Source organism: Amblyomma maculatum, chromosome 10, assembly GCF_055883805.1.
Source record: "Amblyomma maculatum isolate TAMU_Amacu chromosome 10, ASM5588380v1, whole genome shotgun sequence".
NCBI classification, from domain to species: domain Eukaryota; kingdom Metazoa; phylum Arthropoda; class Arachnida; order Ixodida; family Ixodidae; genus Amblyomma; species Amblyomma maculatum.
Window position 1 is genome coordinate 121,790,109 of NC_139353.1, and position 72,089 is coordinate 121,862,197.

Here is a 72,089-nt window from a genome sequence, read left to right on the forward strand (position 1 = left end):
CAGTCCTTGGGAAGCTCCGTCCGCTTGGCTGTGCGTTCCGCCCTTCGCCTAGCTGCTCGAAGACCCAGTAGCTGGAGGTCAGGCACCGAGGTCAGTCTGGGGACATGACCAGTCACGGTGGCACTCTGGGCACATTCTCCTAAAAGGGTTAGGAAGTCACCTGCGTGCGGGATACCCTTGGTCAGCTCCCTGAACTGAGACGACCTCGTTACCCGATACACCCTGTCTCGTTGTCGACGCTGCTTGGTAGGTGTCAGGTAGATGGGGAAGTGGTCGGAGCCCAGGGAGTCTGCCGCTCGCTCCCAGGTGTAGAAGCAGGCCTCCGTCAGCCGGGCCAGGTCGAGGATGGACGAGGATCGGGGCCTGATGAAGGTTGGGGCCGTGGGTCTCAGGAACCGCATGCCAGCGGCTGAAATGGAATCCAGCAGCTTCTTGCCCCTGGCTGAGGATGTCTGGCTGCCCCAGGCCCTGTGGTGAGAGTTAAAATTGCCACAGATTACGGCATCATTACCTAGGCGGCAATGCAGGGCCATGAGGCAGGAAGGATCCCATGGGATACCCGGGGGGACGTAGACCGAGGCCACCGAGGTGTCTGTGTTGCCCAGACGGACACGGATGGCGCAAATCTCGAGGTGTCCCAGGTCCTTGGCAGCAACATCTAGCACCGTGTGCGGGATGGTGTTACGCACGTAGATGGCGGTGCGGGGTCGGTCCTGAGGGTGGGACGGGTCCAGGCAGGGGGCATCTGCACATGAATCGAGGGCACAGCAGGACAGGCCAGAGTAACCAGTGTAGCCCGGAAGGCGAGCAGATTCTACCGGTATCCTGGTCTCCTGCAGCGCCAGGACGTCAACATTCATGGTTCCCTGCAAAATCATGTCTCGTAGGTCAGCGTGCCGAGCACGTAGGGAATTCACATTCCACTGGAGGACGCGTGGCCTGTTTGCTGGCGCAAGTTTTGCGCGAGCACACACGCGCTCTCATTCCTCCGTGTTCGCACCCTCTCCCCCGTAGTCTTACTCGGGAGGAGGAGGTGACAGTGCGCCGTATCCGGGCAGGGGCGGCCCTGACCCCATCTGTTCGACATCGATGGCGGCAAAAAGATCTACCAGTGACTGACAGGTGCCCTCACTGTGACACTCCACCTGACATCTGCGATGTGCGTCACTTTTTGTGGAAGTGTCCATCAACGACTCACATTAGGCAACGGATAATGATGAAGGTGGGCCTGCGGTGAAATCGCGATAGTGATTTTGAGAAATGGACAGTGTACAATCGCTATACGGCCAACCTTCTCGAATACATAACCGCAACTGGACTTCACTCCTTCTTTTACCTTCTATCTTCTGCATCCCATTCCCCCTTTCTCAACTTATGCCTTGTGGCGAACTCTTCGAAAAAAAAGATGTGTGGAGGGCTCACAATATTTACAGTTTAGAGTGTTTTGCTATTTTGGCCCAGCATTCTTACTCGTACATGCCAACGGGCCGCTGTTTTGGACGAATAGATGACTGGGCTGGACGTTTTTTACTTTTTTTAAGTCTATATTTACTGCCTCAGGGCATCCGTAGGATATGAGATGAAGGCTGAATGAATGATTAAATGAATGGAAAAAGGTTGGCTGATTTTATGAAGTCCAGAAGTGAGCGATGATGAGGTCCCTGCGTCCAAGTGACGTATGAGGCAGGATTGGTTGCTTAAAGGCCAGCTATGCTCAGGTGCCGAATTCGTGTTGGTTTGAGTGCTGGGCAGTCCCACAGCAAGTGGTGGATGTCGGCCTCGACATCTTCGTTTTTACAGATAGGGCATCCTAGGCGAGGATATAAGCGTTGGAAGTGTGACCACGTCCTAGTGACAGCTGGTTTAAGGGAAACACCGAATCGGGTCCTCCTAAGCACAACCATGCCCGCGGGGAAGGGATATCACACACGGAGGGATAAGTGCACGTGTGCGGCGCCGGAGGTGCTCCTTTCTTGACAAAAGGAGGGTAGCGTCGTCCACTTCGAGGAGCCGTGGGATTGATACGTCTTGGTTCATGAGGCGGGTTCCTAAATCAGCTTGACTTTGGGATGGCAGCAGATCCCGTGGGACTCACTCAATGCGTATTGATTGTGGGATGCGCGCCGCAAGCTGGTGGATGTCATGGCAAATTTTAGGGCAGCGGCTGACACGTCGGAGCAGGCGTACTGCTTGAAGTGCGTCAGTGCGGATGACAACGTGTGCTGTAGGGAGCATGGTTATGGAAGCCACGGAGCAGAGTGCCTCCTGAACTGCCACGACCTTAGCGCAGAAAGATGTAAGTGGTTGCGAAAGCTGAAACCTAGTTGTCTGATTCAGGCTAGGTCTCCGTGGACAGCAGATTGCCGTTTTGGCTTCACAGCCTTGCAGGCTTCCATCTACGTACACTGCTATGGAATCTTGAGGCCGGTGAGTATCTTGGTCATCAAACTTCTGGCGAAGCAGCAATGCCGAGTTGGCAGACGTTGGTCTGCGGATGTCAGTTGGCTTGTTATCTCCTAACTGTATAAATTTCCAGGGAGGGAGAACTGGTGCAGGTGGCTGAAGAATAATGTGTGACGTTGCATACACCCTCAGTGCTTGCGTGGAATGTGACAAAGTGGCCTTGAGTCTGCGAGCATCACGGCGCTGCTGCACCAGTTCATCGATGGTGTTGAGCTGCGCATTCTCCTGTAACGCTATGACCGGTGTGAGTCGTGAGAGTAGTACTTTTTTTTTTACTTGAGGGTAGTAGTAGCAAGGTTAATATTTAATTGGCTGCGACTCAACTTGGTTACGCCTGCAGAATTGCGAAATGAATAATTGCCTGGCTACGCTTGGACTCAAATTTGGTGTGACTAGAATGTTTATCTTAACTGCTTAGTCTACGTATAAGCAGTAATGACGCGATTAGTGCAGAGAGTTTAACCATTGCTGGAACATTTTGTGACACAGGCAAGAGACTTTAAGTATGGTTTATTGCTGAACTTATGTTTGCTAAAACGGTCTATTTAGCAGAGGAGGCATCACGTGAACAACTGCTGCCGTGGGTAAATATTTTGCAAGATTCCCCGTTGTATAAATACTGTGGCATCAAAATTGATTCCGTCAAGCTCAACGAGATGAATGATCTATTTTAAGTCAGTCACCGCCAGCATATATAGCAGCTGGTGTGAAGTCACAGCGACAGTAGCGCCGCAGGTGAGCGGCGCTGCAACCACGTGCCGTAACTGCGGCTGGGCGATATGAAGGAGCGAGTTGGTCACCCATATCTAGAAACTGGTATGACGTCACTTCGCTTAAGTTCAAACGTAACTGCGGCCGGCTCGCACGAAGGCTTGAAAGTGAGAGTATTATTGTTTTCTCAATAATTACAAGCTTTATGGTACACACAAGAGCTTGGATGAAGAAATGGGCAGTGAATAGAGAGAAAGGAGAAATAGGGTAGTGTGATCAAAAAATAATGGTAAAGTCTCTACATGAGCATGGCGCCCGCCTGCGCTCGTCAGTGAGGCTGCGTTCAAGTGTATTGTCCAAGGTCAGGTGCTTGTGCGCGGAGATTGCATCGGAAGGTTTTATTCCTCGCCGGGATGAAGATACTTGCCAGCACGGGCCGGGAAGAAGCAGGAGGAAATGAGGCACGCATGGAGTACCCCTATAGCTGCTGACAGTACCCCCCACCCCCCCTTGCCATAGTGGCTTCTCCTCTCTTATTATTACTGCCGGAACCCTTTCGCGGAAGGGCGCTAGCTTCCACCTTGCAAGGCGCTATTTTCCTCCTTGTGATTTTACGTGCTAAGTGTTGTAGCGGCGTGTGCCGCAGATGTACACGGACTGCCAAGCAACCAAGAAAAATCCCCTTTATTTCAACATGCAGTCACTTATATACACAGAGCGACACTGGTGCCTCTGGCGGCCGGTGATCACAAACTCGAACCGAAACCAAATATACAACATATTCCCTTCCTTATAAAAACGACTACATTGGTTAGTAATTTAGTAGTGGTAGTACGTTAGTGCTCGTTTACCGAATTATATTTACAATAACGACAACGTGCTTGTCCTAGCACTTAATACAAAAGTATATAGAAAACAAAACAAACAAACAAACAAACAAAACAAGATACACTTCAATAATGTCCACATCTTCCAAACTCAACAACATTCGTGCGGAGAGTGACAAATTCATGTTCACTACAGCACAACGAGCCCTTCTGCACTTAGTGTCCATAGCGGTCTGGGGGTCGCCTGTTCCTTGGTGGCTGTACCCTACGCTGTGGTCCCGATGTTTCAGAGAACCCACTGGCTGCAGGCGAAGTCTCTTCCGGTTCACAGCAGGTCACTGATGGCATAGGTTGCTGCTTAGCAGCAGCCACAGCTGAAGACCCGGTTGGCGCTTCTGAAACGGGTCCGTCCGTGGTAGGCGGTGAGCTGCTTTCCGTAGCGGTATCATTTGTACCATTCCTTTCACCCCACCCACAAAGGGATGCAGAAGCTTGTGGCATCCTGGACAATTTTGAAGCGTTCCACGTTTTTCCATCATCAAGGTGAAAGGACGATTGCCCCTGCTTTCTTATTACTTTCCTTGGGCTGCTAAAAGCGAAGTCACCTTTAAATGCAGTTGTAGGTCTCCGTACCCGTACAAGGTCACCAACATCCACTTTGGTTTCCCTTGCGGCCCTGCGAGCGTCTGTGTAGAGTTTACTGGATTGTTGCTTTTGCTTCACCCGCTCGCGTAGGCGGTGGAGCTCTGCACTAGGGTCAGTCGAAAATATGGCTGACGGGTACCCAACCACATCAAGTCGAGTTCTTGGCAAACGTCCATGCAGGAGAAGTGCTGGGGCAACTGCAGTTGTGGCATGTGGCGTGCAACGGTAAACGCCCAAGTATTCTGTTACCGCCTGGCGTAAGGGACGCTGCTCGAGTGCAGCTACTTGAACAAAACTTTTTAAAACTCTGTTAAACCGTTCTACCTGACCGTTTGCTTGGGGGTAGTATACGGACGAATGCCGCAAGCGGATGCCGCGATCCTGCAGAAAAGCTTGGAACTCTCGAGATGAAAACTGTGGCCCGTTATCGCAAACGATTTCTTCTGGGTAACCTTCACGTGCGAACACTGACACCAAGAAGCTTGTCACTGTGCGTGTTGTGGCTTGGTTGCAAAAATATACCTCGGGCCACTTAGAAAAGTAGTCGACCAGCGTGATTGCATATCGGCAATCGTGTGGCGCTCTCTCAAATGGGCCAACAATGTCCATTCCCAGCTTTAGCCTCGGTTCCTTTGGTAAGGGGACCGGGTTCAATGGTGCAGCCCTAACCTTCGAGCTTTTGTCCGCTGCTTGACATATACTACATGTTTGGATAGCTAGCTCGACTTGCCTGTCCATGGCTGGCCACCAAAATTTTTCTCGCAGACGTGCTTTCGTTCGTACAATTCCAGGGTGGGCCTCATGAGCAGCGGTAATTATCCGCGGTGTAAGTGATGCGGGGACCACAAGGCGTTCGCCACGCAAAATCAAATTGTCCACCACTGAAAGCTCATCGCGAAGTTTGAAGAAAGGTTGAAGCTCACCCGGCAAGGATTTGTGCGTAGGCCACGACGATTCAATGTAAGCCTTGATTTGTTGCAGTGTGCCGTCTTCCGACTGGGCCTGTTCAAACTCTTCCCTGGTAATGCAAGACGATACAAAGGCAACTGATACAGTTTCATCCGGTAAAGTCTCTTCTTCCTGAGGAGATGACGCAGGGAGACGAGAAAGCGCATCTGCTACTCGATTTTGCGAACCCTTCCGGTACTTTACTGTATAGTTGTACTGCAGTAGGCGCTCCGCCCACCGTGCTATTCGCAAAGGACGCCTTCCTGGCCCTTGGGTAGAAAGCAATGCGACCAAGGCTTGGTGGTCAGTAAGCAATGTCAAATGGCGTCCCCACAAGTAGACATGCCACTTCTCGCACGCCAAAACACACGCAAGTGCTTCACGTTCTCCTACTGAATATCTCCTCTCTGCGGATGAAAGTGCTCGAGAAGCAAAGGCGACTGTGTGCAGTTCCTCTCCATCCACCTGTTGGAGAACCGCTCCAAGCCCACAGTCAGAAGCGTCAGTGGAAACTACAACGGGAAGGGATGCATCGAGCATCCGCAGGACTGTGCTGGACGCAAGTTCCTCTTTGATCTTTCGAAAACTGGAGTCTACCTCGCCAGACCAAACAAATGGTTGCCCTTTTCGAAGAAGAACACGCATCGGTTCAACCATCTCGGCAAAGTTGGGAACGAACCTAGAGTAGTATTCGACCAGTCCAAGGAACGATCGAAGGCTGGCTGCATCGGTGGGTGCCGGGGTATCCTTGATGGAAGCAACCTTTTCCTCCAGTGGAACAATACCACTTGCTGTGATCCTGTGACCCAAAAATGAAAGTTCCTGCGTATCGAAGATACATTTCCTGTTCAGCTTGAGTCCTGCCTCTTTAATGCGTCTAAGTACTGATGCAAGGTTATCTATGTGCTCCTGCCGGCCCCGCCCGAAGATTATAATATCATCTATATAGAAAAGCACGCCCTTACATCCCTGCAGGACTTTGGACATCATACTCTGAAATGCAGAGGGCGCAGAAGCCAGCCCGAAGCACACTCTTTTAAAACGAAAGAGGCCTTCGTGAGTAAGAAATGCGGTCAAATCGCGACTCGCAGGGTGAAGCATGACCTGGTGGTAAGCTGATGCGAGGTCTAGCTTAGAAAAATTTGTTGCCCCCACTAGGCTATGCAATAGCTCTTCTGTATGAGGAAGGGGAAAGCTGTCTGCTACGACAGCTTTGTTTGCTTGTCTAAGGTCTACACAGAGGCGAATACCTCCCTCTTTCTTTTTAACGACCACAATGGGTGACACCCATTCAGATGCCTCCACCCTCTCTATCACGTCCATATTTTCCAATCGACGGAGCTCTTCCGAGACCAATGGTCGCAGTGAGAGCGGAAGGCGCCGAAGTTTTGATTGGAATGGCTGCACTGTGGATCGCGTTTTGACGTGGTGCACAAAACCTTTTGCGAGGCCAAGGCCTGGATCGAAAAGAGATCCAAACTCTTCAACTAATTCCTTTGGGAGGTTAATTTCCTGCACGGCTTTTGTCGGCTCAGAGCGCTGTTCCCTTCGAGAATTAGACGTTAGCGTCGTTTCAAGGCATTGAAGAGATGACCCATCAATCTGTAGCCCGAGAGCCTTGATGGCATCGATACCCAAGAGTGAGGTGCCTTGTTCTACAACATAGAAAAGAAGACTTGTTGTGTGAGCTTTGTATGTAACGTCAGCGAAGAAACAGCCACGAACCGGAATTTGCTGTTTTGAATAGTCTAGTAACCGAACTGTTGGGGCAAAAAGTACGTGGTCTCCAAAATGTTGCTTGAAAAGGTCCTGTGTAACAATTTAAACAGATGACCCAGAATCTACAAGGAAAGTTACGTCCGTGCGGCCAATCGAAACTGTGACGTGAACTGCGGAGCGAGCGGCCGTCGTCACAGCCAGAATGCTCAAAACTTCCTCGCTCGAAGAATTTTGGCTGTCTACCTCACGAACCGGAGCGGAGCCTCGTTTCTTGCAAACAGAGCGGAAGTGACCCATAACACCGCAATGGTGACAACGCTTGCTTTTGGCTAGACAGCGAAATGATGCCGCACTGTGCTGAGATGAACCGCAGCGATAACAACACGATTGGCGGCTGTGTGACTGCTTCGAGCTCTCGTCGAAATATGGTGTGCGCGTAGGCGTATTTCCACGAGTATTCATACGTCCAACAACTTCAGAAGGAAATTCTTGCAGATCATTGTACGCCTGCTCAAACTGCCTTGCCAGGAGTACCGCTCTAGCGAACGAGAGAGACGATCCTTCAAGAAGAAAACGTTCGCGCAAGCTCCGAGACGAAATACCCGCAACGAACTGGTCACGCAGCGAATCTTCCTCAACAGGAAACGAGCATGTAGCAGAAAGCTCCCGTAATGCAGTGATGTACTCATTCACTGATTCACCAACTTGTTGGACACGCCTACTAAAACGATGCCGTTCGGCAACAACATTGCTTGTTGCCGAAAAATGAGCATGCAGAGCGGCCACTGCGATATCATACGATGATACTTCAGGCCTTGCATCGCCTGAGCCCGATGCTTTATCAGTAGCAATTTGCTCACCGAGCTTGGCGTTGTCCAAAGATGGGAGGGTGTAAAATATGCGCTGACCTTCTACCCCGAGACTGTGAAGAAGTAGCGCCTTGCGACGATCCGGTGTGCAGTCGGAGGCACCCGAAGCAAGCAGGTAGTTCTCGAAGATGGGGAACCATTGCGGCCACGCAACAGCAGGTTGGCCAGGCGCGGGCAGGAACGGGGGCGGTGGCGCGAGTCCCGAAACACTCATGGCGCCGAAGAGCAAGCGGCGAAAGTCACGCCCCCCGAAATCGGCCAATCCTCGTCGCCAATGTTGTAGCGGCGTGTGCCGCAGATGTACACGGACTGCCAAGCAACCAAGAAAAATCCCCTTTATTTCAACATGCAGTCACTTATATACACAGAGCGACACTGGTGCCTCTGGCGGCCGGTGATCACAAACTCGAACCGAAACCAAATATACAACATTAAGCACTTAGGATCGCTACTGCATGGCGTGATGGGGCAACAACAAATTACCGTATCTCCATCCGGCGAAACCAAATATACAACACTAAGCTTTTCGAATATGTTTCCACGCCGAAGATCTTCAAAACGCTGGCCAACGTTAACGACCGGTCACTACCTCTGATGCTCTGCGAAACAAGAAAAATGTTGCGGTATGTTGTATTTACATGTGTTCATTAGGGTTGCCCATCCAATTGACTCATACCCCCATACGTTTCGCGGTGTTTTAAAAATACTTCGCCCCAGTAATAAGATTTCATACTTCCACCATCTGTTCTAGGACGTTCATGGTTGCTCTGCACCAAATAACGAAATCATAGGTGCCCTATGAAATTAGAAAATTGTATTGAAATACTTTGGTTCCATGTATTTTTATGGGCGCTAAGCCTACTTTTCACCCCCAGTTGGCCCAGCCTGACGACAGAAGCGCCACCGCATCCTTATTACGTCACAGATCGGTGTTGGTCAATACGCAATAAAACTTCAGTCTAGCCTGCAAGAGATTCTATTTGTGAGTACCACCCTCATTTTACCGTGCGATAATGTTGGATGTGAGTATGGACAATATGCCGCATTATAATTTTTTTTTAATTTTTTCGGGAGAAAGGGAGACAGGCGAAGACACTTCTTTTTAAGGATTCTCATTGTGAAATGTCCAGCCTGACGTTGTGGGCAGAGCACTGGCAACCGAGATTTAAAAAGGTTTTATATGTCATTAATTAGGAAGAGAAATGAGGAACACACGCTCTTGTGAAGCCGCATGCCTCTAAGTTAATTCGAAAGCAAACGACTTGCGAATTGTGTGACAGGTGGTGCAATGCCGCAAATATTAATTATTTTTTCTGGAACATAGTCGCTCTTTGCGCTCATCCGCCGTAAATGCTCGAAACAGTTTTTGTGCGAAGCTTCTGCCATAGTCGCGAGAATGTTTTTACGTTTTATATATTTTGAATGCTTTCGCGCACGCAAATCAGAGTCCTCAAGTAAAAGACAACCCGCATATTTGTCTTATGTAGTCGCTGTAGCTTTCAAATGCAATATTATCAAGATGCACTTAATTAAATTTGCAACATAAAAATTTTCTGCACTTTAATAATTTCTGTTTTGATTTTTTTCACCGTTCTATACAATTGCTTTCTGTAAGACATGAAGAATATGCAGCTGCGTAAAATGTTCGATACTTGGATACCTAGTTACCTGAAACCTTACGGTTGAATACAGTTCAGCAACGGAACAGAAGCTGCCTATGGTTCAGAGCAGAGGTTCTCAACTGTTCATGTCCTCTTCTTTTCAAAGCATTACAGTCAGTTGTGTGGAATCTGCCAGTCGTCTGATATTTCACCGCGATGTCACAATTATCGCTCAGCACAGCTGCCAAAGACGTTTCGTTTTGAGATAAATATGTTAAAAAAGTTTCTTTTGTTAATTACCCATGGTTTTATTACCGAACTCAATGCGTCTTTATGCTTTTTTTGCTTGTCGGTTTGAATAATAAATATGCTACGGTTTTACTCCGGTTTTTACAGATGCCATACGTGAAAAGCAAGGTGTACGTTTTGAAATTCTGAAATTCATCCGCAAATAAGAGCTGGGTTTTCTTGGGCCTTATGGCGGTACGAAAATCATGGATCCTGGCGCCGTGCTCTGTACAAACCTACTGGATAAAAGTTTTCGCAGAATCCTTTTTCCTTGTTTCATTCACTACTTGTCTGATGAGCGCTTGCGAACAATTGTTCAATGCTGGCAAATGAAAAAGCATGACATGAGAATACTGCAGTATTCTTTAAAAGTTTATTTCGAGTGATGACAACAATTGACACAATACGCAGCAAAACCTTACTACTTTAAAAAACAGGGTGTGACCTCGAACTGCATGCAGTAATTTCGTACTGATGTATTAAAGGCAAAACCAATGGTTTGCCATATTGTTAATGTCGAAGGGTAGCCAGAATATGCCAATATGGGTAAACACCTGTTAATCCAATTTAGACCGATCACTGTTGACGAGCATATAGGGACATTAATTGTTACAAATCATCAGCCCATTATTGCCTTTATTGTTAAGCAACGCTTAGAAAAAGGTGAAATGTTTCCCAAATAAAAAGCTAGGACACATATTCCTGCTAATTCCTACAAAATAAGTCAAAGCTGTGGCCCACTTTTTTTGTAACCCTGTCCTGTGATCACATGTACAAGATATCTCAAAGCTGTGGCCTACTTAACTCTTGGCCAAACCTGTCCTGTGACCACATGTACAAAATATCTCAAAGCTGCGGCCCACTTTTCTCTTGGCCAACCCTGTCCTGTGACCACATGTACAAAATATCTCAAAGCTGTGGCCCACGTTTCTCTTGGCCAACCCTAAAGCTTTGGCCACTTTTCTCTTGGCCAACCCTGTCATGTGACCACACGTACAAAATATCTCAAAGCTGTGGCCCACATTTCTCTTGGCCAACCCTGTCCTGTGACCACATGTACAAAATATCTCAAAGCTGTGGCCCACTTTTCTCTTGGCCAACCCTGTCCTGTGACCACATGTACAAAATATCTCAAAGCTGTGGCCCACTTTTCTCTTGACCAGCTCTGTCCTGTGACCACATGTACAAAATATCTCAAAGCTGTGGCCCACTTTTCTCTTGGCCAACCCTGTCCTGTGACCACATGTACAAAATATTTCAAAGCTGTGGCCAACTTTTCTCTTGGCCAACCCTGTTCTGTGACCACATGTACAAAATATCTCAAAGCTGTGGCCCACTTTTCTCTTGGCCAACACTGTCCTGTTACCACATGTACAAAATATCTCAAAGTTGTGGCCCACTTTTCTCTTGGCCAACCCTGTCCTGTGACCACATGTACAAAATATCTCAAAGCTGTGGCCCACTTTTCTCGGGGCCAACTCTGTCCTGTGACCACATGTACAAAATATCTCAAAGCTGTGGCCCACTTTTCTCTTGGCCAACGCTGTTCTGTGACCACATGTACAAAATATCTGTAAGCTGTGGCCCACTTTTTTCTCTTGGCCAACCCTGTTCTGTGACCACATGTACAAAATATCTCAAAGCTGTGGCCCACTTTTCTCTTGGCCAACCCTGTCCTGTGACCACACGTACAAAATGTCTCAAAGCTGTGGCCCACTTTTCTCTTGGCCAACCCTGTTCTGTGACCACATGTACAAAATATCTCAAAGCTGTGGCCCACTTTTCTCTTGGCCAACCCTGTCCTGTGACCACATGTACAAAATATCTCAAAGCTGTGGCCCACTTTTCACTTGGCCAACCCTGTCCTGTGACCACATGTACAAAATATTTCAAAGCTGTTGCCCACTTTTCTCTTGGCCAACACTGTCTTCTGACCACATGTACAAAATATCTTAAAGCTGTGGCCCACATTTTTCTTGGCCAAACCTGTCCTGTGACCACATGTGCATATCTATTCAAATAGGCATTTTGTCCTCTCGACTTTCATTGTACGGGGGTTTAAGTTTATAAGCCGTGAAAGTATTTGATCGGCTCTCGCATAGGATCAGGTCGCATAGGAGCAGGGATAGGTGAGGAAGAGGACGGAATTATGGGGCGCTTGCAAAATAGAACACTTTGACGCATAAGACAGAGAACGACGGTGCAGTGTAGCTGGAGGATGCTAGCCAAGGAGCTCCTGCTGATCGCGTTCCGCCTGGCCTGCGAACCTGGTGACCAGACCAGGCAGTGGCCACAGAGCTCCTGCTAAACGCATCCCATCTCTCCTATGACTCGGGTGATCAGAACTGGGAGTGGTCGATTCGTGTTATGCTCCTGGAGAACGTAGCCAGCACGCAGGTTCGGCGTCGTGCTGGGTGGACTAGATAGACTCATCTGGAAATTTGACGCTTCAGCTGCTTGACGGCAATACGAAGTCCCTCACCTCGGCCGAACCTCTCCCGCTACATTGTCACCTGTTGGCCTGACACAAGCACCTGTGGACACCTGGTGTTCCTTTCACTCCGAGCCCACGCTACCGGGAGCGTCCGTACGGACTTCCTTCTTCCACCGTCCGGTGCCTGTTACTAGTTTATGTTCGTCTTCGTCTTGTTTGTTAAGCTCGTTATTTGGTATTTGTTGTTATTTGTGTAGTTTCATGTTTCTGTATAAAAAGATATGTTCCTTTTGACCGGACTAGTCGCGTGTTTGTTTGACCGCACCAAATCAACCCTTCGATTGATGGGTTTAAGTAACCTCCTCACTTTCCCTAATATGTTATAGGGTAAAGTAAGACAACAGCACAGCATCTGACTGCCGTTGTTGATTATCAAGCAACATATGGCACACCCCTTCAAATTACTCTTTCTGACCGTCCTCCTATAGGAATGAGATTACGAGCTGCTGCTCTTGGCCCTTAAAGGGTAACTTAGAAAATGAGAAAAATCCTCTTTGAGGAGTTTCTTGACCCATTATTAGAAATAGTAAATTATTCCCTAAAACACGCGCTTGGATGCCTGCAGATTGGAAACTTGCCAAAGTGATTACTTATGAGCAATGGCAATGACTTTTCTATATATAATATTAGATCTATGTCTTTATGATAAAATATTGTAAAATATTCGAAAGGGTGATATTATTTATACGAATTGCCGACTTCGTGAACCAAGACCTTGCCCAATTGGCTTCCATCCAAAGTGTTCTACCTGGATTGCTCATACTGACCTCGAGGGTCGCGTGCTTAATGCACACCGCCAAAACATGCACGCTGCATTGTGATATTATATATAGCCAAAGATTATGATAGTGTAGAACAAAGAATGTTAGTTGCAAAAATTACATGTCCTGCAGTCTACACGGTATTTGGTAGCATGGATATCCACATTCCTTGAGAGAGCATTTCTGTGCATTGAACAAAGTACATTGGAGTAGGTACAAGCAAGCCAGGGAAGTTCCTACATCTCTCCTGCGCTTTTCTATATACAAGTCCCATCAGTTCCAATAAGTCATCAAGTGCGCTTTACGTATATGTAAATGATATTGTCTTTTTTTTGTGGCTGTATCAGACATCCAATGCCTTTATGGGATCTTGCAAACGTACAAACTGTATTGAGATTTGATTGTGTGGCTTCAATTCATATATAGTGTGAAATAGAGCACCGTCCTTGTTCTCAATATAAATGATCCCGTGAGTCTGTGTTTAATGTATCTGCAAAAATACTTCAAGTTAGGTCTTTAAAATATCTAAGTATCATTTGTGATAATCTTACACGGCAGCTGCGCATTCTCTATATCGCCACAGAAGGGCCTCTTGCCCTAGGCCTTTTGCGCCGAATAAGTAGTCCTCGGTCTAGAATGCGAAGAAATGCGCTTTTAATGGTTTATTTATTGAACGTCCGTGCAAATTTAGAGTTTGGGTCAGTGCCGTTTTCTGGTTCGCCAGCTGATAAAATTCGCCTGCTTGTTTTCTTGCTTCGTTCATGCCATGGGCTTCCCAAGTTTATGGTCAACAACATGGCTTTCCTTGACACCCGCTTTGCACCTTGCACTGTAGATTACAATTTGTAACTGTTCGCACGTACCTAGAATATGTGAATCTGATTTTCAACGATCTACATCTGTTATTTGCTGCCAACCAACGTCCTTTTTCGGTGCCCATTGGCCTACACTTCGCACCCCGCAGGTACTTCTGTCTCAAAGGTAGATAGATCCTTAAAACGTTACCCTTCCAGGGATTGTTGCCTTGCACTCTAGGGGGTCTTTTGCTGAAATTGTCTTCGACGACATTTTCCCAAATAATCCTAAATATTAATCATCCTTTATTCTAAACGAATCAATAAATATTTTAAGAAGCCTTCCTACTAGGATAACAATAGCAACCGATGCATCATAGCGTAATAAAAAGCAGGAGTGGGTGTATATTGTCCCCATCTAGGCTGTTTCTTTTCTGTGTCTTTTCCGGACTTTCCGTCTCTTCTGTGTCTCTTCCGGAAAGCGAAGTTTCTGGCCATGGTACTGGCTTCAGGGAAACTAGACTTCTTTTTATGCAGTGCCTGTCATTATTGAATCTCTCTCCTTGTGGCCGTCCCTTTTTTTTACAAGTGGATTCGGCGATCGTAAAAGTATTCCTATCCCATATTCCTCGACATATGAGTCTTTTACACATCATATATGGTACCAGGTGAGAGAAATGAGAATTAAAATGAATTTGCTGATGGCGTAGCAATAACGTCTCTTAATTACCGTTGTGTTACCTATCTTTCCGGTGACGACGTACATCACCGCAGAGAGGTTTCGATGAAGCATTTTATTAAATATGCAAACAGCAGTTATTTTAAGATCTGATGATCACCTGCGCCTGAATGTTCTTTAGGCAGGAAATTATGCCACTCACGGCAACTTGAGATTTCTCTAACAAGACTGCGCTGCCGTATCCTACTTCTAAATGTTTATGTTGACAGGCTGGTTTGGAACTTTCTCCAGCCTGCGCATTTAGTGGTGAACAGGAATAATTAGATCATTTTTATTATTTTGCCGTCGCTTCAGCGCGTTGAGAAGACGGTTGATGGATAAGCCATTGCCACAGTTTAGCCTCGGTTTAAGTATCCCGATACTGCTGTCATTTGGCGCCACCGCCCTTGGACATTCACAGGTTTGTTTTTACCGGCATGAAAATCAATTTATGGGATTATATTGTTTGCTTGCTAAAGTTTTCAAATATCACTTGTTCTGCAAATCCCAGTGGGCGTAACGATTTGTTTTTCTTACTTCATTTCTTTCACATTTTGGTTTCTTTTCCTTTACTCCACCATTCACTTTCTTTTAGAAATGTATACATCAATCGAGTGCCCTACATACGTTTTGTATTATTTTACTTACTCGTTCTTTCTGAGTACTTCGTCGTTAGCACAGATAACAAACAATTGACACGTGCGCGCGAGCCGCACACGCAGAAGCAGAAGAAGAAAGCGCCCTTCGCCGCGTCACCATCGCTCTGTTTGCTTTATTCCCAAAGATTACATCAAACTTACTTTTTTCCAAAGGACAATGTCGTCCAAGGCATTGAAGAGCTCAAGGAGAGCAAGGCTGAACTCTCCCGTCGCGGAGGAACGAGACAAGCCCCCCACAGTCATTGCGACTGTCGCTTCACACGGAGAAGCGCCTCCAGCCTCGCAGTTGTCGTCCCCGCCTGGGCCGCAGAGCAAGGAGGCCACGAAGGATAGCCAGAAACGAGGCGGCAGACAAAAGGGCACCAAATCTCTGCATGCGGCTTCTGAGATAAAGGGTTCGCCGGCAGCGATATCTACGCAGAAGTCCCCAACCGTTTCTTCGCCCTCGGCTTTTGCGCCCGCCGCGGTACGTGTGGTGCATCCGCGCGCCTTGCTTTCTTTAAATCACTGTGTTACGATTCATTAACGTTTTAGCTTGTTTTGCACCTCGATGTTTCATCGCGTGGTGTCTGTCAATGCGCTCGTTCCTTACAATCAAACAGTATAACAACTTTAAAGCCATGGCGGTCGAGGCCATGGAGGCGTTCCAATGCTTGTAATGTTCGGCAGCTGTGGTAGACCTCCAGAGATTCCGACCGCCGTAGAGAACTGTTCGAAAGACGCGACAAAACGTTTACTTCAATCATGCGATCTGCCTTGAGTATAACGTCTTCCTGGGCAAGTTGGTGCATGTTGAGCATTAAAAATTTAGCGCTTATGCTGCCTTGTTAGTCCGTCTGTTTGTGATATGATCTGCCATCGTTGTCCCACGTGCACGTTCAACACGAGGCACCTTGTTCGATCATCGCATCCAAAACAAGACGCCCATCGTTGCAGAGGCCCAGCCTCAGATCTGGTTGGACATGGAAAACAACGATGTATGGAGCTATTAGTGCGCGTTAAAGAACTCTACGTGTGCTAGGTTAACCTGTAGCCGTACATTATGGCGCCCCTTTTTAGAGGGAATAGGTATGCTATTTCAAGTAAAATTTAATTTGCATAGCAGCTACTTTACTGCGTAACGTTCTGATATCCCAATGCTGCACGTGAGCTTGTGATACGCTTAGATGCGCTTCTGCGTAAAAGCGGTATCATTTGTTCAGCTCTTTGCAGTGAATAAACCTGTAGAGTTTAGAACTATGGTTACCACCCACCGAAATCCTGCAGTCTTGTAGAGTAATCTTGTGTAGAGTAAGCGTCGTATTGCATGTACAAACAGAACCTTAACGTAATTAGCCAGCTCACACGAAGACAAAAGACAGTACACAAATTTGATGTAGAACTTCCGTCAGGAGCTGCCGACTCGGGTAGGTAGTTTCCGCAGGATGGCCATTTTATTCACGCTAGATATCTTAGACGCCTCAGGGTACATGAAAACGCTACATTTAGGCTCTCTACGCGTAGAGATCATTTCCCCAAGTATTCAAAGCACAATCAAATCATCTCAGTCAGAATTATTGAAACCACTTGGCCACCTCAGATGTTTATGGAATATTAGAGCAAATACCTTCTTCACACACACACACACAAAAAAGCTTTACCCCGTTAAAGTGAGGACAGTACGTTCTCCTGCTCAGGGGTCAAATGAAGCCGGCAAAATGTAATTCCAACCAGACGCCTCCGCCTCTGCTCGCGGAGGGTCCTCAAATGTGACATCTATGGCCCCCTTAGCAAATGGGGTGCCGAAGTACTCCGAAGCGTCCGAGGCACCAAAGCAGGGGACAACCAGAGAACCCATGAACGCGCTAAATGGCCTGGTGAACACCGGCCTGGATGCACCCTCGGTGGGCTGTTCTTGGCTGCTTGGGAACAGCGGGGCGGCGTAACTAGGCTGCATATCCTTAATTTCGTGATATCAGCGATATCATTAAATGTACGCATGGGAATTGACCATATTGCCGATATTCTTGGAGTTGTGCTGTACCCAGTGAGTGTAATTTACTCGGTGTGCAATTTTTCGGGTGTGCCAGAGTTTTACCGTATTTAATGACACTGGTTTCACCCTGCCTAAGGTTTACTGCAATGCTGGAGTTCTTCTACGCTCCAAATAGGATCGAAGTCATTGTCACTTATAGCTGCGTTATACGGCTTATCATTCCAATGCGATAGCACTATGAGGGACGTCTCAGGGAAGGGCTCCGCAAATGTCTACCTACGCGTGCGTAGCGCACTAGACAGACGCTTTGCTTTTCGCCCTCAATCTAATGTGACTGCCTAGGTCGGGATTGATCCCTCATCTTCGAATTACAGCCGAGCGCTCTAACCACTAAGTCACCACGGGCGGGGGCCGTTGAAGGCATCGATTTATGCATATACCACAGTACAAATTCTTAACTCGCCATATATCCACCGCATTGAAGGCGAAACGGAAGTTACGAGATGATTTATTGCTTGTCTTCCTTTGATATACTTCAGGATATTTACCCATTTTGCTCTTTTACTAGTTTCGCATTCTCTTTACCCTTTTTGGAAAATTATACTTGACCACTTCTACAAATGCAGCCGCTTGAAGAAGATTTTAGTGTCTCAACGCACCTTGTCTGCTATTCTGGAAATCTGATTTTCATGCACCCCTAGTTTTCTCAGTTCGTTTTGAGGCAGCCTAGTGTTTTAGATCTCTGTATTTCCGTGTCTTTCAGTAACCTTATCCTTAAACTTTAACAGTTGCTTCTATATATTCACAGTGCTCGAAAATTTAAGACGCAGAGGCGTTTTTATTAATATTGTTTTTCACACGTAATAAAAAAAATTGCGTACGCTTCAATATTTGGCGTGCAAGAAGCTTGCATGTTAAATCACCATTACAAAAATGTTCCTTTTGCTAGGACGACCTGTAATTGGGCGCAATTCACTCTTCGGCCTTTATCACTGGATGATAGACATTTTTTTGAATCGGCCATCTGCGAGCGATTTCGTAGTTGAATAGCATACTTTGCGTTAAATGCAGAGTGCACGTTTTTATGGGCACAATTGTTCTCTTTCATGCTGTATGCACAAAAAGAAGTAATGTACACTGACATCACTAAATTGACTGTCCATATATCTTCAATATGTCTGAAAATGCCATAAAATTCTTGCGATAATGTGCAACGTCGCATAGTATTGATGCCGCTACACAGACAGCGGAGTGTTTGGTATATCATACCGTCCTTCAAGAAAATATGGCTTCGCCTCCTGCCTCGCGGCATTAGTTTTCACGTGCAAACGCCTCGGATAATCGTTATCATATGTGGCGCATGTTTTATGTATAGGGGAAGCACGTTACCACTTCATAAGCACGGCCCTCGATAGCGCCGTGTCCTCAAAGCAAGAATTTAATTTTGAGAGGAAGAATTAGCTTTTTGCATCTATATTGCTGCAACTAGTTTTCTGTGATGCATGACGTGCCCAACTGTCTTTCCTGGTAGCTCATATCAAATCATTCCAACACAGCCCAGTTGGGATAGGGAGCAAGCCCATCCAAGGAGAGCAAAGAAATCTATTAGTTTGGTTTGGTTTGTGGGGTTTAATGTCCCAAAGCGACTCAGGCTATGAGAGACGCCGTAGTGGAGGACAACGGAGATTTCGACCACCTGGGGATCGTTAAAGTGCATTGAATCTATTCATTTTTCCTATTGATCAATGAAATATTTGAAGTATAATCGCTTTGTGTTATAGATAATTGAATACGCAGCAGAAGACGATATGCTTGCACGCAGCCAGTGTAGGCTCCGCTCGCCCGCAATCTCTATACACATACGAAACTCCACCAATAAAGCTATGTTGGCGGCAACCCAACCTCATGTTTTCGTCGGTAATTACGTTGCATGGGATCTAGTCTTTAAAATATTCACCAGAAAAAGCTTCACCCGTGGCGGTGGTGATAGGGCGCCATGCATTCTCTCAAGTGCATCTTCGAACGTGATCAAGCAGCGCAGCCATCATGGTTGTGCTCTAGCCCTCTAACACCACGTATGTATCACGACTGCCACATTCACGCCGCCATTGAAGGGATTATCGACATGAGAGAAAGGAAACTGAAAGCTTGTTATACCGATTCCTGTGCATTATAACGAACCCCTCATTTTCCTTTAACGCAATCTCTGCAGGTGAGCCTAGTATCGCGGTGAAATGCTTAGGCAACCTTTTTAACCTAAATTCCTGTACCAGGCACAGCTGCCTTAGCGCTTTATTTAATCACATTCACTATGATTACCAAAGCTACCATTAATTGTTTCTTCACAAAGGTAGCTACTATGAAACATATTACCGAATGCGAGATTTTGAAATCCTACAATTTTAATCTTTGCAACTCAGTTGTAAAAACCATTCTGGAAGCTTAAGACTCAAGGTCGCTTGTGCATGCATAGGCTGGGAGCACGAGTTAGGTCCCCTGCTTCCATAATTGCGGCATCATTCTGTGTGTCTACAGAGAACGCTCACCATCAGCTGGTTTTTGCAGGAGGCCAATAATGCCGACCAGCAAGAGCAGCCTGCAGATCCGGGTGTCTGCGCTTCCGCAGGGACGTCCCCACAGCGCAAGCAGTCTACGGCCCGTCGGTCACGTCCGACATCAGTACATTCCACTGCGTCGAAGGCAGCCAGCATGCAGATGAAGGAGGATTCCATAAAGGCACTGAACGAGCTGCTGACAACAGGCAAAGAACCCGCATCCAACAAGGTTAGCTGAATTTGTTTGTGGAATAGCGTGAATAGGACGAGGGACAGAAGAAAGAGTAGACGACGCGGGCAGTTGCTACCAACTGAAGGTTTACTTGAAAACTTATGAAGTATATAAGGAGAAAACGCGCAAAACAATGCATCAAGGATTAGGCTGCAAATAAAGGCACTTATCAATTAACGCTATCTCATTATTCTGTAACGTAATGGACGATTTCGCCACACACGTGTCCGGGTTCTTAGCTATGCAGTAAGCTTCAAAAATCTTGCTTTCTACCTGGTTGTTGCGGTAATATTGGATTGTTTGGTTCTTGGGTGGAAACGTGTGGTATGCAGTGCATAAGAAACTGGAGACAGCCTCGCTCAGGAGAGAAAGTTGTCATTGCACTGTGTCACACGCAGATAAGTTCACGGACTGCAAAAAAGGTGTCGTTTACAGGGTTCCTTTGGCTTGTGGAAAGATATATTATGTTCAAACCGGGAGGTGTATCAATATCAGACTTAAAGTGCACGAAACTTCTCTTGCTGTGAAACACTCCAACTCCTATAACCTCTTAGTGCACTGTCGTGACTGCAGTGCAGTAGTAGGCGAATATGTCTACTTAGGACAGGTAGTAACCGCAGATCCGGACCATGAAAAGGAAATAACAAGAAGAATAAGATTGGGATGGAGTGCATTTGGCAAGCACTCACAGATTATGACTAGCAGCTTACCGGTATCGCTAAAGAGGAAAGTATACAACAGTTGCATCTTACCTGTACTCACCTATGGGGCTCGAACGTGGAGGCTAACGAAGAGAATTCTATTTAAGTTGAGGACAACTCAGAGGGCTATGGAACGAAAAACGGTAGGGGCAACATTAAGAGATAGGAAGCGTGCAGAGTGGGTCAGAGAAATAACTCAAGTTACCGACGTTCTAGTGGAAATTAAGAAGAAATGGGCATGGGCAGGACATGTAGTGCGAAGAGAGGATAACCGATGATCGCTTAGGGTAACAAACTGGATTCCAAGGGAAGGAAAGCGTAGCAGGGGGCGGCAGAAAGTTAGCTGGGCGGATGAGGTTAAGAAGTTCGCAGGGGTGAAGTGGATGCAGCCAGCACAGAACCGGGCTAAGTGGAGAAATATGGGAGAGGCCTTCGCCCTGCCGTGGGTATAGTCAGACTGATGATGATGATGACTGCAATGATCTTAAAGATAAGCCTTGCGTGTCTGACTTTCATAACACAATTCAATACTGCAGGAACAACCAGATAGGCGGAGAGATTGTCGAAGTTTCATCATCATCAGCATGAATATACCCACTGTAGGGGAAGGCCTCTCCCATATTTCTCCAGTCGAAGCTTACTGCAAAGGCAAGAACTGGGACACGTGTGTAGCAAAAGCATCCGATAGGTTAAAGGATAATGAGATAGCCTTCATTGATAAGTGCCTTTCTTTGCAGCGGAATCATTTGTGTTTGGTTCTGAGCGTTTTCTCCTTATATCGTTAAAGTGTTTTTCAATAAATCTACAGTTGTTAGAAAGCGCCCTGTGTTGTCTACTCTTTCTTCAGTCCGTTGTCTCGTTCGCGCTATTCCACAAACAGAACTACTTCCAGCTCGCCCAATACTGCTACTGTTGAAGGTGAGCTGACATTTGGCCGGTCGGGCACTTTGGAGCACCAAAACTGAGCCAAGAATTTTTATTACCATGGGTTGATGAAGACCTTCGCTAATGCAGTCGAAAAGCAGAAAGGAGGGAAGCAACTGTATTTTTTTCTCGGGATCGATGGTTAAAATCCCGGGCCTGGCGAGTCGCTTGATTGGGCCTAGTTGTATGGCCTAACTAGAGTAACAAAGTTTGCAAAGTCTAACTGCGACTATCTGCGCTATTCGGACAGGCCGCCAAAAAAACTGGCGCCGCAGCCACAAATGGCAAGCTAACAGCGATGTAGCAGCAGATCACATGGAAAGCAGTAAATCTTGATTAGCGAGGCTTCATATAAGCACTGCCACCGTACTGTTCAAGCAAGTAGCAGAAAGCGGTTTTACAAACTCGGTTGAAACGCGCTGATTCTAGCGTTTATTCCCTCTCAATGTAATACCTGGCTGAAAGAAAGCTGTGCATGATAGCCAGTGATAAGCGAGGATCCCGTACATGGCATGAGCCTGGAAAATCAGGCTCAACACAATCATTTACATTCTTGTTTAGAAAACCCCCAGGCTATCAGGACGCCATTTTCACCTGCTGTGACAGTTTTGGTGGTGTCAATTCACTGCCTCGCAGCAACAATTTAACACAGGCAGGAGCGCTAGATATTTTACGATTAAGTTGAAAGAATATGAAGTTGTAATGGTTAATGATAGTTTTGATGTTAATGTTTCGTAAGTTATTCTTGTGAGTTTTCAAGTGCAAACAACATCCTCATAATTTGTCATAATTATTTCGCCATAATTGATGATTCCGTAAATGAGTTCATAAACTCTCATAACGGAATATAAAAATTGGTTATTTTCCCCTCTTAGTGATACCTAAATTGTCATTCGGGACCTGTCAGTTTGTATCTCAACTTTTCCCTAACTGATATTTCGAGAAGTAGAAAACATAATGTTCTACATTTTTTTCAGCGTTTACCTTTGCCGGTGAGCGGAAAGCAGTGAATAGAACTTGCCACTAAAATTTTGCTCCGTTTTCTTTTTTTTACATCTTTTGATGATGTAGTGTATTTTTGTTCACTGTCTCATGAGACACCGTGGATGAATAATATTGTATTAGATCCTGCCATACTTTGTTTTTGCACCTGATTGGTTATCGTACTGATGGTGTTGTCAGCAAATAATACGCGACAGCCTGCAAGGCTAGCTGAGGCGAAAAGTCTTGTCGTCACCAAAATCTAAAATTGAGAACACTTAACCAGGAGTATGTCAGAAAAATGCGTAATTGAATAAAATAATTTTAATACTTAGGGTCCGAACCAAAGCCGTCTACATTGCATGGGAAGGGATGATGGTTGGTTGGTTGGTTCATAGGAAGGGAAAGGCGCAGTATCTGTCACACTTGCTCTGTGGACACCTGAACCGCGCCGTAAGGGAAGGGATGAAGGTGGGAGTGAAAGTGGATAGAGAGAAAGGGGAGCCGTAGTGGAGGGCTACGGAGTAATTTCGACCACCTGGGGATCTTTAACGTGCGCCGACATCGCACAGCACACGGACGCCAACTTCGTTTCGCCTAATTTATTCTTCATTGCCTGGTTCAACACATTTGCAATACGTGCTTTTCGGGCAGGTAAGATAGTTTAGTTGTTAGTACCTTGCGTCGTTGCAACGGAGGGTCGTTGGTAACAAGCGTACTAGATAGCAGGTCGTACACGCGTTCGACTGCGCATGGCTAGCCAATGTGGTTAGTACCTTGCGTTGTTGCAAAGGAGGGCCTTCGGTAACAAGCGTACTAGATAGCAGGTCGTACACGCGTTCGACTGCGCATGGCTAGCCAATGTGGTTAGTACCTTGCGTTGTTGCAACGGAGGGCCTTTGGTAACAAGCGTACTAGATAGCAGGTCGTACACGCGGTCGACTGCGCATGGCTAGCCAATGTGGTTAGTACCTTGCGTTGTTGCAAGGGAGGGCCTTTGGTAAGAAGCGTACTAGATAGCAGGTCGTACACGCGTTTGACTGCGCATGGCTAGCCAATGTGGTTAGTACCTTGCGTTGTTGCAACGGAGGGCCGTTGGTAACAAGCGTACTAGATAGCAGGTCGTACACGCGTTCGATTGCGCATGGCTAGCCAATGTGGTTAGTACCTTGCGTTGTTGCAACGGAGGGCCTTTGGTAACAAGCCTACTAGATAGCAGGACGTACACGCGTTCGACTGCGCATGGCTAGCCAATGTGGTTAGTACCTTGCGTTGTTGCAACGGAGGGCCTTTGGTAACAAGCGTACTAGATAGCAGGTCGCACACGCGTTCGACTGCGCATGGCTAGTAATGTGGTTAGTACCTTGCGTTGTTGCAACGGAGGGCCGTTGGTAACAAGCGTACTAGATAGCAGGTCGTACACGCGTTAGATTGCGCATGGCTAGCCAATGTGGTTAGTACCTTGCGTTGTTGCAACGGAGGGCCTTTGGTAACAAGCGTACTAGATAGCAGGTCGTACACGCGTTCGACTGCGCATGGCTAGCCAATGTGGCTAGTACCTTGCGTTGTTGCAACGGAGGGCCATTGGTAACAAGCGTACTAGATAGCAGGTCGTACACGCGTTCGACTGCGCATGGCTAGCCAATGTGGTTAGTACCTTGCGTTGTTGCAACGGAGGGCCTTTGGTAACAAGCGTACTAGATAGCAGGTCGTACACGCGTTCGACTGCGCATGGCTAGCCAATGTGGTTAGTACCTTGCGTTGTTGCAACGGAGGGCCTTTGGTAACAAGCGTACTAGATAGCAGGTCGTACACGCGTTCGACTGCGCATGGCTAGCCAATGTGGTTAGTACCTTGCGTTGTTGCAACGGAGGGCCGTTGGTAACAAGCGTACTAGATAGCAGGTCGTACACGCGTTCGATTGCGCATGGCTAGCCAATGTGGTTAGTACCTTGCGTTGTTGCAACGGAGGGCCTTTGGTAACAAGCCTACTAGATAGCAGGACGTACACGCGTTCGACTGCGCATGGCTAGCCAATGTGGTTAGTACCTTGCGTTGTTGCAACGGAGGGCCTTTGGTAACAAGCGTACTAGATAGCAGGTCGTACATGCGTTCGACTGCGCATGGCTAGCCAATGTGGTTAGTACCTTGCGTTGTTGCAACGGAGGGCCGTTGGTAACAAGCGTACTAGATAGCAGGTCGTACACGCGTTAGATTGCGCATGGCTAGCCAATGTGGTTAGTACCTTGCGTTGTTGCAACGGAGGGCCTTTGGTAACAAGCGTACTAGATAGCAGGTCGTACACGCGTTCGACTGCGCATGGCTAGCCAATGTGGCTAGTACCTTGCGTTGTTGCAACGGAGGGCCATTGGTAACAAGCGTACTAGATAGCAGGTCGTACACGCGTTCGACTGCGCATGGCTAGCCAATGTGGTTAGTACCTTGCGTTGTTGCAACGGAGGGCCTTTGGTAACAAGCGTACTAGATAGCAGGTCGTACACGCGTTCGACTGCGCATGGCTAGCCAATGTGGTTAGTACCTTGCGTTGTTCCAACGGAGGGCCGTTGGTAACAAGCGTACTAGATAGCAGGTGGTACACGCGTTCGACTGCGCATGGCTAGCCAATGTGGTTAGTACCTTGCGTTGTTGCAACGGAGGGCCGTTGGTAACAAGCGTACTAGATAGCAGGTCGTACACGCGTTCGATTGCGCATGGCTAGCCAATGTGGTTAGTACCTTGCGTTGTTGCAACGGAGGGCCTTTGGTAACAAGCCTACTAGATAGCAGGACGTACACGCGTTCGACTGCGCATGGCTAGCCAATGTGGTTAGTACCTTGCGTTGTTGCAACGGAGGGCCTTTGGTAACAAGCGTACTAGATAGCAGGTCGCACACGCGTTCGACTGCGCATGGCTAGTAATGTGGTTAGTACCTTGCGTTGTTGCAACGGAGGGATTTTGGTAACAAGCGTACTAGATAGCAGGTCGTACACGCGTTCGACTGCGCATGACTAGCCAATGTGGTTAGTACCTTGCGTTGTTGCAACGGAGGGCCTTTGGTAACAAGCGTACTAGATAGCAGGTCGTACACGCGTTCGACTGCGCATGGCTAGCCAATGTGGTTAGTACCTTGCGTTGTTGCAACGGAGGGCCGTTGGTAACAAGCGTACTAGATAGCAGGTCGTACACGCGTTCGACTGCGGATGGCTAGCCAATGTGGTTAGTACCTTGCGTTGTTGCAACGGAGGGCTTTTGGTAACAAGCGTATTAGATAGCAGGTCGTACACGCGTTCGATTGCGCATGGCTTGCCAATGTGGTTAGTACCTTGCGTACTTGCAACGGAGGGCCTTTGGTAACAAGCGTACTAGATAGCAGGTCCTACACGCGTTCGACTGCGCATGGCTAGCCAATGTGGTTAGTACGTTGCGTTGTTGCAACGGAGGGCCGTTGGTAACAAGCGTACTAGATAGCAGGTCGTACACGCATTCGACTGCGCATGGCTAGCCAATGTGGTTAGTACCTTGCGTTGTTGCAACGGAGGGCCTTTGGTAACAAGCGTACTAGATAGCAGGTCGTACACGCGTTCGACTGCGCATGGCTAGCCAATGTGGTTAGTACCTTGCGTTGTTGCAACGGAGGGCCGTTGGTAACAAGCGTACTAGATAGCAGGTCGTACACGCGTTCGACTGCGCATGGCTAATCAATGTGTTTTAATGCGTTTGCTGATGTTACAGTGTTTATAGTATAACAAACCTAATTATTATGTAAAACTTCAAAATATGGCAACCAAGATGCAGCGATGAGTGAACTCGTGTCTGATCTTAAGGAAAAGACTAAGCGTTCTCCTAATTTTGGTCTGACTATTCCCTGTATTTCACAAGCCGTAGTATTGTGTACTTTTCAATTTGTATAAATAGTTAGCCTGAAGTTAAATATTATTTGCAATATTACTGGTTCATGGTACTAATACAGGCTTGTTTAAAGAAAAAAGAAATAAACAAGCGAGGCATTCCGTATGTATTATCCGTCAAATGTCTCTCTCGAATAACTTGTCTTCCATGTCTAATTCAATCTGTGTCACATGGTTCTCGTTCTGAGATCTCTCAAACTCTACCGCAGAACGCGCCCTCGCCATCGGCGGCTTCTAAACGCAACTTAAAAGCGTCGATGGAGGCCAAGGTATTCGTCACCATTTTGGTTGTGGGCGCTGTGGTGGCATTCACGTTAATCCTGCGGCGTAGACCAGTCCCGATCTCAACTCTGCTCTGCACGACAGAGTCCTGCGCCCGGCACAGGTGAGCGAGGGTCAACTTCATTCAATCCTAGCTTTCCCGACTGAGAGTTTGGCACACAAACTCTGGTCGATGAACAAGCAGGTAGAAATAGTATATAAAATGTCGTCAGCACAGATGAGGTACATGCAATGCTAATTGCGGGCACATGTTGCACTGTCTTTGTTCAGAGACCCGGTTATTGTTAGCTATGAAATTGCAGAACAATGAGAATCGAGCTGGCAGCATTGAAAGGTTCCGCAACGTCACGACGAGGAACGGTAGCTTTCACAATAAAATGGAAGGGTTTCAACGCTGCTCAACACTGCTACGTCATTTTGTATCGGCTAATGCCTGAAACATCGCATGGGGCGATAACCAAGGGCACTTAAAAAGCAAATGCAAGTTATTGGATTGGAAGGGTTATATTATTTCGGCTCTGCACCAGCGACATAGGCACACATGAGTAAATGAGGCAAGATTTTTGAGAAATCGCCTCCCAACTACCTCCGCCTTCTATCGATTTCTTCCGACCTTAGGGAAACTCACAACTCGATGCTTTAAAAAATATCCGACGTAATATCAGCGCCTGTCTCATTCCTCAAGTTTTAGGTCGCGTTGCAGTCTGAGGTGACCGCAAATCATTCTAGTATTTTGCACTTCTCGGATACAGTCAGTGTTGTGTCCTCAGGCAACGGGCAAGAACATAGGCTTAGCTCTCATAGTAATAAAGTAAAGCAAAACATTTCAAGGCTATGTTTTGAATTGCAGAGCGCGTGTGAAATATATTGATATAATGGTAGGAAGCGCAAACCATAGAAAGGGGCAGACTCATGCTAAAGGAAAATGAATTACGCACTGAGCAGTAGACATCGTGGGCTATATCGATGGCCACCACTGGATACGCTGCCGCGAGAGCAACGTGTATAAACCCGGTGTTTGTCGTCATTACTACCTTCCGTGTAAAGCTTTGTGCTATTTCAACGGCAGTCCTTCCGATGCAATGTAGCGTGCGTATCACTGTGTCACACTGTACGAAGAGCTCGCTAGATTCTGAGAGGCGCACAAAAAATCGACCCTTTAGATGTACATCTCTCTTTACACTTTCTCATGGCCTTTTGATAGCAAGCTATTATGCCGTAAAACATGTGGGTGAAGTTACAGGTATATTTAAAGAAAATGTCTGTACCAGTACAGAGAAAATCTCTTCTACTTCATTGACCGAAATACGTTCACAAAAAAGACATTAATTTTCTGTTATCCAGCCGAAACCTTGAATCGACGGCAAACAATTCGATATATTTTTGCCATCTGTTCTATTTTTTACCGTAAACTTATTTTTACTTATATAGTAGATAATGTTTCAGTAGAAAGCGAAATGGTATGACATCACCGAATACCCTGTGCGATGATCGCATGCGCAACAAGTTCGATTCAAAAGAAGATAACTAGGGGTTACACATTCAGGTCAGTTGTTGGTTGGCTTTCCACTTTCGGTGGCTAGACAAGGGCTGTTGCGAGGCTACCCGTATGGGTGCCATCGAGTATTGCCAGCGCCGAGAGATATTCGTGAAATGTAGGTGGCCAGGCGTTCGCCTTAAAATAGTGTTCATTGAAAAACTTGGCGCTTAACGAAATTTTATTGTTGTTAGAGGCAGAAAACGTGGAATGAAAGACAATGACAAAATTGTATTTGCATCATTATATTCACTGCCACAGGAAGAAGAAACAGAAAAAAGAAACAAAAAACGCCATATAACAGAAACGTTTTGTCAATTTACTAAAATATTCTATCAGGTAGCAAAAGAAAAACCAAAATCACAGAAAAGTTAAAAACAGAAAACGTAGCAGAGCAGAATATTTCTGGCAGGGTGGCTGACAGAAAATGTCTGTATTTTTCCGCAAAACCTTTTTACAGTGGTGCTCTGACATATGGAAAACGTTTCGGTATGTTTCCTTACATGTTGATCTAGGGTTCCTGCTTACAACTTGTTTCCGATGCATCTTGTGCTCTTATCTACTTCCCTTTAAAGTTACGTTCCATAGTTTTGATATCTTTCTTGGATTATTGGTGGTGTGTCTGCGCCAGGGGAGTAGATGGGGCATTCTGAAGATCCAAAACTATGGTGAAACTTTGTGATTTTGCATGTTTCTAGGGGGCACTAAGCCTAATTTTGCCCCACTCAGGCGGGAGAAGTGGCACAGAATTTTACTTACGTCATGAATTCGTATTCCCCTTTAAGCAGAGTAACTAAAAACACCTTTTCTGTACATTTTTTACCTTTTCGAAACTGTTCTTCCTTTTTCTGGGAAGGGCAGCGCTCCAGAAAGATAGTGCTTCTCAACACAGGGAAAGATGCCTGAGTTGAGACGCAGAGCTTTGTGTTTTTGGCAGGGCGCTAATCGAAAGCCAGCTGGACAAAAGCATGGATCCATGTAAAGATTTTGATGCCTACGTCTGCGGCCACTGGACACCCCGTAAACAGTTCGCAGAGCTGTCCCGCTCTGCTCTGACAGACATGGTGATGACGTGGCAGGCAAATCTACCAGACACGCTACTCGGGGGTGTCGCCCGACTTCCAGCAGGGAGGAAAGCGCTTGCCATGTTCAACAGCTGCGTGGCGCAGTCGGGCTCGCAAGTTGGCGTCTTCAAGGAGTTCATGAGCAAGCGCGGTCTCACATGGCCGGAGGATCTAGAAGATGTCGAAGGATTCTCTCCACTGGAAATTCTATTTGACCTTGCCTTCAACTGGAACGTCAACCTTTGGTTTTCGCTGAACCTGCTTCCACCAGCGGCGGATGACAGCCAGAAGCGACGTCTATTCTTCGCCCCGAACAACTTCATGCTGGAGTGGAGGACTGTCTTTAAACAAATACCCAGGCAGTTCTTTGACAAAGTCTACCGAGCAATGTTCAAGCTTTACGCTAACGACGCACATGCAGCGCCTTCTGCTGATGAAATCACTGAAGCCTATAACATGCTTGGCTACATCTTCGACTTGTTTATTTCATCTAGTTTAGGCAAGGCTAGAGTGCCCGCGGTATTGCCACTGCAGAAATTGGACGACATCACGCAACTCACCAACACGACCTATTTAAAATGTGTCATCGACACCAAGCTTGCGATTAATCCGCCTTTCACAATGAAAGATTTGTGGCTCATGACTGACGTAACCCTGATGAATGCCACCCTGCAAATTTTTGGATCATTCAACGACAGCCGTATTCGCCGAAATTTGGCATGGCTGTTTCTGGAGGCATATGGAGCAGTAGCCAACCCTGAGACCATCCTGCTTGTTCTGCATGGAAGTCAGAGTCACGCTCAAGACATGCGGCCTTTGTTCTGCGCCAGCCAGGTTGAGGCCAGCTACAAGCTTCTGGTGGCTGCTATGGTTGCAGTGATGCATTTCAGTGATGAACAGCGTCGGAACATTGACTCCCAGTTGGCCAGCATTGTAGAGGTAAGGTTGGATACTTGTGAAATTTCCACGTTTTAATTGACGAATTTGCCGCGGAACGAAAAATAACCAAAACACGTGCTACAATTGCTCAAGAATGCCTTTTGTGCACACACGAAGTTGCCAATAGTGCCTATGCCACTAAGGTTCTTATCACTAATTTCATTATAAGCGATTTCCTATTGAAATTTGTTACCATTATTGTCCTTATCACCAATTTCTTATTTAAAATCTTTATCACAAAATTCCTTGCCGCTAATGATCTAATCACTGCACATATTTTGTTTCCTTTCCGGACACTTTATGCCCTCCGTTTTTGGCGATATAACATAACCTATTAAGACTTTCCCTTTAAAATAATTATCAGTTGTGACAAGCACCTTGCGCATTGCTCCAATAGTAAGGCTCCGCTTATTGAATGAGCCTTGTATAGTGGAGGAGCATGTGCAGATGTGTCAAAAAGGCTAAAGTATGCACGTGACGCCAGGAGTAAAATAACCTTCTTTTTTAAATTACACACTGAAATCTTTCTGGTTAAAACATTTTTGAAGGTAAAGGGTTTGTACCCTGGGAATCACACTGTTTGATATGCAGGTAGCCAGGAACAATTAAGTTCAGTTCAGAATTGAAGGAACAATAGACAATGTTTTTTACACTGTTCGGAAGGGGTATATTTTTGGGATGATTGGAATAAATGCTAATGAAAGATTTTCCACTGGACCCGCATGGTATTCGGTAGTTAAGCGTAGAAAATGAGAATGGGGTACCTGTTGATTTAATTATGCTCTTGGGCCTGCACTGTAATGGCGTTCAAGAATGGCTGGTTGCCATTGTGATAAATACGCATGGCCTTCCCTAATTTATTTTCAGGAAAGCGTGGACAGGGTTTTGACAATACAGAAAACTGCTGCAGAATCTCCCAAGTGGATCTCAAGACTACAGCCATTGTTCTGTATGCGTGAATTAAGGCGAAATCATTTTACGGCTAACGCTGCTGTTGTGGCCGCAGAAAAAAGGAAAAGAAAATGCATGGGCCTGCTATTGGCTCTGTAGCAGAGCCACCTCCTCTGCCTTGTGCGGACAGAAGAGAGAAAGTAGAGAAGGGAGAAAAAGAAGAGAAGGATGCTAGCCGCAACAGCCGCCGTCCACCACCTTAACGGTGGCGGGTGCAATGATGGCCTACAGCAGATAACGTCCTTCCGAGGCGAGATGACGTCATAGAGGTCTCGATCAACCACAGAGTGTGCGCGAATGTGTGCCTTATATGGCCACATGTCAACTAATGACCAAAAACTAATACTAAATGAATATTTAATGAAACACATAATTTATTACTAAATAATGGCTAATTAGGTATTTCGTTGATGAACTAAATAATGAATAGTTGTTTATTTACAAAGTTAGCAATCTATTATTTATCCAATAACGACTAATAAATATTTAATCAATAATTCATACCAGTTGCGTAGCAGAATGCGGCACTCAGGCTTTCGCCTTTCATTAGTAGCTAAAGTTCCTCGTAATTTTTTAGTGAGTCATTTGTAAATAGCGCATGTAATTAGCGTTTCTGTTAGTTTTGTTGATTCTGTTCTCCTGAAAGGCAATGTGCCTTGACCAGGCATTAAAGAAAAATCTGGGCGTGGTGCAGCTGCTAAAGCACTGGACGGGTGATCCAAAGGATTTAGGTTCGGTTTCCAGTGCAGACAGGGTTTATCAATTTATTTTTAACTCTCGCTGTGGAAAGCATGATACTCTGCTGCCAACCTTTTACTGACAACCTTCTGTCTACAATGATGACGCTTTACATTATAATCTGCAGTAGTGAAATGCGACAGCCTGACTTTTGTTGCTTCACATGGTACATCGCGCGCCCCTTAATGAACACAACGAACGTTCGTTGAACGCATCAAACTTCACCGGTGTTTTTTCTTTCACATGATAGGACAAGCGAAAAATCTGTCACTCGCGGATTTCCGCTACTATCACCGTTACAGTAAACTATGATCCTTACAGTAAACTATCATCCTTACAGTAAACTATCACCCATACAGTAAACTATCACCCTTACAGTAAACTATCATCCTTACAGTAAACTATCATCCTTACAGTAAACTATCGCTCTTGCAGTAAAGTATCATCCTTGCAGTAAACTATCATTCTTACAGTAAAATATTTCCCTTGCAGTAAACTATCACCATTACAGTAAACTATCATCCTTACAGTAAACAAAAAGAACTATGACATGCGTTTCATGATCCCGGGCATCGCGCTGCTGGTTAAACCGCTCGGCTAAGGATCTGATGGATGGAGGTTCGATTCCCGGTGGAGGCAGGGTATTTTTCTGAACACGCAGTCAGGATGGATTTACGAGTGTAATCCCGAGATATGCCATGGAATCTCGCAAAAGAGTGGGACACTTCTCGCGGATGCACGGACGTACGCGCTGACGAGTCACTAGCCATAAAAAGGTTTCGCCCTATAAACCGTAGCACCGCCAATACTGATCAGAGCGTCACAGAAAGAGTGACAAGCCCGCATGCCAGCGTTGGCCCTAGGCAACAATTACTAAATCAATGGGCTGCATCTTTCCGCATTGGATATTTGCTTTAAGTACTTTAGAGCGAACTCATAACCGCAAAAATAAATAGGAATTTTAGCATCAACACAACACGCGTAATGGGACTTGAGGCACACAACAAGCATTATGTCTGGACGCGGGCGGCACCGCTGCGATTCTTCCACGCCGTCGAAGATGACTTTGTGGTCGTTTTTCAACACGGCAGACATCGGCGGAACAGTTTTTCGCTCGCACGGCGACGCCATTTCTGCGTCGAATCGGAGACTTATCTTCGGTTTGTCATCTGCGTGGGCTCGTCGTAAGTTGTAGCATAGCTCATCGGTGCGTTGTTATTCTTTAATGAGAAGCCAGGCGAGCCGCCAGGCTTTGCGGCTCAGGTATATAGCTTTGTCATGTATTTCGGTGTCAAAGACGTGAGACAGCACTGCTGAGAGTGTCATAGTGATCTCTAAACAAGCCGGAATGGAATTAACCGGGTGAGCGTCTGACGCCGGAGCTATAGGCAAAGGCCATGTACATAGGGATAATATCGCTTGTCTTGTCGGCATCGAGGAATAGAAACTCTGTCCACGATATTTATATGGAGACAAATCTTAAGTCCTTTTGTCTGGAAATGGTAAACTGTTGCTCAAGTGTGGCTTGAATGACCGCAGTCTAAGAATGCATGAGCCTAGTCATTGAAGGTTAGGTTTGGTTTTCGGTAGTCTAACGTCTGGGCGACTAAGGCTATGAGAGACACCGCATTGGAGAGCTGCAGATATGAAGACCACCCGATGTTCTGTAATGTGCAATGAAATCACACGTTAGGCTCCAGTTGGTCGAAATGTTCGAAGCCCTCCACTACGGCCTCTGTTAGGCTGAGTCGCTTTCGGACATTAAACCCCCCTTCCAAACCAAACCATTTACGGGTAGGCTCAAATTTTATTGGTCTGTCCGTGATTAGAATTTCTTGTATGTCGAGAATCAAAGCGAAATGTTCAACGAAGAATGTTGTCTCTCTTCATCAAGTACCATAGAAAGCACTTTTGCGTCCGCATACCAGGTCGATGACCACAGTGATCCGCTTGTTTTACGTTGACGAAGTTGGGAATGGGCCGATGACATCCACCCCGTTTAGTTGCAAGGGCATAGTTTAGTGGTTCAACTTGTCAATTCGTGGCCGTCTTACGTCTCTAAACCATGGCACGATTACGCATAACATCTCACGTAGATGGCTAATCGTGACTGATAAAACGTTTTCAGAATCTGTGCAACGTTCGTGGTAACCACAGCTTATTTGAGCTCTTCATGGAAAGCCTGCAGAATATGCGAGTAGATGCTTTATCGCCTGACGACTCATCATCACGTTGGGCCCGAGCTTTTTCACGAGTACTTCGTATTTTAAGGAGAATGTGTACAACTGATGATGTTCGAACACTGCAGGAGGCGAACGGCTTAGTATTTCAGGAAATGAACTGGATGTCGCAAGTCGCTGTGTGAGCACTGCAGGTATGCGAAAGGAATGGTGGTTTCAATTCCGAGAGGTATCGTTGTTGTCTTCGTTCGGCGGTGCATCCACAGGACATTACAAATAGCAATCTGCTTTGGATAACTCGCGGAGGTGTAGACCAAAGTGTCGTCGAATTACTGAAGATTCAGGGTTCTTTGAGCAAGCTGGGCTTGGGAGTTTACAAATTGGCGACCAAGTAGGGCGTATGACGTTCGCTTACCACCTTGAATTGTCGCCCGCATAGGCATGGACTTCAACTTCGAAATGAGATTTTTTCTCGGTTTTCGAATAGTTGGCTTTGGCCATCGTACATGATAACATAGTGCAGTCTACCACTATTCTGTACGAGGGATGTAGTACCTAGGTTCAAGATTCTCGCGTCAGCATTAGTTTCCCGAGAGCGCCGGGGGGACGGGAGGGGGAGGTCGTGTCAGCGGGGATTTGGCTCTTGAAGTCTTTCGGTTGCAGCGGTTCAAAGTTAAATGAATCTCCTGACTGTTTAGGGGGCAGAGGTTCAACCATGCGTCAGCAATTTAGTTTCTTACAAAGCGCTTGGAATAGGAACACTATCCGATGATCTGCCAACGGCGTGTCGTCAGGGCGGGGGAACTCGTCGACAGTGCCTGTATTCAGGGGATCGAGATAGATACCGTCTTTGCTAATGATGTTAACAAAGGACAGCAGATGTTGGTAAGCAAACTAAGGTTGTTTAGGCCTCAGGTTGAGCCCGCACGGCTTTGCTGCGTTAAGTAGGGCCCTCAGCCTACGGAAGTAATTATCGAAAGTCGTGGTGAAGAAAACAAAGTCTTCTAGATACTCTGCACACCTTTACCATTTTATGCCCGACGAAATACGCACATTATTCAGTGACCCTCGTGATGACCAAAGACAAAATTGCATTACCTAAAAATCCTAGATTCCATCTGGCTTGATAAATGCTTTCTTTTCTCGATCTCTTCATCGATGGAAAAGAAGAACGTAAAGAAGAATTTTCCATCATGAATAACCAATAAGCCCAGACTGCGAGAGTATTGCTACTCGTCGAGTTTTAATTACTATATAGTAGCCGCTCGTTCGGTCCGCCGCTGAGGATTACTGCCTTTGTAGAGTCGGCCCGGCATACCATCATCGCGGAATATCGGGCGAATTGATTCTTCCTATCGTTGCTCGATTAGCTGTAATCCACACTGTTCGAAGTATGCCGTCATTCTTCTTCACCGAAGTGACTGACGCACAAGGGATTTTCGATGTAAGGGTGAGTATGTAACGAAGCATATTTTCCTATTCAATTTCAATTTATTTGCGTTGTTGCGATGAAACGTGGTTACAGCCTTTTGCCCAGTATCCTGCTCTTCTCATCGGTTCACGTTCGATGTTGTTTAGCATTTCGGCTTGAGATTGTACACAGAATAGAAGATCATCGCGACATTAAAAAGATTGCTCAGCTTGTTAAGTCATTATTAAGCCGCACCCATGCTCCTTTCTGCAGCAACTAATAGATTGCACTAATATATGTCAAAGTGAAGCGCCGCCTTAACCAAATTAATTGGTCTTACCTGTTTGGGTTGGGAGTAGCAACCTTCCAAATACGCCTTCCAAATTTGTCATATGATGGGATGTCGTTATAAAAACATAACAAATTGAAGATTCTGCGCTCAATCTTGTAACTTGTCAGTACCCTTTTGCCAGAGCCATTCGACAGGTATCCTGAGAGCTTAGGTTTAACAGGCGAGGACACTTTAAGAGATGCGTGAACGCATTGGGGTCAAACCACTCTTCACGAACATGTAAGCGGATCGCCACGAAATTCGGGGGAGGGCCAGAGCGAAGACGTTAAGCAAAAAGTATCAGGGGGATGATATTGCCGCCTAAGTTTGTGCAGCAAAATGCAAAATTATGAAAGGAGGCTTTCGTTCTGACCGCGATGAGCATCTACCACAGGGTAGCTGCTACGGTGGCCGCGGGCTGAGTGGAAGAGGCAGAAAAGGCCGCAACACTCCTAGGAATTGTTCGAAACAAAACCAGCTCCATTCTCAGTGATTTCAAAATGGCCCTCCGCAACTTCACTAGGGGTCGTATCTCCGCCACTGCATTCAAAAGTGTTATCGCGTCGCCAAAAGATAGGAACGTAGTGGATCTAGTGTGGGTCCCGCTGACTCGGGCGTCCCGGTGAACGAGGCCGCTCAATAATGTGCTCGAGGTTTTGTCAGTCGTGCTGGTGAGGAGATCTCAAACGCGGATGTCCGACGGGGTGAGCCAATTGATAAAAATTAGGCAATTACGACTTATTACAAAAAGCTCAGGGCAAGCCTGTCTCCTCTGCATGCTCGGCTTAGCCGAGAGCACGCTACCACGTGGCGGCGGCTGCAAACGTGGTAGCCACCAAACCACTAGATGTATGCCAAAATCTTTCCCGACATAGTAAATTCGTGCTGCCAACTGTGCGGCGTGCCTGCCACCTTAGGCCATATCATCTGGGACTGCGCGGAGGATGCGCCTCCGGCAGACCTTGTATTATCTCCCTCGCTGGAACACTGGCAAGCTGTTCTCGGAAGCCGGGACTCAGACGCCCAGTCCTGGGGCTCGACAAGAACGCAAGAGGTCGCTGATAGACTTAAACTGCGAACCACGAGGAGGAGCTGAATGCAACTCAAGGCAAAATTCATCTAAACCGCTGACAAATAAAGTTTCTCTCTCTCTCTCTACAGCGGCAACGCCGGAATTTCGACAGGGCACGGATTTAAACGTTATCGCGTAAGAAATAAAATTCATCATTTGGTTCTACGTGATGCCGGAGCGCGTACAAGAAGCTATACGGAAGCTCTGGCGAAGATATCTGTCTCCTTTGCAGTCGTTGTGTAGGAGTCATCCTCGTCTATTGAGATTCTAGATAGTTTCACACGTGTAGAGTAGACTGCACATCAAAAACTTTGTTTGGACTACACGTTATTGCGTTCTGCCGCCTCGTATATGCAGTAAATCATACATGTGTGCTTTGTTTTTCCGCAGACAGCTGCCGAGAAGGCATCGGCCGCACTATGGCTGGACAATAGAACCCAACATGTCGCGGCCGCGAAGCTCCGGACTGTGCACAGCGTGCTATGGCCGGACAAAAAATTTCTCACCGCTGAGGGTCTCGAGAAGGCGTACGCCAAGTTTCCCGAGAGGGCCCCATCCTTTGCCCATTTCTGGATCGAGACTCGTCGGAGCCTGCGCGGCCTCATTGGCTCCGACGCCGGCTTGGAGCAGCTGCGAATCGCGGAAGGTGTAGCCCAGCCATACGTCCAGTACGTGCATGTCCTGAACCAGCTGTCCCTGTCCTTGGGAGCTCTGGCCCCGCCTTTCTATTACAAGAACGGCACAAAGGCAATGTTCTACGGTGGCCTGGGCTACCTCTACGCGAAGGAGCTAGTCCGCGCAGTGGACAGAGAAGGCGTAAAAGTAAGTCAGCCAGCAAATGCTTCCTGGTGTTTCTTTTCATGATGTATCTGATTCCGCCCTCTGTGTCATTTTCTATTAATATTTTGCATAAAATGTTATCGTAAAGGTTTTGTAAATTCTTTTTCGCCATATACGTGACCACTTATTAACGCATAGACTTGTAAAACCATCATATTGACGGGCAAATGCTTTCAAAGCATTGATGCTATGTGACAGCTGTCGTAACGGCGTCACAAGGTTTTCCATTCCAAGAGGAAGTAATTTGATTATTTTACTTCTATTTGTGGCATTTTTTGCATGTTTGGCGCATACTGCACGAGACATGTGCGGTCATCTCGGATCGGAAGCTCCGCCGCGCCCTAGAACGATGTTACTGGCCTAACATGCGATCACCCTTTGACACATATGCGACCAGTTGCACACAATGCCAGGGCCACAACTACACTAAAGTTGCTCCAACTGGGCAGTCGCTCTCTGTAAAACTCCCCAGCGTGCTGTATGGTCAGTCAGCATCGACCTATTAGGTCCATTTCCAAAACCTTGCTTTGGAAACCGCTGGATTGTCGCTTGAGCATATCCTCTTGCTCGGGCCTGCGAAACAGCCGCTACCACATCGGTTACAGCTTATCAAGTGCCCCTATTTCTGCTCCGCTCTGTCATCTCATGCCATGAACCCCTTCGGGTCAAATAGGTGACTGGGGATATCAGTTTCCTGCGGATGTAGCTAAGGAGTTTTGGGTCTATGTGCCACGAAGTTTTGCCACTTCACACCCTAGCACCCGCAACAGATGACTTGACGGAGCGCATAAATATCACGTATACCAATATGTCTTCAGTGTACGTAACTGCAGACCACAACTGAGGCATCATGGTGCGTTTTACTTATGCTTTTATTACTGTGAAGCATGCGACACGAGCTGCAGCCCTTTCTTTCTTTTGTATGTCAATCCACCTTTATACATCCTGGACAACTTGCCGTTTTCATCAAGCGATGATGTTTCCGTTCCGGAGACCCTGCGCCTTGTCAAAGAAGCAGCGGACAATTGCTTCGCATGAAAGCTTTAAGACATGCTGCGATGAGCGCCGTCGGCACGTCACCTATGCTTGGGGCGAAGTTCCATGGCTTTGGCGACTGCTGCGACGACGTTGCCTTCTCGAGCTGATTGCTGAATGCATCTCACTTCAATTACTCAGTTATGGAAAAAGAGTGTTTGGCCATTGTGGTGGGCACTAACAAATTGCTGGCCCTGCCTGCATGGTTATTAGTTTGACGTCGTCACGGATCACAACGCGTTATGTTGGCTGTCCTCTCTTAAAGACCCGTCCTGTTCCCTCGCTCAATTGGCTCTCCGCTTTTAGCAATTTGACATCCGCTTATATATTGCTCTGGTCGTAAACACATGGACGCCGACACTCTGTATCGTTCTTCCCTATCTAGTGACACTGCTTGCTCCACGGCGACTGATTCCGCCCTCTCATATCTAACCATCGCTGATATGCCTGCGGTGTAGCGCAAGGACATGTGGCTGGCATCTATTATCGACATCATGTCCTCTTCTCTCTACACTGCGCCTTCTCGATCTTACGCCATCAAGCACCACACTTTGCCATACGAGACGGACTTCTCTGCCGCCGCATCTATATGCCTGATGGCCGACAGTGGCTTCTCGTTATTCCCCGCCATTTACAATATGAAACTAGAGCCTCTTCTTGCCGATCTTCAGTGGGCCAATCCTGGTAGGGTCAAAACGTTTCGAAGAATTTCTCACCGCTGCAATTGGCTTGACGTGCATAATTATACTCGTAAACACGTCCGCTCCTGCATCGCCTGTCAGCGCCACAGGCCATCCACATCCTCTGCTTCTGGCCAGTTGCAACCACTTTCACACCCGGCCAATACGTTTGATCGTCTTGGCGTTGACTTGTACGGGTAACTTCCCTGCATGGTCTCTGGGAACCGCTGGATTGTTGACAGCATCGACCACCCCACCCGGTATGCCGAGCCCGGCGCCCTATCCTCCTATACTGCCCGTGATGTTGCCCTTTTCTTGCTACATCATTTTGTTCTTCGTCACGGCGCGCCGCATGAGCTGCTGAGTGACAGAAGCTGCTTCTTTCTTTCCAACGTCGTTGAAGTTCTACTGACTGAATGTCGCATCATACATCAATCCACCAAAGCCTATCACACTGAAACTAACGGGCTGACTGAGTGCTTTAATCGCACTGTCGAAAATATGCTCACGACGTAAGTTGCCGCTGATCAGACCAACTGGGACGCTGTTCTTCCTTTCGGGACGTACGCACACAATACTGCCACTCTGTCAACAACCGTCTTTAGCCCCTTCTTTCTCCTTTATGGATATGAGGTGTTCACGATGGACACTATCTTACTATATCGTACTAACTCCTCCGAGTGGACTCCCTTTTCAGACATTGCAAAGAATGCGGATGAAATGTCGCCAGTTGACCCAGACTTTTACATTGGATTCTCAAGACCACCAAAAACGTCGTCACGATATAAGGCGCCACACGTTTTTCCTACAGGATCTCTCGTTTGGCTCTGGGTTCCTGTAGCCCCACCAGGATTGTCATCAAAGTTTCGAACCGAGTACCACTGACCCGTACGGCATTATTACCAAACCTCCCCTGTAAATTATATCATGGAGCCACTCACTCCCTTTTCGGTCATGCTTCACCGAGGTCGCGGAGCTGTGCACGTGAGCAACCTCAAAACGTACTGCCACCTGCTCTTCTTGCGCTCCCCATAGGTCGCCAGGGTGGCGCCTCTTCGCTCTTGCGAAATTGTAGTGAACTATGTGAGGATATCACGAAGACAATGATGAGAACGAAAGTGCCCCTGCTCGAGCTCGTATGTGTGTGCCTAGACTTACTTTGTTCTTTTGTTCGCCGTGCAGTTTACGGAGGGTTATAATCCCTGCTAAAGCATTGAGTAAAAGCTCACTACAAACGACATAATTGCGCAGCGCTACATAGAAATAATACTTAGTGAAAATGCGTATGTTTTATAAGGTTATACTGTTGTATAAACTCCTAATTGCTTCCACCTCCGTTACTAAGACTGCAGGCACAACCTGTCATCTGCTCGATTTTATTTGGCATTGCTTGCAAAAGTTTCTCGATAGCTTGTTTGGCTCCAATTCTTAGATGACGCTACTCTTCTTATTATCAATACCATCATTTCACACACTGCGCCAATACGTATAGCTATCTTACGTGAATCTGGAAGTCAGTTTTCTCTTTCTAATCGCTAAAAAACTTAAGTTGTGCTAAATAGGCTACGTGTGATAGTGCGTAACATTGTATTACCACCAATCAGGCGGTAATAAGGGCCAGTGATTGGGGATAAAATGAAACCATACATTCTCTTGCAGGTGGACCATAAGGGCAACATTGTGTCATCGTGGTTAAGCGATGCCGTGAAGGTTATCTTTGAAGATCGCGTGCTGGGCTGTCTCCCCGGTGGGAATCCCGACTTGTTTCCAGAAATTCCCGCGATGGAGGTGGCGTTCGCCGCTTGGAAGCGGAACCTCAAACATGATGACGTCCGCCTATCCGAAGTAAGTAGCTTCCAGTATTGGACTCACAAGGGGGCTGGAAAGCATTGTAAGAGATTGTACATGATCTGCTCGTGCATGATTTTACGAATCCTTGTGAAGTGAGGAATTTTGGAATCAGTTTTTTTGAAAAGCGGCTTTGCTTTGTCACCGTACAAAAACGAGAGGAGAATATTGGCCGTCTAAAAAATAGAAATTATTTATATTGTAAGGTGAACCAGTAGTTGAACACTGTGATAGCATTTTGTTTCTAAACTGTAAAGGCCATCATCGAACCACAGCAAGCAGAAAATGGAGAGCGTGGCATACTCTTTGCCGATTCGAAAATCGATTATCGGCTACATTGATCTATAAATTTTTACTTCGCAGTACGCCATTTTTTTCCGCAGGCAAATGCTTTGGCAATGATACAAATTGATTCCCTTTCCTGTTCTTACTACTCTTCTTAAGCGTAAAATCTACTGTATCAATTGAAAATATCAGGTGCAATCGTATAGCCGGCTACTAATTCGTTCCTTCGGCAGTATCAATAGACCGATCCCAACTGCCGGTTTCACGATGCCACCACTGTCGCCGTGCCTGCTGGTACATTTAGTCAACCGGTCGCTCCAGCCGCCTGGAAAGCCTGCGCGCCGTGTTTCCGAACAATTTTAGCTCGTGTGTATGCCGGAGCTGATAGGGAAAATTAGCCTGTCTTGATCCTGGGCACTATAACAGGACATAGGAAATACATTACTCTAGCTTTATGTATTTAGGGGATAGCCTATACAGCGCGTTCATTCGAAAAGCCGTCGACGTTGTTGAAGTATAGTCGAAGTAACAGTTGTCTGCACCGCTTGTTGGAAATAAGGGGAGTGCGTAAAAAAACCAAACCATGGTAACTTTTTATACTCGTTGTTGTGTGATAGGCGATGACGAACTAATTGGAATCAATGTGATTATTTTAATAAATAAGTAAATAAAAATTTGGAAAATGGGTGGTTCAATAGTGTGAAAACCCACAGAAGGAAAAGCCAATTTGGTGATGCTCACTTAGAAAATAAAGCGTAATTAACCACATAATAGGTTGAATCAACTGAAAATTGAAAACTTGTGTTTCCTAATGTTTGAATGAAAAGCCAGTGCGTGATGTTGAAAATTTGAAAATGAACATTCAGAATGTGTAATTAAATGGAGATGAAAAGTGAAAATTCGAAAAAGGGGGCTTCAAAGGCACCAAAATTGTCAGAATGAAAAGTCAATGCTTGATCATGCTAATTAATAAGATGTAGTGTGCAATTTATTAAAATTCTTAACACTTGAAAAGAGTGCAAAATAAAAAAAACGGAGTTTTTATTTTCAAGGGGCTCAAATTCTGTACCTTTTTTGCTTGACCATGCTAAGGAAGAAAATTGAGAGTGTAATTGGTCAATTCAGGGACTGAAATAATTCAAAGTTCATGAATTAGAAAAAGTGGCTTGAAAGGTGTCAAAAACTCGGAATGTAAAGCCAACGCTGATGATGCTAATTAAGAAATTTAAAGTCTGTAATTAGTTAATACAGTGAAATAAATAAAAAGTAAAAATCCTGAAAAGAGGGTCAAGTGTTAAAATGTGGTGATTTCTTAACGGCGCTAAATACAAAATTAGGGTGTGTAATTGGTAAAATATTTATTTAAATAATTGAAAATATTGTGGTATTAGAAAAGGAAGTTCAGTGGTGTCAAAATCAGTTTGACACCGTTGAATGCGCGTTTTCCTTTCATACAGTTATTAAAATTTTTAGTTGATCGCTTACACTTTAATTTTCTCATTGTCGTCATCAAGCATTGACCTTTCCTTAGTGTATTTAACCTTTTTCATACTTTTTTCAGTTTTTCTTTTATTTTGAATAACTAAGCATTGAATTTTCGTTATATACAATTTAGCACGTTTGAACACCATTTTTATATTTTAAATTTTTATTTCAATTATTTGGCCAATTACGCACTTTAAATTTTTGTTATTAGATCATCAGGCATTGGATTTTTATTGTGAGTTTTTTACAAATTTTGAACCCTTTTTTCCCGTTTCTCATTTTATAATTGGTTCTTGTAATTATTTGATCAGTGACATAATCTAAATTTTTTATTAGCATTCTCATGCATCGAATTTCATTCTGAGCATTTTGACACCTTTGAACTCCTCTTTATCTAATTGGTTCATTTTGTTTCTTTTTTTCATCATATAACAACAATAACTAAATAAATAATTTCTTTAACTCGACATCGCCTATCATACACCAATCAACTACCAATCACAAGAACCACAAATTACGATCATACGATTTTTTGTACGTATCCATCGTATATTTCAGACACACGCTTCACAAATAAACGAGGCCATTGGTTAAAAAACTCAGAAAAAAGGACCCTTAAAAGGCTTGCTTTGCATGTACCAGTCACTGTAAATTGGTGAAATAAAGACAATAAATTTTTCCCGGTGGTGAGGTATGAGAAATGTGCTTTGAATGCCTGTGGAGCGGTGATTGCAATAGTACAGTTGCACGTGGGCGCGCTGACCAGCCGACAGCCGACAACAAACATGGCGGTGGTGCAATTTCCGGATAATTGGCGCAAGCGCAGATCGATCAGTGGGATCGGTCAGTTGAATATATCAGGTGTTTCGGAACAGTCGGCTCCTCTTATTTAGGAACATACATTTATTTTGTGGGGAGTACTCAGCACCATATTTCCAGTACTCGTGGAGAGCAGACAATGGATGATGTTAAATAGTGAACGTTTTAGCTAATATTCGAAATTGCCAGCAATCTGCTGGCAACATGCATAACAGTGATACACATTTACATTTAACGGACGACTTCAATATCTGTACATTAAACTGTGATTCGACCAGCTATGCATAGACTGACTTACTGAAAAACCATAGCCTTCAGATGGTGAGTAATGCTCCCAGGCATTGTTCAGTGACTAGCAAAAGAAAATTAGGTCATATTATTACTAATTCCCAAAGCTTTTAATTCATAACCGGAACCGTAGCATGTGACATTTGAGATCTCCTCGCTAATTTTGTTCTTGAACTAAGGTCACGCCCACAAGTCAGAGCAGATGGCCATCTATGTATTGTCCTTATCACAATATTCCTGGGAAGTTATTGAAACTCTTAAATCAGTCAGTACCAAATGCATATCATTCGCATATGCCTTGGTAGAGCTTATTAAAGCAGGAAAAGCTCATTGCGTTTTTACTTAAAAGGGACTAAAATCAAGCTGTGGATAATCAATAGTCTTTTGGCGTCATTCCCGCACAAGGACATTATATTTAAGAAAAGAAAACAACTTCATAACAATGCTTTGCTGGAGGGATACGTAGCGTAGAAAAACATCAGCTGAGCTTTTAATCCAACTCAAGAAATGTTATTTTGAAGCTAAGGTAACACACTCCGCGAATAAGAGCGCTACGACGGGGAAAGTTATCAGGCAGTCTTCAGATAATGACTCCCGACCAAAAAATATATACTGTAAGTAGTCTTCTGAGCACCGAAACAAACCATGGTAATAATAAGCTACATTTCCCATAAAATGAGTGCAGTTCATCTTCATTGTTTCTCAGCCTCATCAATGAAGCAGCTGTAGCCTCGATTTTAACACTACAACACACTTAATTACTCGATCATGCTATTTTAGTTAAAATTCTCGATACAATTTTAGGTCACGTAACGCCACCAATGTGCCATATAAATAATGTTTTCTTCTAGACAGGCGACTTCCATTCAGCTCTAAACATTTCGAAATAGTACAGACATTTCATAAGTATGATAAGCTAAAAGTAGAGAATTACCATCCAGTATCTAATATATCACCTACGTTTAATGTTGTGGAAAAGTTTCTTTAGAGACGTCTAAATATTTTTGTCTGAAGAATAATATATTAAATGGCTCTCAATATGGGTACACATAGGGAAGCTCGACTGAACCCGTTTTGGTAAAAGTCACGTAAAATAACCCTTTAAAATGCGGAACAATTCTTTCCACCATTGGCATATTCATTGATTGTACCAAACATTTTGATTAGTCAAGTCACATGACTGTATTAAGATATGATGAAAGAGGTGTCCCACTGAAGCTACTAAGAGCTTCTTGACTGACAATAGGATGTGGTCTTCAACCGAAATGCATCAGAACGATTGAGCGCCAATACTGGAGCGCCCTAGGATCAATAATAGACCCGCTTCTATTCTTGACATATATTAATGACTTTTCCATGATATCTCATGTAAAATTTAACACTATACTCCTGAAAATGAAACTGTGCTTGATGAAATGGCTGAAGAAGCATTGGCCAAATTGTCTTCATGATTATATGCAAAATCCAACAAACAGCAATTGTATGATCTTTTGTGCAAACAACACTCGTCTGTCTAAAAGGTGCAACCTTTTCTAAATACCTCCTGTCCAGAAAAGGTAATGAAACAAAGTTTCTTGGAGCTACCATCGACCACCAGTTAACATGGCACTCACATGTGCAGCACGTATACTGAGAAGTTTATAGAAATTTACCAGTTCTAACGTCTTTGTTCATTCATTTATCGCTTATGCACTTGCTGTTAGTTTAACGTACAGAAATAAGCCTTTTTCACAAAACGTTGTGCAGAACACTGCACTGCTTATGATATTTTTGAATGAACGCCCATTCGTTCATTTCGCATATCCACTTCTGAATGTTCTACCCATTGAACACAGCACTCATCACCGCGTTCCCTGTTTATTGTTTCAAAATACCGAGAAATATATTCAATTTTCTGTCAGTAGCAATTCAGCAACATAGTATTATTTAGACTACACGCTCATTGGCAGCTGCGTAACTATCACAGATTGGAACTAATTACAGTGCTTTCCCATTTGCATATACTGCTCTTAACATTGTAATACTCTGCGGCCAAGCATAGAAATAATCAATATTATTGTTGGCTCGCGCAAGGAACACCGAGACGAGCCGGAAGTCTCGATGCCAACTATTTTTTTTTTTTTTTATGCACCGGCCCCTTCCCGAATGGCCGGTCATATTCGGTCGGCCACGGTTGGCTATGTTCCACTTGCAGCGCAATGGGCTAGCTGGGGCCTACTGCGGGAACACTAAGCTATCAAGGTTTTAAAGGCGCATTTAAACATAATCTTGTTATTAACATGATTCTATAACTTCTACTTTGTTAATGCATAATTTCTACTCTCGAAGTTCATTCCCATTCACTGCTGACAGCTTGCATTTATTTATGGAAACAATAATAATCCGAACCTCTCTCACATGTATGAGTTGAGTTATGGGGGTCCAATAGACTATCAACCATGTTTTATATTGCTACGAAGATGACGAAGCGGGCAGTGGCGCGGGGCAGAGCGCTCGCGCCAGGCCCGCTGGCCATTAAAGCATAATTCATTGTCTTGTCATCATGTCGTTCTGTTTCTGTTGTGTCGCCATGTTACATCGCATGTAATGCCACCTCGTAACATTTGGTTGGAGGTGCGGTTCATCCCCATCCTCGCCTTGGACCGTCTAAGCCAACCGTACGCCGGGTCCATCTGCCAAAAGCTTATGGAGATCGCCGCCCAGCTCTGCCCCATCCCATTTTGCTCAGACCCTACCAGCCGCTCTCCCTAACCTCGTCCCCGGCCGTGACCACAACACACGGCGACCAGGAAGAGCCCAAAACCGACCCTACCGACCCTACCGACCCTACCAACCCCACGACGAAGCGACTTCACGACCTCTCGAGCGAAGACAGCACCTCCGCCCAAGCCGTTCGGAGCGTCCATGAGCCTTGGTTTCGGCAAACGGTGAAGATTGGACTTGATGCTCCAGTGCAGGCATTCTTCCCATCTTCGCATTCATTGTGTTGTCTAGCGTTTCATGTCCCAATCCTGTGTCTGTGTTCATCGTCACGTCATGCATTGGATTTCTAGCAATAGATCGGGACGATCGGTCGGTGGCCCCGGGTAGTGCTACGAAGATGACGAAGCGGCCAGTGGCGCGGGGCGGAGCGCTCGCGCCAGGCCCGCTGGCCATTAAAGCATAATTCATCGACATGTCATCATGCCGTTCTGTTTCTGTTGTATCGCCTTGTTACATCCCTTTTCATGCCACCTCGTAACAATATATACGTGTAGTTTGTAGAATTATGAAAACATAATTTTCTTCGGAGCTATGGCTGAATGAATTACGGCTATCTTTCACTAGAAAATATATATTAGAAAAACCCGTGCTCTAAACAGCGCCGCTGCCCCCCAAGCATACGGGAGTTTCTCTGTCAGGATGGTCTGCAGCAGCGTCTGCAGCGCCGTAGCGCTCGTCTCTGCACACTGGAGCTCACAACAGCTCGCAGGAGACACGTGGAGCTCACAACAGCCATTTGACTGCGAAATTAATAAAAATTCGTGTTCGACAAACACTATCGTACCGGTCGCATTTCAGTGCAAGAAAAACGACAGGTTCGTGTGTGCTGTGTTATTTAGTGCGCGCTAACACCCGCAGTGGTCGTAAATACGCAAAGCCCATCACTACGTTATTCTTCATAGCCCGTGTTAAATTCGGACGTTGGCCGAAAAAACATGTTTTACGAGGTGCATTTATGTTGACCAGACCGCTAGCGCCCCGGAAGAAATGTGCATGCGATCATGGATATGCGCGTGGCCATTGTATTTGAATCTCAATTTGGTTCAATTTTTACTAGGTTAAATTTTGAGTGACACGGGCTATTTTCATTGAGACCATCGATCTGGGCACGATCTCTTCTGTTGAGCAATAAAAACCGACACACAGGAGTTCGAGCTGCCATGGATCTTTCGCGTAAACAAGCCAGCTGCTGCAGAGAGGCGCGCGGCATTGCGAATCACGAAACCTACAGCGCTGTCAACGAAGGCGCATTCTTCTGACACTATGCGCCAACACGGCACCTGAAGTGCTCTTTTCACGCTCCCGTTTTCGTTTGGTCTCCCCGTCTCTCTCTCCCTGTCAAATGCTTTCTTATGCCTCTCGGCTGAACGCACGGCAATTTTGCTAACCCTTGCATTTCCAGATTGAGCCTCTCTGTTTACGTCTGTTTACTTTCGTCATAACAGTGCCTGTAGTTGAGTGGTGATGATGTGAAATATTTGCGCCTTTTTGCAAAGTGCATATATTAGGAACTCTTACCAATGAGCTAAACTGTGACCTTTGTTTTAGTATTTGCTATTCGCATATTTTGAAGGGGTGAAACAACCACACGGAAAAACACACACGGAAGCAAGAAAACGACAGGAGAAGCGATAACGCATGTATTTTATTGCAGGCACACCAGCACATATATATGTAAACGAACATAAGCACAGAAAAAAAAAGACGTCAAACACAGCAGCTTTTCGGAAAACACGTTGAAGATAATCAATTTTTTCCTTAAAACGTTTTATTGACGTATCACTATCACACTTTTTCCTCCTCTTCGGGCCAGATTTTGTGGTATTTTGCTATCCAGGCTACTGAATTCAAAAATAACACATGTACTGCATACGATGAAATCTCGGGTATCCTGCACATGATATGGAACTGCAAACAGCACTCAGCCAAACGGAGTGGGAGGCAGAGCTGGCCCACACGGGTCTCTCTGAGTAGCGCAGCCTGTACACCAGGGCCCGGGAGGCAGCCCAAGCAAATGGTATCCTGGACTGAGGAAATCGCCTGCACAATTCCATTAACGAATTAAAGTTTACTCTCTCTCTCTCTCTCCTCTTCCTCATGTAATACCCTTCTACTAGTTCTCGCTCCGTCTTGACAAGACTTCTGTACAGTATCTTAATCTCATTCAGCCATGGCTCACACGCCCTGCAGTTTGCGCGACGCTCAGCTAAATTGGTTCCTCCAGCTCATAGCACCCGCAAATTATTTCTTACTCTGTGGGTGATGCAACAAGCAGTTTGTCCTATATAGGCCTTCCTGCACGTCAATGGAATCGCATGAATAATTCGTACACCTGTTGACAAAGTAGTTAGCATGCTTCTCATTGCAGCCACACCTTTTTGGTTCCCATACGAACTCGGTAACCAAAGTCAGGAAAGCTTCTTTGGTACTGAAAATGGTACTGGAACGCCATGTCGGCTTGCTACCTTCTTCACATTATGAGCAACCACAGCAGGCTTGAACGGGTGCCTTCTAGTGAGCTCGCTCTCAAACCCATGGCGTGCCTCGTTTTTCGAAGATGGTCCTCCGTCAGAGATACAATGACCTCTCAGTGCTGCCCGGTGGACGTGCATATCAAAACTAGACTCCAGAACATTCGAGCACCACTTCGAAAGAGGATATCCTCTTCACAGACTCGCGACAGATCTCTTCAGGGTTTTGAGTGCGGAGACTCGTAGTGCATAAAGTCTTTCTTTTCTCGCCGAGCCTTCTCCCAACATACATGTGCCTCCTTAAAACATCTAACACTGCATCGAACCCTGTTAAAAGAGTTCGTGCGTAAAATACAGTCCTTTCCCACACTGCGTATAACTGTCCGAATTGCTATCCACGGTGTCCAAGTACCTAATGCGGTCAAGGCTTCCACGTAATAAACGTTTTCAACACGTCCTTTAGAGAAAACCAATGAAGAAGTCTACGAGCCGCCCTATCATTTGGCGCTCCAAAGATGAGTTGGAAAAGAGCGCTACCTTTTCTAACATAACCTACGACTCCTTCATTAGTACAAGGATGTATGCTACGTCATGCTGGCGTGAGCGAATTCCAGAGAAGGGCGGAAGATGCTATCCACAGAAATATTAGGGCAGTGAAATCTAGTGCAGAGTGAAATACCTAAGTTTGCTACAGGCCCATGACCTTTTCAAAGGCAATAATTCATAAAGATCGTGTGTATCGTCTGTGGCGATGCTCCAGTGGGATATATATTCTATGTTGATGTACATTTGTTTTGCTCTCTGCCTAAATGTGAACTACTGATTGTAGTCAGGTGTGCTATAGGAGAAGGCAGAGCGGTAAATTTTACGAATTTGTTGGGGTTCACTGAATATTCTTTAATTGCATCTTGGAGCTACTTTTATCTTTTTTCGAGATAAAACTTGTCTCCGGAGACAGAGCATATGCATTGGATCCTGCGTAGCATATATTTGTGTAATCTTATTTTAGCTTCTGTTCACCATGCGCTTAAATAATGTCTTACTGGCATGGTAGTGTTGAACGGATTTACTTGGCTGAAAGATTTTGTTGTTCTTCTGAACAAACTAAACTGGCTCACGTACATTCATGCAGTGGGCAGTATTTATACACCTTCCAGCAGACAGTGAAGGAAATGGCTTCTACGCACTCACTCTCTTTATACGGGTCGATGCAGTTTTTAGAAGTTGTTTTACTTTTGTGTTGTAATACCTATTTCGTGAATAAGGTCCACGGCCAGAAAAGGGCTTATTATGTACGAGCCTGTGGCGTCAAAAACAGTGAAGAGGTCTGTCGTGAGCCTGTCTGAGATCCGCTCTCAGGAATTCGTGCCTCTATACTATGCAGTCTAGTTTTGATAAGCAACTGGACATCGTAGTTACGGCCGGGGACTCCTGCGTGTTCACTGTGTCTGGACGAAGGCCCTTCTTTGAGAAACAAAGCAAGCCATGGATGGGATAGAGCTCGCTGGAAAGAAACACGTTCAAACTTGTTGTTTCCGTAGATCACAAGTTTGCTCAAAATGTGAAGGTGCCAAGCCGACGTGGCACTGCATTTGTGATTTTAGCACCAAAGAAGTTATTCTGACTTTGCTCACAGATTTTGTTTCAGAAAAAAAAAAAAAGAATCGCTGCATAAGAAGCATGCTAAGCAGTTTGTCAGCTTCTGTACGGAAGATGCCTATGAGATTCCATTTGCATGCGGGAGGGCCTATATAGGCCTAACTGGGTGTTGCGCTAATGAACGGGCAGGGGTCATTTGCAGGCGCTACGGGAGAGAGGAGCCAATTTAGCGGAGCGTAACGAAAACTGCGGGGCGTGTGAGCCACGGCTGAACATGATTAAGATACTGAGCAGGGGTTGTGGCACGTGAGAACTATTAGAGCAATTGGGGAAAATGTGTCGCGGAGACATCTATTAGCTGCTGAGGGCAGCAATTGATTATCGTTTGTTTTTGCCCAGGAATCCAGACAAAAGGAGGTATTGAACCTCTTGAGGGAGTCTTAATCTCGCAGTGGCACACACATCGTTAGATTGCGCTTTATTAAAAGCAGATGGATTCGACGTTTTTTTCCACGCATGTCTCAGTTTACCAATATATTTGCTGGCGTGGCGACAATTAAATAACCTAAGATTTGGCACTTGTCCAGTCGTTTCCTTCCATGTGTGTTTTACAGTGTACTTGTTTTTCTCTCTCCAAATAAATTTACCGTCTAGCCCAGATACAAATTTTGCTAAGTTACTATTCACGAAGGTAGGACGCTGTAGTATATGTTCTATCTGTGGAGTCAACACAACGTATGTCGTTGTGACCTCGGGTCAGGAAACGCTTGCACCAAAGCGGGGTTTTACCCCATAGCTTAAATTTTGTTTCCTATCTCAAATTCGCTTCCATTCTTGATTGAGACAGAAATTCAGGCGCCGGAATGTTGCGATCTCTGTAACGCTCTCACAGAAAACTATGTCTGCAGATATCGCTGTAGCGTAGCCAAAGCACGAACAATTGATTCTAGAGGGCTATACAAAGCATATTCTTTGTTATTCGGATTGACAGAATAAAGACAAAATACAGCTAGAAACGACAAAGCGGTTGGCATATTATGAGCATATGCCTGAACTTTTTATCTACCTTTACTCCAGCTGAGTACCTGAGTGTAGCTGAGTGTACTTCCTGTCTGTCGCAGACCATGACCGAAGAGCAGGTCTTCTTCATCACCGCGTGCCTCCTAAGCTGTTCGCAGACGCCCGCTGACAACCTGTACGGCGGCGACTGCAACAAAGCGGTGGCCAATTTCGCGCCATTTGCGGAAGCCTTCCAGTGCCGTCCAGGATCCATCATGAACCCTATTACCAAGTGCACCTTTTTTGACTAATCGCCAAGCTGCCAGCGTCATCTAGCGCTTCATCTCTTTTTTTTCTTCCTGCATTGTTTGATACAATATTGGCAACGTAGCGTGTTTTTGAGGTTGTGAATGTCACGCGTACATATAAGTTTTTACAATCTTTTTGATATGAACCGTCACAACCTCAGCAGACATCGTCATATAACGCTGAATCTTCATGAAGTGTTGTTTCTCAGCCACTTCGCACTACGCGGATTTGCGATGTTCATTTTAGGATCGTTTTCGGAGCACGTGGCGTTGGGTTAGCAACGCATTTTTATTGTCTATACTTTCTACGCAGCGGCCGCATCTGACTTTACGTGAATGGCTGTACGCACGAACTGGTGTGTTTTTCATGAATTTCTCTTATACCATTTATTGCAAAGTTTTCCAGGTCGCTTTAATATGCAGGTATTGAAGTGTGAATGTGCCAACGTGTTGACCAGCCTGTAGTTCAACCTTTAATGAAGGGGGGGCGCGGATTTATGATGGTATTGCATTCTAGGCACATGTTCTGCTTCTGATATATTGCATGTGCAGCGAATACGCGTTTTGTAAAAAGGCTGCTCCCCTGAGTCGAAACAATGTTAGCAACGTCTTGTGAAACATTCATACCTGAGCCGCTGTAGTTGGACGTTTGAAGGAATGATACCCGTTCTCTTGGAGTATTCGTGCTGCTGGGGTTCGCCTTGGGAACATTGCTATCTGTTCATTGGTGAGACTTAACGCCGATTGCGATCAGGGCAATGCAGGAGTGAATGCAGCTTTGGGAGAAGCCTGCACAGGGTGATAGAGCTTATCAGCTGCTTCCGCTTTGAAGCCTGATAAAAACAGTTGATGTCGGCGTGCCGCAATACTGACAGTCGCTTTACGGGGGAGCCTCTTTTGCCTTACACTGAAGATGGTTTCATCCTCTTACATGCATTATATTTGTCTTGATTGTTCACTTTTTGCTTGACGTAATGAACTAATATACAATAATACTGAGATTCAAAAATTGTTCGGAAGTAATTTCAATAAACAGCAGCTCGCATTACACTCTTTCCTGTAGGCCCAATGTCACTGTGGTAATACGTGATGCACAGTAGCCACGACGTGGTGCTGGCAATCGATGACGTACTTGTATTAGCCTTGGCGTCACTCTCTTTTGTTAATGACGTCATTGAGGTCGCGTGACGCATGAATCGCGTGAGGGAAGTCATGATAAACCATCGTTGAATATTGTTTTTGTTTGTGCGGTATTTGCCATGAGATCCAGCATAGGCGCCATCTTTCGGAGTAGCCGCGTATCCTGCTGAGTGTGGATGCGCGTTCTCGTCAGCTAACCAGAAGATCTACGTGCGCGCGTACGGCCTGCTGCCCGCTGTTAATAACACTTTTGTTCGCTGGAAGGGAAAGGCGCAGTATCTGTTACACCTGTTTCTGTGGACACCTTAACTGTGCCATAAGGGAAGGACGGAAGGTGGGAGTGAAAGTTGAAAGAGGAGCCGTAGTGGAGGGCTACGGAGTAACATCGACCACCTGGGGATCTTTAACGTGCGCTGAAAACGCACAGCACACGAACGCCTCTTCGTTTCGCCTCCATCGAAACTCAGCCGCCAAGGTCGGGTTCGAGCCCGGTCACTCCGGACAGTAGTTGAGTGTCTTACCACTGCACCACCCCGGCGGGGCCTGCCTGCTGTTTGTTTCACGATTCTGCTGCGTTATAATGCGAAAACATTGCTTTTCTATGTTTACAGATTTAAGTGCGCAAAATCGTGTCCGCAGCAGTTGTAATTGACAAGTGGTAGAGGTTAATGAGGGCTGTCAATCGATAGAGGGTGACGTATCGTTGTGTCCGAAAAATAATTAGGCCAATAACTTATTTAGGTAATTAGAATAACTGGTTTACAGAAAAGGAAAGGCGCAGTATATGTTACACCTCTTCTGTGGATACCTGAACCGCGCTGTAAGGGAAGGGAGGAAGGTGGGAGTGAAAGTGGAAAAAGAGAAAGGGTGCTGTAGTGGATGTGACTACAAGGATGCGAACTCACGCAACCAGAAGTGGAGCCGGAAAAGGGCACAGGAAGGAATCGGCGCGCGATTTGATAGTACCAGACTGAAATGGGTAAACAAGAAGTGAATTATGTGACGTAGAGGTACCCTGTACGTCAAATGTTCCTACGCAACCGAAGCCAAGTTCATAATTAGCGACAGCAAAAAAAAGGAGCTCTCCGTCACCCATAAGGTGATGTCATCGGTGTACAGAGCATGATGCATGCTGGCTATAGCCCCGAGCTGCGCTGGCAGGTGCATCATGGCCAGATTGAATAACTGCGGAGAGAGCACCACGCTCTGCTCCCTATCCTGGATTCGAATGTAAGGTTGCCGGCAGATGAAAAATTGCTGAACGTATTGAAAGAGGTTTTTGCCGCAGTTAGTTTGAGAGAGGTGGGCCAGAATGATCTCGTGTGTGACATTGTGGAAATTTTGGGAAGGGGAGGATATCGCCGGAGGCGGCCAAAATCCTCACCCAAAGAACGATAAATAGGAAAAATCAGTTAATTTGGACACCCGCTCGCTCTGCCGTCCCTGGTAACGAGGCGGCTCACGAGCTAGCCCGAGCTCTCTACTTCCGGGTAGCCGTCGAGCCCCCCGAACACTGGGCATACGACGAGCGTCTGCAAAATTACGGGAAAATCATCGACCATTATAAATTGGGACGTAGACTGGTACCCCCGCCAGATGTTAGACTTAATAATAGAGAAGCTGTCGCGTGGAGGCGGCTACAAACTAATACGTCCATGAACCCGGTCTGGGCGTTTCACGCGCTACCAGACCTTAGGGACAATGATCTCTGCAAACACTGTGGGGCAAGAGGGACCCTCGACCACATAATTTGGGAGTGCCCACAATCTCCAGGGATAGGGCAAAATATTAAAAGTAGAGAAGCCTGGGATACCCTGCTGCGAAGCGCGGACCCTGCGATCCAGCACCGCACCGTCCATCTGGAGGAAGAGGCCGCAACAAGCCGAGGGCTACCTGCCAGCCTCTAATCCGCGGGCGCACGGCTCCCCGTTTCCGATGGAATTAAAAGTTTTACAGCCAACCAACGGAGAGCTCCCTCAGGGACATTGAGGCCAACCTGGAACCCGCGGCAACATAGTGAACCGTTATGCTCGCACTGCGGTCTCCGATGCTCCCCACAAATATCTGAACTTGTGCTCATATGCCCATAATCATAGTGCACTGTCAAAATGACATTGTCCCTTAAGACAGGACCGATCTGTGAACATGTGTAAGGGCTCTTTATACATCACCACACACGGTCAGAAGCAACATTGGCCAAACTCCGTAAGGTGGGGGACTAGGTAGGCCGTATCGTTCGTAGGGTTTCTAACAAGCGCTGGGGGTTACGATTGGTGCATGCGTCTGTAATCAGTCGAATTCTTTATTTGACGTTGTACCTCCGCCTACAGACGCAAAACGACCATGCACATGAAGTCGCGTAATTCTATCCCCTCAACGGTAGGGTCCCGCAACTTCTTTCTCGTCATTGGTTGCCTCTCAGCGGGTTAAACAACGATTGTTACGGAGAAGTGTCTGAACGCAACCTGAAGGTAACATACACTCTCTAAAGGCAGGAAATGATTATAGTGAAAATAAATAGTATTAGCGTTGTCATGCTGTTGTCTCGTTGCTGTGTTCACGGCTTGTTTTGTGGCTATTAAGAAATAAAAACATCATATGATGCAACCTAAAGGGGAACACCCCTCAGGAAAGATATCGGTAGCTTATTTTAATGTTGCAATTTAAAAAACAAATTCAGAAAAAGTTAGCACAGGATTCTAACATATTTCATTTAATAAAGGCTCAGGTAAGTAATCTTGATCCATTGCGCCACTGAGGCAACGAGTACAGCATGCTTTAAATGCGCTTATTCATTTTTACAATAGTCCCGCTATCTGTCGCCAGGTGACGCTACTCAGAGGACCCTACTAGGGTGCCTCGATGCCAGCGCCGCCGTTCAGGGTGGAGACAACCTCTCCGACGCCGTCATATTGAAGCACACGGGATCAGCTGCGCTGCTGCGCTCGCGTTTGTAACGATGCCGTTCATACTCTCGGCGCTCTTCAGAGTGCTTTGACTTGAACTTGACTTTTTATCAGAATCGCACTGCTTCTCGTGTTACTCATAATAGCATTTTTAAAAGCCTAGCGTCGGAGACAGAATTGCACGATTTAATTTTAGGACTGCAGGTGGTCGAGGTTGAACATTTCTTATGCAGTCTGTTGGTTTGAAAACGCGCTAATATTTTAACTATTCGTTGCCCGGCAGTTTGCTGTGCTACGTGCCGATAGGAGAAATTGTCTTCTTTTTTCGCGCGGTGTTGCGTTTTTTTTTTTTTTAATTCCATGGTTTGTTAACGGCAGCACGTCGTAAGCCGCCCGCACGCTTTGGTTTCGCTTATGTTGTGCTTGCTGTTTTCGTGTGCTAAGCTCGCAACAACTGATGTTTCTCCGGGTTTTAATATTTGAAGGTGTGCCTGTGGGTTATTCGTCCGTTTACTGCTCAAAGGGGTGCTGCTACATCCGTTAAAGACGGTCGTTGGCATACAAAAATAATGCTGCCGTATTCCAACGCTGTCACAGCGGCTGCGTTTTCGAGGCCCACGAAAACCAGTTGCCAGTTAGTAAAACAGATTTCCACGAAATTTTCACTTGGTTCATTTTTCTGATGGGTGCACACCAACGGAGAGTTCTTGCTGCGCTGACGTGCAGTCATTGACATACCACGCACCGGTTTCTCTGCCGCGATTCCTTAGTTTGTGAAGCACGGTTCTGCTCGTATTATTCCTTCGTATTTATTTTATCAAGTCCATATGTACTCATTACAAGCCATGCATATAGTATACACAGGTCATTAATTAAACTGCAGCATTCTATTTTTTTTTTATTTTTTTTTGCCGAAATATCAGTTATAGACATTAATAAGCCATCAAGTGCGCAAAAAAAAACGACCATAAATGTTTAGTTAAAGAACAGCATTTTTAACGATGCCTATGCGTGAATTTGCTACGTTGCTTTCAAAATTGCCGTGGCAATAGGCTGGCCTATTACAAAAATAAGTACTACCTAAAGTGGAGCCTTTTTATTGTTCCAAACAAATGTGTATTATAACTTGTCAGGGTTGCCCCTAACAGATAACACAGGCAGACAAGCAAGCTCTGCAAATTATTTATTTAATGTCAAGTGCAATAAGAAAACAAGACATAGGGGGAAAAATTGCTTTTTTACAGTGTGGTGTAACCTTCGCAACAAGAAAACAAAGAATGAAAAAAAAAGCAAATATAAAGTAAGCATGAAAGGAAGAGTTGCAAGAAAAGCTCCTGTACACTATGGCGTAACATTTAAAGCAAGTTGCTCTACGGCAAGTTAACGCCAGCCACAGTCTTGCTGCCGTATCCGTCGTCCGATTCATCCGGTTCGCTCAGCCAGCGGAGGTAGATACGTAGCCGCATGATAACAAAACGGCACAACAGTTTTGTCATAATGCTTGGGTGCTCAGTGCACTCACTAGGTGGCAGAGAAACTGATCGTTCAATAAGACTTGTCAATGTCTTGATTGGGTGGCCTAAACGACAAACATCATTTTCTTCTGAAAATTTCTTAAAGAGACATTCACAGGAAGAAACAAACTGCAGGACTGCACGACTCACATACACCAGATTCCTAGAACCTTGATTGTACTCCTTGAGCTGCACAAGGGCATGCTCATCGGAAGCCTCGTCAGCAATGAGAGCCTCAGTACAGGCAGGGCATGGTTTCTTAGTGCTGATAAAAGGCTTCACCAAATAGCCTGCCAAGTGAGCAACGATGTCACTTTCAAAGAGAGACAATGGCTCGACTTCTGTGCAGTCATCATCATCATCATATGAGGTTTCTTGGAATTCATTCTGCACTTCTTTAATCTCTGCAGAAAAGAAATCCACTAAGTAGTTGCTGTCATCAGCTTCATAACCAGAGTTCTTAGGTACTTTGAGGAATTGGCTGACTGATACAATTCTGAGTGCATTTTTGACATCATATGCGCTAGGCACGGGAGAAATCATCCGGATCACCGAAAACAAATTCTCCAGGCAATCTTGAGCCAACCGTCCTGTTAAGAAGAATGCGTAGCCACACTTGTTTAGCAGAAACTCGTGAAGTTGAAGCACTGCAGCAGTGGACATTAGCACACCTGCTTGACATGGTTTCCACACCTTTTTGATGCCAATGCCTAAACTCTCGCCGACTTCAACAGCGAGTTTCAGAGTTGAGACAGCCTCTTTGTATTTACCTTCATTTCATAAACTGAGGGCAACAACAGGGTGCCTCGCAGTCATGATTGTGTACCACTTGAAAATCACCTCACAAAACCAGGCTGTTGTTCCAGACTCGGGTGGCAGCTTCTTCCGCTCTACAAAGTACCTGATAGCGGCAGGTGCTTCTCTGAATAACTGAACAGCTACCCCTACCTTCATCTTTGTGAAGTGGCCATTGGAAACATGCAGCGCACTTAGGTTAGGTGCCACCTTCAACTGCTCTGTGTCCAACTTCAGGACAGCTTCCATATACTCAATTGACACATCAGTGCTTGGTAAACCGTACTTCGCCACTATTTCTTCACTCAGTTTCATCTGGTCTTTTCGCACGAGGTGCCCTCTGATGTTTTTTAGTACATGTGAAGGATCTGGCATAAAGAACAGCGACATAGAATTGTCGTATGGATGAGGAACTGTGCATGTAGTGACAGAAAAGCGGGAACTAGACAGGTTTAAGCGACGCCACATCGCACGGTTGGAGCTCCCCATGTCGCATGTCACGCACAGCACACGCAAAGAAATCTCTGTGCAGAGGTTGATTAAGTGGAAGACAAAGTCTTTCAACTTGTCTCCATTAACAAAAGCACCTGTATAATGATAAGCAATTACTTGCTTCCAGCGCGTGTTAAGACCCCCAACCATGAAGACGAGTGCATGGTTTGCTGCTTGGTCGGTTTCAGGGAGCGTCACTTTGCCAAGAAAGCCATCACCACTTCGATCTAGCACGACACCTTTCTGAATCTCCATTTCATCCAGAAATAACACACAGTCTTTTTCAATGTTTGACATCGCAGCCACTTTCACCTTCATCATGTTGATAATTTCACTCAAGACCCCGGGCTTAAACGACAGGTGTTGTAGTCGTCTACAAAGTGTCCTTCGTGAAGGAAGGGGGTTTCCTTGTTTTAAAAGCAGATCGTAACCTGCAGAGCCGCAAGCAAATTTCAGATGCAGTGCTTTTTTTATGGTTTCTGCGCTCCATGCACTACCTTTCCGGCTTTTTCTATTCAAAGCAGCCTTCTGGTCCTCATTCAAAAAGTTCAAATTTTTAGTGAGCGTAGAGAGATCTCTTTCCAGGCGCTTTGTTTTTCTGTTTGCGATATGCAACTTCTTTTTCGCTGAAGACAAGCTTTCGCGCAATTCAAAGTTTTTCTTTTTCATGTCTTGCAGAGCCTTTCGTAGCTCACATGATGAAAGCGAGGAAATACTTTCACTGCTCTCATGATCAATTGCATTTTCTTCGAAAGAAGAGATACTGTCCCGAGTGAATTCTGTCAAGTCGTCATTGCCAGCTTCTGTAGCTACAGCTGAGGAGGAGCTGGTTCCTTCTCCATCAGCAGGCCCACATTGGGTAGGCCGCTTTGCAGGGAGCTTTCTTCGCTTAGGTGGAGCTGAAATTTTAATAAAAAGAATGGGTCTCATTGTTTTGTACCCAGCAGCTGGAAATGCGCTCCAGTACAATTATTACTTACGTCTGAAGTCAAACAGCGTGGGCAAAGCTGTAGACTTTAACAGGCGGCGCCCATCCTGCCGGTTCCTCTCAAACTGGTCCTCTTCAAAGTGGCGCTAAAAAGTAAACAGGGCACCAGATGTGAGTATTGATGTTTTCTTAAATTGATACAAACTAAATTCGTTTAGAAATTAACCAGTTATTTAAGGTGCCTAAACGGGATTTAAAAAAAATGTTGCTAAATTATCGAGCTTAACACATTCTCGTAAAAAAAAAAACTCCGCTTACGAACAGCGTAAATCAAATATACCTGCAACCGTAACATCGTCTATATCACTTGCGAATAGTACGGTTCAAATATTTTCAAATTTAAAGAGAAAAAGTCACGCGCCTTGATATGAGAGCCGCAAAATATCTCCTGAGATCTCAGAGAAAATCGCGGTGTTTCAAGAGACACAAACGTGAAGGCGACGCTCTCGAGACAAATCACTGTAGACCTTCTGTCGAAAATATCAGGCACCTCACACTCATTCTTACTATTTTTTTAACGCTGCAGTTGACTCTGCTGTCTAAATACAACTTACGCGAACTTCTCTGTAAAACAAAAGCCAGTGCTTCCAGTGAAAGCATCGAAAGGTGTGCGACGTTATAATTCTTTGCGAATTCACGCTACCTACAAAGTAGCGGAGTGCACAAGTATATTTTAATTGCGAAGTGCGGTCTGATAATACTAAACTCGTTTGCAACTTACCTCGCAGATATATGAGCCGTCAGTTGCTTTCCACCGATCCCGCTTAACTTGAGCTTCCCATTTCCTTCTCCGTTCCGAGTCCCGGGGGAAGCGAAAACAGCGTAGGCCTTTACGCATTGACCCGGTGCACATTGGCACACAACAGCCCGTCATTTTGGCTCGGTGGAGTTACCAAGCTTGTCATTCACACGGTCGAACACAAAATAAAATCACTCGCGAGACGTCAGCAACCACTGTGCAGCAAACAAAGCAAGCGCTTCTGCTTGCGCCGAGCAACTGCGACCACTCCAACCGGCCGCTGTGCTTCAAAATGGTGTCGGAGCGAGCAAGAGGCGGCGTGGGGCTGTTCAAAGGTTAGCGCCACCCTGAACGGCGGCGCTGGCATCGAGGCACCCTAGACCCTACCGTTGAGAGAACGGAATCACGCCTCGAAGTCATCCTCTGCAAAATCATAAAACGAGCTCTCGACCTCCCCGTAAACACTTCTAATACGCGTCTCCTGGGTCTGAGCATGGTGAACACATTTCGGAAGTGGCGGGAAGCCCACTTGACCAACATTGTCTGTCGCCGCCTCCTTGCCCGACTACATATCCAGCATAACACTCTCATGGAAGAGCGCGTACGCATTCCATCACACTAGAGACGTGCCCTTCACGTATGCCCTCTTCCCGCGAACATGACCCGAGAGGACCTTAATGGCCGGTGCCTGGCGTGGACGGAAGCCCGGGCTCGTCACTATGGATTAAAACCCGGCGGATTTTGCGTGAACGCCCCAGCCGCAGTCTTCCAACAGGCAAAGGCAGTAAACGGGCTTACTTTTTGATCCCGGCACATAACACACGCTGAGGAGGTTGAAACTGTGTTGGCTGCATCTTATCTCACTTCCAAAGCAATATATTTCCGTTTCGCGAAGGACCTGTCGGAACGTCGAGCAAAGCTGGTTACCATACCTAGCCTTCCACCCTCTACAATACTACGTAAATACCGGGGATGCGAGGGAATATTGTTTGGGCTCCTGCACAAAAGGGACTTGAGGAAAATGAGGCAGCTGACGCCATCGCCCGCGCACTATCTCACCGGGCATTCCCCTCCGACCCCGAAAATCGAGAATTGCAATTCTTCCTGCCTACGCTTTCAAAGATATAGTTATTCACTACTAACTTGCCATAGTTTTTATCCTCATCATATAAAGGCCTCTCAAAGGCAGAGGAGCGGATTCTGCTCTACTAACACTTTGCTGTGCCCGGTAGCTCTAAAACACTGTGACCCTTCTTTCTCTGTCAGCTGTTTGCACTGTGCGTAGAAAGTTTCAGACATCTAACACATGTTGTGGGCCTGCCCATCCAATCCTTTCATCTCTCCTAACGCCAACTTCACCCGGTAGGACTGGGAGGCGACCCTGCTTGGTTGCTCTGACGTACAGGCCCAAAAGGCCTTGGTGGAGCGCGCCCGGGCAGCGGTCGACGCCACTGAGGTCCCGTGTAATGGACTCCGCCTTGTGCGTCTGATTACCAGCCCCTTAGGGGTTATCCAGTCAAACCTCATGTGCATATTCATCTAGTTATTGTCTTTCTCCTTCTCCTCTGCTCAGTGCTCAACTCCGAAGGAATGAGCTGCGATGGCAGGAGAGCCAAGGCTGCGGCCATGCCATCGTTGTGCAGAGCGGTGCCGTCTTCCCGCTCGTGTGTGCCATATTCTTCGTTAGGGTTAGCGCTCTGGCGTTCGCTAATAACTTCGAAGTCTCGTGAAGTTGAAAAAAAAAATCCGTTCACGTTATTGGTGTTGCTGTCTACGGAAGGCGGAATCAGGGAAATAGAGGGTTCGCCGCTATCAAAACTGATGGACCGGACAAATGCATGAGTTTTCACGGAGCGCACGCGGAGAGCGTCCGCTCAGCTCCGATGCGTGTTCGGTCACAACTAATTTATTTTAGATGGTGTTGGTTGGGTCTAGCAGCTCTTGGCTAAAAAGAGCGTTGCACTCGCCTAGTCAGTGTGAGCTTGTCCAATGCGTGAGTGCAAGGCCGGGTAAGGGTTTTGGCAGCAAATTGTGAGGTTTTAAGTCTTACATTATTTCAGTGCTGATAATCGCAAAACATAGACATTTGATACGATAAATATCTTTTACTACTGTCGGTTAGGTACGAATGAATTTTAGCAATCCGAGTCTTTACTGCAAAAAAAAAAACAAAACATGAACTGCCAGTTTCCCCAGCGATCTTTCCACCCCATTGCTTTTCCGAGCGACATCCCAACCGGCCCTTCTATGAGCATTGCGCAAGAGCGGGAAACTTTGAGCCTCTCTCGGCAAGCTGTGCTTGACCATCCCTCAGATATTGCCCGGTGAACTGGATCACAGGAGAGCATCCGGAATACGAAGCGCACGAAGCTAGTGTCGGAAAATGAGCAAAACGAGCCGTTAGCTAGAAAAGCACCAATATCGGGACCACAACTCTAGGGAACGATAATAGCCCCGACTTTCTATACTAGAATGCGGAATACAGAACTAGAGCACTAGTCTAGTAGCGTGAAAGGAGGCAGGCGGCAGCGGAGCGGCTGAAGCAAAACGCCTCTCCATCCCGTAAGGGGAGCTGCCGCATCTTTCACTTGTACAGCACACTGCCTTCGGGGTACTGATTGTACTGCCGTGGCCGAGGAAGACACGAATACAGGAAGTCGAACACGAAAGCTAGCGAGCTTTCTTATGGTAAGATGATCCAGTTATGATCTGGATCAAATTCCATCAGAATATGCTGTGGAAGTGAGGAATCGATTTCAAGAATTAGATCTAGAAGACAGAGCCTGAAGAGATGTGGAATGATGTTCGTGACATAATACAAGAAGTTGCTACTAAGGTAGTTCCAAAGCAAAAGAAATGCAAGAAAGCAAACCGGTTATCTGAAGAGGCTTTGCAAATAGCTGAGGAAAGGAGGATGGGAAAATTAATGGGGGAAAGAGTGCTCAAGGAACTCTTGAGAGTTCTTTGGACGGCCAGATCAAATCAGTCGATATTGTCACCCATAAACCCTGAGTGCTCATTGGAGGGTCAAATTCTAAAGTTAAAGCTCAGCTACTTTGGTCATCTGATGAGAAGAGAGGAGTCACTGGAGAAAGATCTGATGTTGGGAAAGGTTGAGGGTCACCACAGATTGGGTAGGCAGCGAACGCGATGGTTAGATGGCATCCTCGAGGCACTGCAGATGAAGTTATGTGATGTTAGGAGGATAGTGAGAGACCGGAAAGCGTGGCGTGATATAGTGCATAGGGTCATGAAGAGTCGGACACGACTGAACTGAACTGAACTAAAACTGAACCGTTGTATGGCTATGTAGGCGGATTTCGTGTTAGCGTACCGTTGTCGGAAGTTTAAAAGACGAACTAGTTAATATATCGCAGATTGAATGGTACCAACAGACAGAGCGGCAAGGAAAGGTGTGCAAGTAACAAAAAGATTGAGGTGCTAATCAGGTAATCAATTAGATGCATTTTAGCGCGCAACTGGGAGCCAAAATGGCCTCCAGCCAAGTTATGATGTGGTTTTAGCTTCCAGTCTCTTGCCTCAGTGGAGGAGAAGTGTTACATGGTTACGAATACCATGATGTGCCCGGCGTCACTTAAACCCTTTGACAATGCCTTTTCCGGGGAGTGCCCGCACTGTGGTGAAATGTCCTCCGACCTCTTCCACATGGTGTGGGCATGCCCCTTCAACCCTGTCTCTGCACCTAATCCAAACCTCACCCGAGTGGACTGGGAGGCAACCCTACTCGTCTGCTCCTACGTAGAAGACAAAAAGGTGTTGGTCAAGGAGCAATGGCGGCAGCGGAAACGACTGGGGTCCTGTATCAGGGACTCCATCTAGTGTTTGTGTGGGGAAGGGCACTAAGCCTGACCCCAGAGCAACCTCAGCGGAAGCCACTTGGGTACCCGTACTAGGGCCTCTACCTAGTGTTTGTGAGGGGAAGGGCACTAAGCCTGACCCTAGAGCAACCTCAATGTGACTGTTTTTAATAAACGTTTTTCACCACCACCACCACCACCGCCGTTCTATAATTGGTTTACAGGAAAAGAGTGGCGCAGTATCATCACTCGCCGACGCGAGTAACTTATACTATACTACGAGAGCTGCACTACGACAAGAGCGAATCCCTGATACGACTGATATATACACCGACGCATCGATTACAAGCGAATTTGCATTTATGGGCTGGATATGCGATGACAACCTTTCCCTTTCAGGCGCTTATGCCTGCCACTGCCACCTACTTCAAGGTACCACTCTTCATGCTGGACTCCCGATTTGAGGAGCCTTGTCAGGAGTACCTTGCACCGGGTCTGGTTCATTACGTATTCTTACTGATTCCTATGAAGCTTACAAGAAAATCGCTACTCCGGGTCCACAAGATGCAACAGCTACGGCCATACAGCGCCTCCTTAAACGCCACCGTTGCTATTCACTGGACCCCAGGTCACTCGTACGAATCAGGAAGCAATGCTGCGGCACACGCCGTGGCTGCCTTGGCAGGTGGGATGTCCACATTTACTTCCCCACCCCCCTTGCTTCATCTTTACTCGACCCTGGGCGGGACACTCACCTCTTCTCTTGCCCTTATGCACTATACTTGGGCCAGTCTTGGTAGCCTTAGTCAGCATCGCATGCAGGTGGCCACACTAGACCCACCTTTTACGAGAAAAACCCACCTCACCCGAAGACACGAAGTCTTTTTCAATAAGCTCATTGCCCACGCGGCTTACACGCCACGTATTATGGCCCGCTGGCGTCAGTATACAGAGAAAATGAATACGTGCCCCTACTGTACGACTCTATCTCTCGGTGGCATATCTCATCTACTCTGATATTGCCCTGCTTTTTCTACTCGACGCTCCGAGATCAAACCCTACCGCGTGAGCTACCGTTCCCTTCTAGAAACTGATGCTAACACACAAATGATATTTGCCAAGTATGGCTCGCTTAGTGGCCTGGTTAGAGCAATGTGATTTGAGTGACGAACTAAACAATGAAGATTCTGTATACTCCCCTTTATCCCCATCCATGACCATGAGCATTCCCATCCAATAAGGACATTCAATCAATCAATTAATCTACGCTATCCAGCCGAGCATTTCGCAGCGTTTGGGAGGGGTCCCTAATGCGCATGCGCGATAACCAGAGAGGAGTAACGGGCGTGCTGCGCATGACGTCAGAGCTCTCGGCAGCGTGCCCAATGTACTGTCGACGGAGCAAAGGCGCCGGAACAAAATGAAGGACGCATTGCCAAATGGAAAGGTCAAGATGCTGATTGTAAATAGCAGCGCATAGCAGACGCAAAGAGGGAATGAGCGTATGCAGGTGAAGAGAGCAGCGGAGACGCCCGAACGGAGGGAGGAATGGCTTGCGAAATAATGCAAGCCTGCCGAGCGTAATAGACGGCTCATATCCGCCGAGATAGGGCCAATGGAAGATTTCAGTCAACGGGAAACAACAGAAAAGGATGTCAAGGCACATCGTGTCACTGATCACTCTGTTCAAGTTCTCGAAAGTGCATCTGCTATCCCGGACATTTGAAGCCGACGTTTTTAACCATCCGCTAGGACACATGTATAGTGTGTGCGAGAGGAGGAGGATAAACAATTATTTGGCGAGGAAGAAGTCAGGCAGCAGGGGCTACCGCTCTAGGTGGCCCGGAGTCCTCGGGCTCTGGCGACCTGGGTTGCACGCTCGATTAACCGGAGTTGGATTTGCGGGTCAGAGCTGAGCATAGAGCCTCCCACTGCTCGCATGTGGAGAGCTGCAGATCCCGCGGAGGGCTATCTCGTGGACAGGCCCACAGTATGTGGTCTAGGTTGGCCCTCTGTTGGCATAATTTACAATATAGGGTGTATAATGCAGGATATGCATGGGCGTAGGTGACAGGATTTGGGAAGGAATGTGTCTAATTTTCGCCAGGTGACCTCCTGCACCTTGGAGAGCGATTTGTGTCCCGGAAGGTATAAGCTTCGTGTTTGTCGAAAGTATTGGGTAATTTCTTGATATGAAGCCATACCGTCTCTCGCCGACCTCCTGAGGGGTTGTCCCACTGCCCGGCTGAGGAGTCCTCGGGCGAAATTGTGGGCAGCCTCATTTCCCGGAAGGCAGGAATGTGCTGCTGTCCAGATCAGCTGAATGGGACGGTTTGTCGTGTGAGAGGCAAGCAGCAATTTTAGCGATAGAGGGGATATTGTGCCTTTGCTGTAGTTTCTTATTGCGGTTTTCCAGTCGTTAATAATATGTAGGGCAGAGGTCGAGTTTACCGCAAGGGCGATTGCCGCTTCCTCCGCTTCCTCCGGGTCATTTGTAACGACTGAGCCGGCCGTGAGCAGTTGACCTTGGAAATTTACAGCCACAATCGTGAAGGCGCTGCGGTCCGCATATTCGGCTTCATCGACATAGATAGTGTCTTGTTTGGAGTGGTATTGCTTGTGTAGGTTTTTGGATCTCTGTACTCGCCTGTCTGGATGAAATTCAGGCTGCATATTTTTCGGGAGAGGTGGAATCTTCAATTGACCTCGCAGGTTCTTGGGCAGGAATATTTTGTCCTGCCTTGCTGCGGGGTAACCAATTGAGAGGGTGTTAAGAATAAAGCGTCCTGACGGTGTGTGGGTTAGCCGTTCGTACTGAGAAGTGAGGTGGGCCTCTACTAGCTCACTGAGAGTGTTGTGTACTCCCAGCCCGTTGAAGCGCTCAGTTGGGGTATTTATGGGGAGGCCGAGTGCGGACTTGTACGCCTGTCTGATTACGGAATCGACGCGTTGTGTTTCTGCTGCGCTAAGTTTAAGGTAGGGTAGCGTGTAAGTAATTCTACTAATGACGAATGCCTGGACCAGACGGAGGAGATCTGTTTCTTTTATGTCCGGGTATCGGCTGGCGATTCGACGTATAAGGCGCACTGTCTGAGAGACAGTGCCCTTGCGGCGATTGAGATACTACGTGTTTCGGCCGTTGTTCTGGATGTTAATTGCAAGAACCCGTATAGACGATACCTCTGGTATAGGTTGTCCCTTAGCGTACACCCGGATTTGGGGATAACCCTCAGCGCCTGGTTTGCCACGCTTGAGAAGAAGTTAAGATTTTGTGGGGGAGCAGGAGAGGCTCGCATTATCTACGCATTCCGTAACAGTGCCCGCAGCTAGTTGTAAAGTTTCTTCAATTTCTCCGTCATTACGGGATGACACCCAGAGTGTTATATCATCGGCGTATAATGTATGGGACAGATTTGGTATAAGGTTGAGTTTGTCTCGTAGTAGTAAGAGTGACAAGTTAAAGAGAAAGGGAGACAGCACGGACCGCTGTGGGGTGCCGCGGCTGCCAAGTGTTATAGTGTGAGATTTGATGGCTCCAAAATTTAGTTCGGCCGTTCGGCCCGTATGAAACTCCCGAATTTATTTGAAGGTCCTAGGACCGGGATTTATTGAGTGGAGATTGATAAGTATAGCCTCATGTGCTACATTGCCAAACGCCTTGGCTAAGTCTAGACCTAGAATTGCCTTGGTACCTGAGCCAATTGGGGGTTGTATACCATGATGGGAAAGTTGCAGGATCACATCTTGCGCTGAGAGTCGAGAACGAAAGCCTAGCATAGTGGTTTTCATGATGTGGTTATCCTCAACATAGGGGTGGAGTCGGTTGAGGACAGCATGCTTCATTAATTTTCCCATGCATGATGTTAAAGAAATGGGCCTTAGGTTTTCAATGAATAGCCGTTTACCCGGTTTAGGAATGAATGTGACCTTCGCATGCTTCGATGCTTCCGGGATTCGGCCTTCCGCCCAACATTCATCCATAAAAGCTGTAAGTGCTGTGATGGATATATCGTCTAAGTTTCGGAGAGATTTGTTGGTGACACCATCTGCTCCAGGGGCGGAGTTTACGCGAAGCTGCGTCATGGATAGTCGTACTTCGGCCTCCGTGATGTTGGCATAGAGTTCGGGATTCGCAGGCCCAGCATACGTCGGAAGGGTGGTCGAGGAATGGGAGCTGATATATAACGTTTGTAAATCTCGTAGGAGGTCTGCGTCGGTTCCCGGGAATTTGTATATTACCTTTGCCATACTGTCAAATTGGGTAGCTTTGCAGTTGGCTGGCTCTAGGAGGTACCGCAGGAAGTTCCAAGTGCGGGAAAGACCTAATTGTCCTTGCATGTTATCGCACACCTGTCCCCATTGCTGGTGAGATAGTTTTAGGGTGTAATCCTCAATGCGTTGATCAAGTTGCGCAATTTTCAGTTTCAGCGCGTGGTTATGCCTTTGTGATTTTCAAGGTGTTCGGATTGACTTTCGGGCCTGCCACAGATGCCGGAGGTGTTTGGCGTTGTGTGGTTTATTTCTTCTGGAATGTGGCACCAAATGGACTTGACACCGGTGAGCTATTCAATGTATGAAACTGCGTTTGGACACTCTTCGAAATCTAGATACTGTATAAATTGAGACCGCTGCATGCTTCTTCACAGTCTTTGTCTGTCAAGCAAAATAAATAAAAGATGTATATAACCAATGTTTCTCATTGCTAAACATACATGAGCAAAACAAGTTCAGCTAGGATAAAGTATCTCTCAGTATGTAAATCCTTGCTTTGTCCAGGTAAGCCACTGTCATATTTTCAGCATGAGCTTCGAAATACTTCCTCCTTAATAATTGGTTCACAGGAAGGGAAAGGCACTGTATCTGTAGCACTTTTCAGCGGCCACCCGTACCATGGTGTCCACACGCGTATAATCGGATTTTCGTGTAATGGGTTTTTAAACCTTGCTCTAATAATACACACAAAGAGTACTGATTGTGTGCATACACACTTACAAAAACGCCCATTACTCATTAAATAGATGAATCGTGTTCGAAGCTGATATGTTGTTTACCAAGACAGTTTCTTGGGCGAGTTGGTACAACATAAAAGAAAGCCACAGTACAAGCACAGCGCTTGTACTCTGGTTTTCTTTTATCTTGTCCTTTGTCTTCGTGTTCGCGCTGTTTAAATTATTAATGTATATGTTGTTGTTGTGGCTGTAGGAAGAAAGAAAAGAAAATCCACGGGCCTGCTACTGGCTCTGTAGCTGAGCCACCTCCACTGCCTCGTGCGTACCGAAGAGAAAATAGACAAGAAAAACGAAAGAGGGAGACAAAGACGCGTGCCGCAGCAGCCGTCGTCCACTGCCACTGAAGCGGTGGCGGGTGCAATGGCGGTCTATAACAGATTATAATTCAGTGGTAGGCTAGACCAAGCCGCGAGCGGCTGTGACCTACCTGTCCCAGCCCCATCAGAGCCAGTAAGCCACCCTTCACCCTCTCTGCGGATATGTTGTTGTTATTGTGGCTGTAGGAAGAAAGAAACAAAATGCACGGGCCTGCTACTGGCTCTGTAGCTGAGCCACCTCCGCTGCCTCGTGCAGACAGCAGAAAAAATAGACGAGAAAAAAGAAGAGGCAGAGAAATATGCGCGCCGCAACCACAGCTGTTCTCCACCACCACATTAGCGGTTTGAAAAGCGTGCACTCTGTAGGAGGGTTATAAAAAATTAGAATGGATAAAGGGCGAGATAACTGATCAGAATACAGTGTAAATGCAATAAGGTGACGTTCAAGACGACTGGGGACTTCAATGGCCTCAAATCGGATGTCCCGACGAATATAAGTGCTCACTAATGGGGCACAGTCGCTGTCATGCGCTGCATGCAGGGCACGGTAGCCCGGAATACCTTTAAGAGCACGCGATTCTTGAATGAGAATGACGTGGGGCTGCGAGGGTAAAGTCAGGAGCCCTTGGATAAAGAGTGTTCGATTGGTACGCAGGTTTCTGCTACTCCACTGTACAATGTGTATGTGATTGTTCCCTGCCATTCTTAAGCTACGTTAGCGCGCTTCTCGGGAGGGACAGAAGAGGATGCAGCAGTTGCTTCAGGGGATGTAGATGGACGGGGCCGTTTAAAAGAATGATTTAGGAAATCCATGAGTTCGTCATACTGCAGGAGATTGCTAAGGAGGGTACGCTTTTCAAACCGCTAATGCACTTTACTTCAAGATTGTTTCGAGACTCCGACTTCTTGATAGGTGGAGATTTTAATGCCCCGCACGTTGTCTGGGGTTACCCACACACCTTCCGACCTGGCCGTATACTCAACGACGCCTTAAACGGAGCTCAATTAACTGTTTATAACACCCCAAACTCCATTACCCGGGAAGGTTACAGGAACCAACAATCCACCATGCCAGACCTCACAGTGAGCCGCGGACTGACTGGGAGAGGTCACCTGGCAAGTTACAGATGAAAAATTGCTCAGCGACCATTACATTATTAACATCACTGTCCCTAGCCGTACCCGTCCGCGTAAACGTAAAATTTCCCACACAAACTGGAATACCTTTCGCACTATACGCGACACCCCTCATACTACTGGCAGTCTTCAGAGCTAGACAAAAGCACTCAAACATGCTCAGAAACAAGCTACGCAGGAGAGTTCCACTTCAGCCCCGTCAGATAATCCGGACCCTTACCTTGTACGCATCTGGAAGAGGCCGAAACGACTCTTGCGCACTCTTCGCACTCAGCCCAACAATGCTCGCCTCTCCGACCGAGTCACCAAATTGACGCGACAGGTTAAATAACACTGCGTTACACTTGACACCAATCAATGGAACAAAATTTGTAACACCATTAATGGCACACTAAATCAAAAAAGAACCTGTCATTTACTCAGAGAACTACTCGGGCCTCAACCGGCGCCTGTTCCCACTCTCGAGAAGCACTATTCTCAACTAGGCGCGGATGCCTTAACAGCCCAACTCCGCGATCTCTACAATTCTCCTCCCC

General features: G+C 46.3%; 2 protein-coding genes across 2 annotated transcripts; one reads left to right on the plus strand and one right to left on the minus strand.

Annotated features, from left to right (window-relative positions):
• Positions 1-5,346: 5,346 nt before the first annotated feature.
• On the minus strand, positions 5,347-8,504 carry LOC146177382 (uncharacterized). The gene is made up of 2 exons (XM_084580444.1): positions 8,174-8,504; positions 5,347-5,664 (listed from the first exon to the last, which is right to left on the minus strand). The coding sequence occupies exons 1-2, from the start codon at positions 8,394-8,396 to the stop codon at positions 5,513-5,515; spliced, it is 375 nt and encodes a 124-aa protein (XP_084436570.1). The 5' UTR covers positions 8,397-8,504; the 3' UTR covers positions 5,347-5,512.
• An 8,750-nt stretch (positions 8,505-17,254) lies between these two features.
• LOC146177383 (endothelin-converting enzyme 1-like) lies at positions 17,255-52,701 on the plus strand. Its single transcript, XM_084581540.1, has 7 exons — positions 17,255-17,380; positions 20,008-20,256; positions 26,983-27,158; positions 29,530-30,595; positions 37,669-38,100; positions 41,493-41,678; positions 52,513-52,701. Exons 1-7 carry the CDS (start codon positions 17,255-17,257, stop codon positions 52,699-52,701), a joined length of 2,424 nt encoding a protein of 807 aa, XP_084437666.1.
• The last annotated feature ends 19,388 nt before the right edge of the window (positions 52,702-72,089 follow it).

What these genes read in the sequence shown, in the direction of transcription:
- LOC146177382 (XM_084580444.1), bottom strand. Translation starts at nt 8,396, where the DNA reads ATGAGTGTTTCGGGACTCGCGCCACCGCCCCCGTTCCTGCCCGCGCCT. An exon ending in TTTGGACAACGCCAAGCTCG is followed by an intron (nt 5,665 to 8,173) that starts GTGAGCAAATTG and finishes TTGCATTACCAG; the next exon opens with GGAAGAGTTTGAACAGGCCC.
- LOC146177383 (XM_084581540.1), top strand. Translation starts at nt 17,255, where the DNA reads ATGGCCCCCTTAGCAAATGGGGTGCCGAAGTACTCCGAAGCGTCCGAG. An exon ending in AAGAACCCGCATCCAACAAG is followed by an intron (nt 20,257 to 26,982) that starts GTTAGCTGAATT and finishes ACTCTACCGCAG; the next exon opens with AACGCGCCCTCGCCATCGGC. An exon ending in GAGTCCTGCGCCCGGCACAG is followed by an intron (nt 27,159 to 29,529) that starts GTGAGCGAGGGT and finishes TGTTTTTGGCAG; the next exon opens with GGCGCTAATCGAAAGCCAGC.